The sequence below is a fragment of the Astyanax mexicanus genome, chromosome 25 (assembly GCF_023375975.1).
Source record: "Astyanax mexicanus isolate ESR-SI-001 chromosome 25, AstMex3_surface, whole genome shotgun sequence".
NCBI classification, from domain to species: domain Eukaryota; kingdom Metazoa; phylum Chordata; class Actinopteri; order Characiformes; family Acestrorhamphidae; genus Astyanax; species Astyanax mexicanus.
This window is the reverse complement of record NC_064432.1, coordinates 22,740,521-22,812,609: the sequence shown is the minus strand read 5'-3', so window position 1 is coordinate 22,812,609 and position 72,089 is coordinate 22,740,521. Positions and strand designations below refer to the sequence as shown.

The 72,089-nt window shown below is 39.2% G+C and overlaps 6 protein-coding genes and 1 long non-coding RNA gene across 10 annotated transcripts in view; 6 read left to right on the top strand and 1 right to left on the bottom strand.

Annotated features, from left to right (window-relative positions):
* The first annotated feature begins 7,774 nt into the window (after positions 1-7,774).
* On the top strand, positions 7,775-12,705 carry LOC111196454 (uncharacterized). The gene is made up of 4 exons (XM_049472385.1): positions 7,775-7,926; positions 10,687-10,743; positions 10,872-12,108; positions 12,669-12,705. The coding sequence occupies exons 2-4, from the start codon at positions 10,704-10,706 to the stop codon at positions 12,703-12,705; spliced, it is 1,314 nt and encodes a 437-aa protein (XP_049328342.1). The 5' UTR covers positions 7,775-7,926; positions 10,687-10,703.
* Positions 12,706-13,026: 321 nt separating this feature from the next.
* On the top strand, positions 13,027-18,105 carry LOC111188236 (mucin-2). Its single transcript, XM_049472384.1, has 5 exons — positions 13,027-14,419; positions 14,526-14,590; positions 14,745-14,884; positions 15,090-15,752; positions 18,029-18,105. Exons 1-5 carry the CDS (start codon positions 13,244-13,246, stop codon positions 18,103-18,105), a joined length of 2,121 nt encoding a protein of 706 aa, XP_049328341.1. The 5' UTR covers positions 13,027-13,243.
* A 5,252-nt stretch (positions 18,106-23,357) lies between these two features.
* On the top strand, positions 23,358-31,180 carry LOC111196458 (mucin-2-like). Its single transcript, XM_049472383.1, has 7 exons — positions 23,358-23,372; positions 23,429-23,597; positions 23,744-27,831; positions 27,963-28,027; positions 28,228-28,370; positions 28,511-31,056; positions 31,157-31,180. Exons 1-7 carry the CDS (start codon positions 23,358-23,360, stop codon positions 31,178-31,180), a joined length of 7,050 nt encoding a protein of 2,349 aa, XP_049328340.1.
* On the top strand, positions 30,898-40,884 carry LOC103021598 (mucin-5AC). 4 transcript variants are annotated; one of them, XM_049472114.1, is made up of 7 exons: positions 30,898-32,106; positions 36,843-36,907; positions 37,180-37,322; positions 37,404-39,016; positions 39,108-39,172; positions 39,730-39,875; positions 40,055-40,884. In XM_049472114.1, the coding sequence occupies exons 1-7, from the start codon at positions 31,996-31,998 to the stop codon at positions 40,267-40,269; spliced, it is 2,358 nt and encodes a 785-aa protein (XP_049328071.1). In that variant the 5' UTR covers positions 30,898-31,995; the 3' UTR covers positions 40,270-40,884. The 4 variants fall into 4 exon arrangements, with proteins under 4 accessions (XP_049328071.1, XP_049328070.1, XP_049328072.1 ...); XM_049472113.1 differs by lacking the exon at positions 36,843-36,907 and adding an exon at positions 32,207-32,271; XM_049472115.1 differs by lacking the exons at positions 36,843-36,907; positions 37,180-37,322 and adding exons at positions 32,207-32,271; positions 32,544-32,686.
* LOC125787638 (uncharacterized) lies at positions 33,045-34,878 on the bottom strand. The gene is made up of 3 exons (XR_007429452.1): positions 34,807-34,878; positions 33,663-33,708; positions 33,045-33,113 (listed from the first exon to the last, which is right to left on the bottom strand). It is a non-coding gene; the product is annotated as an uncharacterized LOC125787638 (long non-coding RNA).
* A 21,235-nt stretch (positions 40,885-62,119) lies between the features above and the next one.
* On the top strand, positions 62,120-66,191 carry LOC125787737 (mucin-5AC-like). The gene is made up of 3 exons (XM_049472382.1): positions 62,120-62,193; positions 63,373-64,570; positions 66,153-66,191. The coding sequence occupies exons 1-3, from the start codon at positions 62,120-62,122 to the stop codon at positions 66,189-66,191; spliced, it is 1,311 nt and encodes a 436-aa protein (XP_049328339.1).
* A 3,090-nt stretch (positions 66,192-69,281) lies between these two features.
* Positions 69,282-72,089, top strand: part of LOC125787736 (mucin-2-like) — a gene marked incomplete at its 3' end in the record, with an annotated part of 5,954 nt that continues 3,146 nt past the window's right edge. The window contains exons 1-2 of the mRNA XM_049472381.1: positions 69,282-70,250; positions 70,713-72,089. The exon at positions 70,713-72,089 is cut by the window's right edge and continues 3,146 nt beyond it. Coding sequence (XP_049328338.1) covers positions 69,602-70,250; positions 70,713-72,089 — 2,026 coding nt within the window. The remainder of the gene's footprint in view (positions 70,251-70,712) is intronic.

Sequence of the window (72,089 nt, the reverse complement as noted above, 5' to 3'; positions counted from 1 at the left end):
GAGAGAGAGAGAGAGAGAGAGAGAGGGGGGGGGGGAGGAAAATATTACATATTTATAATAATTTCATAGAATTCTAATAATAAGAAGAACACTATGATGACAACCAGAAAAAAACTAAACTGTTTACTTGTCAGATACTACAGCAAGATTCAGTCACGAATAATTATATGGCACTTTTACTGGCACCCAGACTTATCAAACAAGCCCCCTTAATTACAGTCTACCTTAAGTCCACCACATATGAATCCCATCTAGGCCCAAAGTGCATAGTACAACCATGATGGGGCACATTTTTGCCCTTTCTTGACCATATATGGGACCAACATGGAGCCCGGAGACAAAACATTCTGGTTTGCAGTTGCGCTACTCATTCAGGCCCCACATGAGAACGCAATATTTGTTAGTCCTTTAATGGTTGTGCTTTTGATGTCTGGGATAATGTTAAAGCACTTAATGCATGTGCTTTTGAAAAATGGTGCAAGTTGAGAGCACTGGTGCTTTAGGGTTAATTTAAGACAATCTGGGCCCAGAGCTATTTTTACCTTTTGTAATCTGAAAAACCTTGTAATAGGAGAAGCATGTAATGTTTTCACTTTGTTTTCACTTGGCAGCAGGTAAAAACTTCCTTTACAAACTGCAGGTGGGTTGTTAGAGCAGCGTGTTTTCCCAGCTAGAATGAGAATTTTGCCTTTTGCCTCAAATTTGGGCCTGTTTGTATACGAATCCATCCATACTCATAGATGATGCCTTCTTTTCCAAACACAACCTGCCATTACTATGTTTCGCACATGCTTTAGTTGAAATGCAGCTGCCCTCTGTGTACCTTTGTTTTTTTCTAGGTTTCTTCTGGGTGCAGCCATGGTCTTATGGTAATAGACTGGAAGGTTTGTGACCAGAAGGCCACTGGTTTAAGTCCCTGTACCGACAGGATTCAAAATGCTGCTTTATTGGATGCTGCAGCCAGGGCTACTCACAAATCCAGTTTGTACTAACTGTACTAAATTCCACATGTGTGTTCACAGCATGGATGGGTTAAATGTGAAGGACAAAAGTGTATAACGCAGTGTTACTCAGTCTTAGAGGTCCTGGAGGCACTCAGCCTTGCAAATTTTCATTGTTGAATGAAATTTTGATTGGAATGCTTGTGCGCGGCTCATGTGACAAGGTGGCATCTTTATTTATGGTGTAGTGGTGGTTCCTGGTCTTGTGGTATGTGAACTGTTGTTTATCTGGAACATTTCTGTCATTAGATTAGATCAGAAGTATCATAAGACGATGAGTACAGAGTACAGATTCTTTCCTTCTACTCTTCTTATCTGATCCATCAGCAGTTTCGTTGCTTCGCACACAAAGGTTTGAGGTGGGATGTAAAAGTCAGGCGGAATGAAGTGGGAAGAGAATGGCACGCACAAGATGAAAAATATTACACCAGCATTTGTTGTCAAAAAACTTTGGCTGTTTTTCTCTGCATCCACTTCCTCACAGAGCAGCTTTATGCTGTTTGTTTGGTCACATCCTAGTCTGTTTATTTTCCACAAAGAAAAGTTCCCTCACTACATTGCATACTCAAGCGGAGAGGAAATAAACATATATTAATGCGAGCAGAAAAAAAGGGAAAAAAGCGTGATGAGCATAGAAAGAACGGACATTAATGAGAACTGTGTAGAACTTTAGCCTTATTTATGCAATACAGAAGACAAAAATGCATCTTAGTAGGCATAAAGTCTCCACTATGCTTATAATTCTATCATGTCCAAAAAAAACCCCTTGCTGCTTGCTTTTCGTTTTAATCAAGTAGAAATTGCAGGCTAGAAAGGAATAAATATGTTTTTTATTTTGAACAAACTCTGGAATACTTTCTGGTGAAACATTTCCTCAGGTTAGGTTTCAAAGAACTGAGTTTGACATATTTGGCAACGTTACCAGGCGAAAACAAACCAAGCGGGTTTAGGCAACATACCAAAGCGGTCATATGATTGCCACTGAATCTGATATACATAATATTATCTACAAAGTAAGATCAGAAAAGGTTGGGGCGGTATGGAAAATGCAAAGTAAAAAAAGAAAAGAAAAGAAGACTGTATGAAACCAGATGTATGACTGTATGAACACGTGTTTATCTGGATCTACTTTGTTAAAAATTGATTAATATACGTACATTCCTGCATTTCAGGTCTGAGATACATCTAAAAAAAAAGCTGAGATGAGAGCAGTTTAGCACTAGATAAGCTCCAAACCAAAGATTACAAGGACAATTCTATTATCAGAATAAGTATCAAAGTACACTTATGTAATGTCAGCGTTATTAGAGATTGTAGAGAAATATGCATTGCTCTTAATTAGACATCTTATTTAGAGACGTCCATGCATTTTTCAACAAGACCATGTAAAAGCACATGCTGCACACATTACAAGAGCAGGGCTATGTATAAAAAGGGTACTGGACTGACTTGTCCACAACCCCGACCTGTCCCCCCCAAAGAAAAATTTGGAGAATTTTGAAAAAAAAAAAAAATTAATGATGATCACCCTGTACTCTTGCGCACTATAGGACAGAGGTCACTAAGGTCCAGACCCAGACGTTGTCCAATGTGGACCCAAACCGATAAACTACTGAGAAGGATTTAATTCTAACAGTATTATTTAAAGCAGCGGAACATTTCTTATCTTTATGTTATTTGTGCTTTGCAGTAAACTCACAGACCAATCACGTGTGCTGTAAGATCACCATAAACGCTCTCCACTGCCAATCAGATGTGTGCGGATTCAGAGCGCACATAGGCGAAGTACACAGTGAGAGGCAGCAGTCGGAGAATGAAGCGAGAAAGGCTTATTCAGATGGTGCGCACCAGAAAAAAAACACTACATTTTTAAAACATACTAACATTAAGGATATAAAATAAAATAAAACTGCTGTTTTTAAACAAAGCTGAGATTCTAGCCAAGTTCAGCAAACATTGTATATAAAATGAATCCTCATATATTGTATGATTTGTCATTTTATTGTAGTTATGACAGGCAGGCCTAAATCTAATATAAATAAAATCAAATAGAATAAATAAAGCATTTTGATTCACTTTAATGGACTTGATAAGTTATAAATTGAGGGCGTTTCCAATTTTTGTATGGTAAGTCAATAATGTAATTATTGTGTGGCCTATTTAAAACAATAAATATTGTTGAAATATACTTAATAGTATTTGTAACTGACAGAACTACTAGGTTTCTTTAGTTTACAGGATACAGCACTGAATTAAATGTTAAGTTAAAAATGACAACGGTCCGGACCTTGGCCTGACGAAATTTTCTCTAACTGGGCCGTACTGAACTCTAATTAAATACCCCTGCTATTGGACATTCATTGTTTGGTTCTTCTGTGCCAAAGCATGTTTACAGTGTTGTGAGACAAAATTGTAGCTTTACAAAGTGATACTCTAAATACTTTTATCACCACAATGTTTGATATGAGCAGGAATGCAGGAAAACATATTTTGTCACACAAAAAAAATAGCTCTACTTCATGCAAGCAAAAGTAATGTGACTTGTGCAAGGCTATAAGTCATTCAGGCATAGGTCAGAACACTTTTCACTTGAGGCAGTATATGTTAAATATTTAAATGATCATCCATCCTACTACAACCACAGGTACTCCACCCAACCTCTGGCTCCCAACAGTGGCTTCTGAAAGTTCATAGCAAGGTGGCACGTTCCTCACATGTATATGTAATTATCATGCAAATTTTCATTGGGTGTTTTCTGGGCTGTTAAGCAACATTGAATCACAGAGAACAGAACAGAAAGTAATGTCATTAGCTTTAGCCTAGCATGGATTCTCCCTCACTTAGCATGGTTATGCTACCTCAAACACCTCTCACCCACACCAGCAGCAAATATGAATGTTGTCTTCACGAGGGCTGGTTCAAATAGCAGCATGAGGTTGATCACCTGAAATATTCCATCATTTATTACAGATAAATCTGTTTTCAGATATCCAGCCAGGTCACTGGTTAATTAGCATGTTCACCAGTATTTCACATCCTAGTGATGATTATTTTTCATAACTCTTATATCTCCCTCATGAATTCTATAAACAGCAGTAACTATCAGACCCACTCTACTGACTGGATCACCTGTCAGATACTGAAAGGAAAACTTTTTATATTAATTATGCACGATTCTTCCTTTTATTAATCTTATTTCCTGTTTTACCTTTTTATTTTAGTTCTACCATTTGCTTTCTTTTTAATCGTAGTGTTATTTTCAGCTAATTATTTTTAGTTATTATTTTTTATTCGGGTTTGTTATTTCTTCTTCTTCTTCTTCTTCTTCTTCTTCTTATTATTATTATTATTATTATTATTATTATTATTATTATTATTATTTATCTCTTTATTTATCTGCTCTAAATTGTAGCCTGTCCACTTATCCTTTATTCTGAATTATTGTATTTCTTCTTAATTAAATCTTAATTAATTGTTTGTTTGAATGTTTATTGTAGCTTAACCTGTTTGAATACATGATTATAATTTTTTATTTGAAAATGAGGGTTACCCTCAATGTATTCCCCAATAAAAATACAGGTTGATTGATAGATTGATAGATTGATTGATTGAGAGACAAAAGCACAATATTCTCTGGATCTGAAGAAGACACTGTATGATATCGTACCAACAGAAATACCTGATTACAGGAGTTTTAAAAGTTACAGCTCCAATCTGCCACATATTACAACATGACAGTGCAAAGTTTACAGAATCCAACAACATTTCGTATAATTCAGAACAGGTTAAGGAGCTATACTATAATTTGCATGGTTGACTGAGGTCTAAAGGAACTATTAAAACATAATCTGGAAGGCATGGGAGGTATGCTTTATGACTCAACTTTTGAATAGTTTAACACAGAAGAACTGTGTGAGGCACACTCAACGTGGCGCCTTCTCATAGTTTAAATAATGTAAGAAACAATCTGAAAATTAAACATTACAAAGACATTATGTTGTACATATATTGTCCATTGGACTTCTCCTCAGGCCTTTTTTTATTCTCTTAATTCTCTGAAATCCACTACTCATTGGCTGTCCCGATCTAATGCAATTTTAGCAATAATACATCACAGATATATGTTTCAGAAATGTCCTGAATCTGTGGAGTCCGTGGTTTTGAATGCACTTAATCACAGGATTGTGTGTGACTCACATTTAAACTTATGAGGATATAAATAAGGCCACAGTGTCTGATTATTTACCTTCTTGAGAAGCAAGTTTACTGGAAGGCTGCATTTTAAAAAGTCATTCCACTAATATACAGTACACTGAAGTGTCCATTAATAAGTTTATCATAAAACAGAGATAAACACACCAATTACAATCTGACAGGAAGTATATGGACACACACATCCACCAGTTAGAGACAGCATGAGCCAGCTGCTCTCTGTTATCACAAATTTATTAATGGTAACAATAAGAAATGTCGAATTTCATGTGCTGGTAAAACTTTGAATCCTAGGAGGTTAATAAACTTGTCTGTGCATTGTTTAAAAAGGGGCTAAATACAAAATGATAAATAACAATTCAACTAATTCTTTTTTTTTTTTTTTACTTCTATCTGTAATAGTAATTGCTTAAAACTGCATAATGTGTTTAGTCTATGGCTTAAGTTAGCCTCCTCCCCATCACTTTCGTTACTGTTTATTTCTATTAGCACGTTATACTTCCACCTCTCATTTGATGTCCTTAGTCTGGCAGGTTTTTGAACTGATTATTTTACAGATTATTTAACAAGCAGCAGTTAGACCGTAGGGCCACTCTTGAGCTGTGAATTTACTGTACATAAAAACACATTTCTAAGGTAATTTATCTTTCTTTTATTTATATATTTTTAATTTATTTTTGGCTTTACAATCTACCATAGATTCCTCACCAATTTATTTTACACTGGTTAATAAATAAGAGTTAATCTACAAATACAAATACAGTAGATACAGTGTAATCTCCAGCAGAATCTGTTGTACCCATACTGCTGCACAATAAGCATAAATGTCAAGGGGAGTTACAAAACATGTCCCTTTTCTTCATCTCTTTTTTGAGGACAATACTAGCTTAGTATTTATATTTATTTAAAATCACCATCACTGTATTTCACATTAAACTACTTAAAATCAAATCTTTTTTTATTTTAAACTATCATCTTAAACTCTGTGTAATTAGAACTTTAACTGCCCTCAACCACAAAAAGAGAACTTGTTGCACAAATGCTTGGAAAGGTGAAACTTCCACTAACAAAAAAAAAAGTATTTTATTGTTGGAATGAAAATGAAAGATACACAAGACTATTTTAACAATGCCACAGAGCTCCATGGAAGGGTGTGATACTGTAAAACATGGAATCTAAACGAACGGCATATGAATGACTCAAACTCAGACAGCATTGAGAATTAAATCAGTTCTTACCAAACAAGTAGCATTAAACAAAGACAGGACTGTGCACTGTCCATCTGTGATTGTGAAATTTTACCAGATATTTGTCTTGTGTAACATGATAAATTAGTGGACCTTATTTACCATTTACCAAATGTACTCTTTAGACCTATTTGAGAACTGTGTGAGCACAGTGAGAACATAATCATCTCCCATTTGTCCCAGAAACCAGGCACTAAACTCCGCCATGAAGCAGAGAGGCATCGTGCTACGGATGGAAGGGAAGACTGGGCTGTTCCAGGTTTGGACTTAGCTTTCCTGTTTTAGCTTAAGCTCCCACAATTTAGCTCTAACTCTCCTTCTGTAACTTTAGCTTTAGCTCTCTGTGTTTAGGTTTAACTTTAACTTTAGCTTGCAGTTCTCTAAAGAGAGGGCAGAGCCATGTTAGCGTTGTGATAAAAAAACGGACCCACATTTTGAACCACACATTCTACACTGAGAGGGGAGCAAAAGACAATTATACTCTATATACCATACCATGGATTTTGGCCTCTGTCTTTAACCCATCCGTGCAGTGAACACACCCATATACACGCTAGTGAGTACACTCAGAAGACTTACACAGGGATACAGTGAGAACACGTGTCCAGGGTGGTGAGCAGCCATCGTTGCATGCATCGATGTCCTTTTAACAAGCTAAATTTACCTAGGTGCATCCAAGCCTATATATTTTCTTACTGATGAGCACACATTTAGAGAATAGAAAAAGAGAGCAGAAATTAGATTTGTTTAATTTGGATGAATGGATCTTTCTGAGAGCTGTGAAGTGTCTAATCCCATTTACAGAGTCAGGGTACCTGTAAAGTTTTCACTACATTACAAATTTTATTGAAAAAGCTTTTATAATGATGAACCAATTTGTCCTCGCAAACTGAAAAAACAAAAAACAAAAAAAAAACTCTTCATAAGATCTGTGTAAGTGCGATAGTGAATAAGGTCCATTCTGTGCATGTGTCAATAACTCTGTAAGAATTTTAAGAGAAGTTATTAAACTGTATGCTAAGTTCCTATTGCAACATCCCTGCAAAGATGTCCACCTAACCAAAGAATTTAAAGAGTGACAGAGCAAAAGAGAGAGGAAGAAAGAGAGAAAGAGAGAGAGGGAGGGAGAGAGAGAGTGGGAGGGAGGGCAGGAGAAAAGGAGGGGGGGGGGCAGTGCAATGTACAGTGATGTCGCATCAATACACACCCTCACCCTTCTTTCAAGAGACGGGTAGGAGGGAGTGCGTATTATTTCACATAACCTGTTCACCAAGTGTCACACCTCCTATATAATACTGCTATTGAGGACCAGAGTACCAGTTTCCTCAGTTCTCAGACCAGCTGAGGGCTTTTAAACCGAACTGAAGGTCATTTGCAAGAAACATGAAAGAATATAAAGCATCTTCTTTTCACTGATATTCAGAAAGGATTATATTTATTTTGGAACTATTTATTGTGCATGAAGGGTGAGTACATACTGTTTGTTTAATAATGCTTGTGAAATTAATTGGATATTAACTGCACAAAAACGTATTAATATGTATTTTTAAATGCTTGTGTACATATACAGTATATAACACAGTGAGTAAGAATAAACAAACTATTATAAAAACAAGATAATACCTGTAAGTATTATAAACAATGCATTATTATTGAGCTATAAACTATAATTATAAACTATAGTATTACTATATACTATATAATTATACATGCATATAACCATATATTGTAATGAACTATATTTATTATATTTATTTAAGTAATGCTATTATTAGTTAATCAGTTTATCATAGGAATGTATAAACGTCCAATTCTTGTATATATTGAACAATATATTTAATATAACATATTATACATAAAACTTTTTGACCTCTGACCTACTTGTAATAATGCAAAATAAACAGTTGAAATAATGTAACCAGAATTAACTCCAATATCATTAATAAATAATGAATTTGTTACATAATATTATATTTGGTTATTTATTGTAAGTCTTTAATTAGAAAACATTGAACATTTTTACATATCAGTGATTGTTAAACCTGTATTACATAAAAAAACATAATTACAACTAAATTAATTAATAAACCTGGAACTTTCTACAACCCACATGAAGTGCAACCAATTACAGACTAATAACTGTTAATTTATGCAAGAATACATGTTAAATAATTTGCATAAAAGTGTCTTAATGGGTTAATTGTGCATTATTAAAAAATATAAAACATTTAATTATTAGTCATTTACACACAATAAACATCCAACTGTGCAAAATAAAAATAAAAATGGTCATTAACAATAAGTAAACTGTCAATCCAAACACAAAGTAAACAAATTCACTAACAAAACTCAGGCTTTTGAAAAAAAAATACATGTGGTGTGAAGCTGCCATCAAAAGCAGATCTGTGATTTTAACTTTTGTAAAATGGTGTAAAATGGGATGAACCGGGCGTCTGTATGGATGGGCTAAAACTGGAGTTTTTATTCCTGGTCCTAAAGATCTGAACCTAGCAGAGTTAACCTCTTCACCTAATCTCACACACAGGTCATTAAATCCTACATGAGAACATTGAACACTCAGGTGTGTTAGATCTGAAATCTCCAGGACTAGGAGTGAGCACCCCTGTGCTAAAATATAAAAAATATAAAAATATAAATATTATTAAGTAAATAAAATAACAGCAGATGGCGCCAGATCCATTCTAACGAGCAAGATTCTTGGGTACATATTGGTTAAAGGTTACCATATGTAATAATATATATTAAATTTATATATGCCAAAACTAATTTCATTTATAAATAATTAAATTTTTTTTTGTGATTCCTAACTGCTTTTCATTGTGCTGCTACCAAGATGATGTAAGGTTTTGCTCTTAAAAGTAGAAATGCATTTCTCTGTTTGTATTAAACATATAATTACTTTTTTTTTACTAAAAAGTTTAAATAGCAGAGTGGATGCTATATTTTGAGATTTTGGGAAATATATAGATTTTTTTACTTAAATGTTTGACTAAAACATTGTTTCACAGAATAGTTGCGTAATAAACCGTCTGCTGCAAGCCTTGTAACAGTTTTTATTCTTCCAACTACTCAACAGTTTTTCATGTAAATATCCTGGTCAAATAGCTGATTAGCCTTTGCAACCTCTATTACAATATTATAGTCTACATGTGTTTAAGTCTATACAGCAGTTTTTTTAAGGAAAAGTATATATTAACAAATATATTGCCAAGAGAGAGAGAGTAAATATCAGAATTGGCACATATTCAAGGCTGCTGTATTCACAATCACAGGGCATCTCACGATACGATATTATCACAATGTGTTGGCCATGATAATGATGACAGCAGTGCGATTCTGTGATACTCAATACATTATACAATATATTATACAATTCTCTATGATACTTTACTGCACCTAAATACTCAAAATACTCATAAATGATTATTAAAAAAACAGGAATTATGGATTTATTGGTGTCAGTCACAGAATGTAACAACTAATATTCTTCACTGCAGATTTACCCTATTCATTTGATTATAGCGCCACCATGTGGAGTAATTAAGCAAAAACTTTAGTAAATCAAATTGGGGGAGCAAGTCCTTAGGGAGTTTAGAGCACCTACACGTCATTGAATACAATAATATTTGACACCCATGTATGAATATAATATGATAAAAATATTTTCTACATTGTAGATTAACACTAAATACATTAGAACCGTACAATTTTGAACTTTAGATTATCTTTTATGCCAGCTTTGCCACTGGCTGATTCTCTCAGTCGGCTTCATGAGGGAGAACCTTCTGATTCACCACCTGTCTTAAAGGAGTTCTAGAGGTGCTGAGCTCTTGTTCACTGCTTTATGTGTTTCTTCATAGTTTTTATTGATCTATTTATTAAACATTAATCTGCAATGTAGTAAATATTACAAATAAAGAACAAATATTACGTATATATTCATATATTCTCCAACCCCTAATGGAGATTCCTCCAATCCTAATTTAATGCAGCTGTCCTGAGTAAAGTATTCCTATTTAAAAAAGGGTCAGAGCACAGGAAAAGCAATGCTAGGGCCCTAAAGTGTTTTCCTTAAAGGCCCAGCAGTGACTTAGTGGACCTGCATTTCCCCAGGCTTAACGGAAGCATATTTTCTGCATCTTTTATGTTGGAATGAAAACCATGTATGTCACAATGACAATACTTTAAAATATTTTTCTCCATAGATACCTAAGAAAACAAAATGAAGAAAACATGGATTGTAGCACTGGTGTGCTTGACAGGTAAAACCAGCAACATATTCAAAAAAATGTTGACCGTTAAATTTTTTACAAATTATACATTTTACAAAATATCAATTAAATTTCTGTTATGAGATGACAATACTCACAGTACTCACAATATTTCACAGCAACCCTGTCAAGAGTACAGACAACAGACACAAACACAACAAGCACAAGCGTTGACACAACACCAGATAATACAACTGAGATGACAGCAGCAACAGGAGAGACTCCCACAAGTACTGAACAAACACCTACAACAAACCTGGTCACAGACACAGAGCAATCACAGAGCTCGGTTATTCAAACCACTCTGCAAGCTCTGGCAAGTTTTGTGACAACTACTAGTGAATTCCTATCAACAAATCTTGTAACTTCAAATCAAGAACAATCTACAGAAAATTTAGAAATAAGCCCAACTGAAATTCCAACATCGACTACAGAACAAGAAACCACAAATGATTCAAATAATGCATCAACTACAGGTGAAGTTCTCACAAGTCCTGAATCAACCACAACTGAATCAGTACCAAGCACATCAACTCCAGTTGAGTCGACAATGCAGGAAACAACAACTGTGGAGTCAACAAGTATCACAGACCTTCTGACATCAACTACAGAACAGGTAACTACCCTGGAAACAACCATCTCAAATGAGTCAGCAACAACAAGTGAAGTCCTCACAAGTCCTGAATCAACCACAACTGAATCAGTACCAAGCACACCAACTCCAGTTCAGTCGACAATGCAGGAAACAACCACTTTAGAGACAACCACTTCAAATGATGCAGCTACTACAACTGAAGCTTTTACACGTTCTGAACCAACCACAACTGAATCATCACCAACTCCACCAACACAGCAGGAAACAACCACTTTAGAGTCAGAAACAAGTACCACTGAACTTCTGACATCAACTGCAGAACAAGTATCTACACTGGAAACATCAACCCCAAGTGAACCATTAACAACCCCAACAACTCCAGTAGAGTCAACAATGCAGGACACAACCACTGTGGAGTCAACAACAAGTATCAATGAGATTCTGACATCAACTACAGAACAAGTATCTACACTGGAAACATCAACACCCAGTGAGCCTGCAACTACTACCGAAGTCCTCATAAGTCCTGAATCAACCACAACTGAATCAGTAACAACCCCAACAACTCCACTTGAGTCAACAATGCAGGAAACAACCACTGAAGAGTCAACAAGTACAATTGAATTTCTGACATCAACTGCAGAGCTAGCAACTACCTTGGAAACAATCCCATCAACTGATGCAGCTACTACAACTGAAGCCTCCACAAGTTCTGAACCATTTACAACTGAATCATCAACAACTCCCATTGAGTCAATAACGCAAGAATCAACCACTTTAGAGTCAACAAGTACCACTGAACTTCTGACATCAACTGCAGAACAAGTATCTATACTGGAAACATCAACCCCAAGTGAACCATTAACAACCCCAACAACTCCAGTAGAGTCAACAATGCAGGACACAACCACTGTGGAGTCAACAACAAGTATCAATGAGATTCTGACATCAACTACAGAACAAGTATCTACACTGGAAACATCACCCCACAGTGAGCCTGCAACTACTACCGAAGTCCTCATAAGTCCTGAATCAACCACAACTGAATCAGTAACAACCCCAACAACTCCACTTGAGTCAACAATGCAGGAAACAACCACTGTAGAGTCAACAAGTACAACTGAATTTCTGACATCAACTGCAGAGCTAGCAACTACCTTGGAAACAACCACATCAACTGATGCAGCTACTACAACTGAAGCCTTCACAAGTTCTGAACCATTTACAACTGAATCATCGACAACTCCCATTGAGTCAATAACGCAAGAACCAACCACATTAGAGTCAACAAGTACCACTGAACTTCTGACATCAACTGCAGAACAAGTATCTACACTGGAAACATCAACCCCAAGTGAACCATTAACAACCCCAACAACTCCAGTAGAGTCAACAATGCAGGACACAACCACTGTGGAGTCAACAACAAGTATCAATGAGATTCTGACATCAACTACAGAACAAGTATCTACACTGGAAACATCAACACCCAGTGAGCCTGCAACTACTACCGAAGTCCTCATAAGTCCTGAATCAACCACAACTGAATCAGTAACAACCCCAACAACTCCACTTGAGTCAACAATGCAGGAAACAACCACTGAAGAGTCAACAAGTACAATTGAATTTCTGACATCAACTGCAGAGCTAGCAACTACCTTGGAAACAATCCCATCAACTGATGCAGCTACTACAACTGAAGCCTTCACAAGTTCTGAACCATTTACAACTGAATCATCAACAACTCCCATTGAGTCAATAACGCAAGAATCAACCACTTTAGAGTCAACAAGTACCACTGAACTTCTGACATCAACTGCAGAACAAGTATCTATACTGGAAACATCAACCCCAAGTGAACCATTAACAACCCCAACAACTCCAGTAGAGTCAACAATGCAGGACACAACCACTGTGGAGTCAACAACAAGTATCAATGAGATTCTGACATCAACTACAGAACAAGTATCTACACTGGAAACATCAACACCCAGTGAGCCTGCAACTACTACCGAAGTCCTCATAAGTCCTGAATCAACCACAACTGAATCAGTAACAACCCCAACAACTCCACTTGAGTCAACAATGCAGGAAACAACCACTGTAGAGTCAACAAGTACAACTGAATTTCTGACATCAACTGCAGAGCTAGCAACTACCTTGGAAACAACCACATCAACTGATGCAGCTACTACAACTGAAGCCTTCACAAGTTCTGAACCATTTACAACTGAATCATCGACAACTCCCATTGAGTCAATAACGCAAGAATCAACCACTTTAGAGTCAACAAGTACCACTGAACTTCTGACATCAACTGCAGAACAAGTATCTACACTGGAAACATCAACCCCAAGTGAACCATTAACAACCCCAACAACTCCAGTAGAGTCAACAATGCAGGACACAACTACTGTGGAGTCAACAACAAGTATCAATGAGATTCTGACATCAACTGCAGAACAAGTATCTACTACTACCAAAGTCATCACAAGTCCTGAATCAACTACAACTGAACCATTAACAACCCCAACAACTCCACTAGAGTCAACAATGCAGGACACAACCACTGTAGAGTCAACAAGTACAACTGAACTTCTGACATCAACTACAGAACAGGTAACTACCCTGGAAACAACCATCTCAAATAAGTCAGCAACAACAAGCGAAGTCCTCACAAGTCCTGAATCAACCACAACTGAATCAGTAACAACCACACCAGCTCCTGTTGAGTCGACAATGCAGGAAACAACCACTGTAGAGTCAACAAGTACCACCGAACTTCTTACATCAACTGCAGAACAAGTATCTACACTGGAAACATCAACCCCCAGTGAGCCTGCAACTACTACCGAAGTCATCACAAGTCCTGAATCGACTGCAACTACTGAATCATCAACATCATCACCAACTCCTCTTGAGACTACAGTGCCAACTACAACTATTTCCACAACAACAAAAAATGAAGGCTATCTTTCTTTACGCTTTAAGATGGATACTGTTTTCATTGATGCTTACAGTAATCCAAATTCAGATGCTTTTAAGACACTGGCCAATCGTGTTGAAACTGAGGTACTGTATTTTTTGTATCATTTTTTTTACATTTTACAGATTTAGCATTTACAAATGAATATTGCATTGCTAAAAAACTAATTTTCCTTACATTCATTTCTTGTAGTTGACAAACATATACACAGCAATGTACCCGCTGACATTCCGAAGATGCATCGTCATTTCATTTCGGTAAGTGACTTTACTGTGCATTCTGAATAATTTGAAACATTTCATTAGAAGTACTCAAACACTGTCTCAGACCTCACCATTCTGTAACATGTTATGGTAACTTGTAATGTGTGGCAAATATGAAAATAAATGTTTCTTTATGTTAAAAATCTAGGCCTGGCTCTGTGGAAGCAAATACTCAACTTACTTTTTTGGACCAGACCCAGATGCCTAATACTACAAATGCTGAAGAAGCTTTAAAGCAATCTCTTAATTCATCATCTTTAGGTGTTATTGCATCCAGTATTGAAGCTGGTAAGTCTACATTTTGTATATATATAAGACCTATATCTGTATCTACATAGACAATATTTAAACTAAGGCACATGAACTTCTAAAACTGATTACAGTTAAGTTTATACAAATGAGAAATGAGTAACAAACCATTTCACATTTAAACGCGATATCATGTTTTACTAAGTTATTATACACATACTAAACATAAATTTACTTCCAAAAGTGGTCATCAGTTCTGCAAATGCAACCGAATCCCCAACCACTAAGGAACAAGAAACTAGCCTGGATGCAACAACCTCAAGCGAGACAGCAACTACAAGTGAATTCTTCACGAGTCCTGAACCAACTACAAAAGAATTATTAACATCACCAACTCCACTTGAATCAACAATGCAGGAAACAATCACAGTAGAATCTACAACAAGCACCACTGAAGCTCCAACATCAACTACAGAACAAGTGACAACCTTGGAGACAACCACCTCAACTGATGCAACAACTACAAGTCAAGTGGTCACAAGCACAGAACCAACTACAACTGAATCAACAACACCTTTTGAGACTACAGTCCAAGAAACAAACACTGTAGAATCCACAACAAGCACCACTGAAGCCCCAACATCCACTACAGAACAAGTGACAACCCTGGAGACAACCACCTCAACTGAAGCAACAACTACAAGTCAAGTGGTCACAAGCACAGAACCAACTACAACTGCATTAACAACGCCTTTTGAGACTACAGTCCAAGAAACAACCACTGTAGAATCTACAACAAGCACCACTGAAGCTCCAACATCAACTACAGAACAAGTGACAACCTTGGAGACAACCACCTCAACTGATGCAACAACTACAAGTCAAGTGGTCACAAGCACAGAACCAAGTACAACTGAATCAACAACACATTTTGAGACAACAGTCCAAGAAACAACCACTGTAGAATCCACAACAAGGACCACTGAAGCTCCAACATCAACTACAGAACAAGTGACAACCTTGGAGACAACCACCTCAACTGATGCAACAACTACAAGTCAAGTGGTCACAAGCACAGAACCAAGTACAACTGAATCAACAACACATTTTGAGACAACAGTCCAAGAAACAACCACTGTAGAATCCACAACATGGACCACTGAAGCTCCAACATCCACTACAGAACAAGTGACAACCGTGGAGACAACCACATCAACTGAAGCAACTACTACAAGTCAAGTGGTCACAAGCACAGAACCAAGTACAACTGAATTAACAACACCTTTTGAGACTACAATCCAAGAAACAACCACAGCAGAATCCACAACAAGCACCACTGAAGCTCCAACATCCACTACAGAACAAGTGACAACCGTGGAGACAACCACATCAACTGAAGCAACAACTACAAGTCAAGTGGTCACAAGCACAGAACCAACTACAACTGAATTAACAACACCTTTTGAGACTACAGTTCAAGAAACAACCACTGTAGAATCCACAACAAGCACCACTGAAGCTCCAACATCAACTACAGAACAAGTGACAACCCTGGAGACAACCACCTCAACTGATGCAACAACTACAAGTCAAGTGGCCACAAGCACAGAACCAAGTACAACTGCATTAACAACACCTTTTGAGACTACAGTCCAAGAAACAACCATTGTAGAATCCACAAAAAGCACCACTGAAGCTCCAACATCAACTACAGAACAAGTGACAACCCTGGAGACAACCACCTCAACTGATGCAACAACTACAAGTCAAGTGGTTACAAGCACAGAACCAACTACAACTGAATCAACAACACCTTTTGAGACTACAGTCCAAGAAACAACCACTGTAGAATCCACAACAAGCACCACTGAAGCCCCAACATCCACTACAGAACAAGTGACAACCCTGGAGACAACCACCTCAACTGAAGCAACAACTACAATTCAAGTGGTCACAAGCACAGAACCAACTACAACTGCATTAACAACGCCTTTTGAGACTACAGTCCAAGAAACAACCACTGTAGAATCCACAACAAGGACCACTGAAGCTCCAACATCAACTACAGAACAAGTGACAACCTTGGAGACAACCACCTCAACTGATGCAACAACTACAAGTCAAGTGGTCACAAGCACAGAACCAAGTACAACTGAATCAACAACACATTTTGAGACAACAATCCAAGAAACAACCACTGTAGAATCCACAACATGGACCACTGAAGCCCCAACATCCACTACAGAACAAATGACAACCTTGGAGACAACCACCTCAACTAAAGCAACTACTACAAGTCAAGTGGTCACAAGCACAGAACCAAGTACAACTGTATTAACAACGCCTTTTGAGACTACAGTCCAAGAAACAACCACTGTAGAATCCACAACAAGCACCACTGAAGCCCCAACATCCACTACAGAACAAATGACAACCTTGGAGACAACCACCTCAACTGATGCAACAGCTACAAGTCAAGTGGTCACAAGCACAGAACCAACTACAACTGAATTAACAACACCTTTTGAGACTACAGTCCAAGAAACAACCACTGTAGAATCCACAACAATTTTCACAAGCACAGAACCAACTTCAGTTGCATCAACGACTGTAGCAACTACAACAGTAAATGCTGCAGGGTACCTTTATCTACGGTTCAAGATGAATCGGGATTTCATTTCAGCATATACTGTTAAAACCTCAAGTGAATACCAGTTACTGGAAAGCAGTGTGATAGCTGAGGTAATGAAAAAACAAATTCAGTTGCAATTACATATTTATTTTTATATAATGCTTATGCTTTATATTTCAAATTTTCTGTGATGGTAAGTAAAATTATTTAAACTTTTCAGATGACCAGAGCATACAAACTCAAATACCCACAAACATTCCGAAGCTGTGTGATTATGAGCTTTTGGTAAGTTAATACAATTATTAATTCGGGAACAATTTGTTTTTTAATTAGGTTTCTAACATAACATGTTTTGAAATGCATTGGGAATAAAAAAATAATAATCATATTAATTTATTGTACATATTTATGTATCTTCAGACAAAGCTGCATTATGTTAAAACTATATGCCATGTATGTTAACTGGATTTAAATAAATTAATTAGGAGTGGAGACCATTTTTATTATGTATTTTATATCTAACAATGTCTTTAACCTATTCCAAATATTAGGCCTGGATCAGTTGGAGTGGATTCCCAGGTGGGCTTTGAAAACAAGACAGTGGTTCCTGAAACAACAGAGGCAGTGACAGCACTACAGGAAGCTTTAAATTCAAGCAACACCTTAAGTATTATAACATCCAGTATTAATGCCGGTGAGTCTAGAAACTTTGTATGAAAGTAGTTTCTGTCCCCACCAAAACTCAACACAAAAGCTATTCATCATTTTAAGTAATAAAAAAACTAATATTGCATTCTAATAATTAAAGCTTAAATTAAAACTGCCAACATAATTTATTTCAGCAACAAACTCAAGTGATTTGTTCGCAACTACAAGTCCAGTGGTTACAAGCACAGAACCAACTACAACTGCATTAACAACGCCTTTTGAGACTACAGTCCAAGAAACAACCACTGTAGAATCCACAACAAGGACCACTGAAGCTCCAACATCAACTACAGAACAAGTGACAACCTTGGAGACAACCACCTCAACTGATGCAACAACTACAAGTCAAGTGGTCACAAGCACAGAACCAAGTACAACTGAATCAACAACACATTTTGAGACAACAGTCCAAGAAACAATCACTGTAGAATCCACAACAAGCACCACTGAAGCTCCAACATCAACTACAGAACAAGTGACAACCTTGGAGACAACCACCTCAACTGATGCAACAACTACAAGTCAAGTGGTCACAAGCACAGAACCAAGTACAACTGAATTAACAACACCTTTTGAGACTACAATCCAAGAAACAACCACAGCAGAATCCACAACAAGCACCACTGAAGCCCCAACATCCACTACAGAACAAGTGACAACCTTGGAGACAACCACATCAACTGAAGCAACAACTACAAGTCAAGTGGTCACAAGCACAGAACCAACTACAACTGAATTAACAACACCTTTTGAGACTACAGTCCAAGAAACAACCACTGTAGAATCCACAACAAGGACCACTGAAGCTCCAACATCAACTACAGAACAAGTGACAACCTTGGAGACAACCACCTCAACTGATGCAACAACTACAAGTCAAGTGGTCACAAGCACAGAACCAACTACAACTGAATTAACAACACCTTTTGAGACTACAGTCCAAGAAACAACCACTGTACAATCCACAACAACCATCACTGAAGCTCCAACATCAACTACAGAACTAGTGACAACCTTGGAGACAACCACATCAACTGAAGCAACAACTACAAGTCAAGTGGTCACAAGCACAGAACCAACTACAACTGTATTAACAACGCCTTTTGAGACTACAGTCCAAGAAACAACCACTGTAGAATCCACAACAAGCACCACTGAAGCTCCAACATCAACTACAGAACAAGTGACAACCTTGGAGACAACCACCTCAACTGATGCAACAACTACAAGTCAAGTGGTCACAAGCACAGAACCAAGTACAACTGAATCAACATCACATTTTGAGACAACAGTCCAAGAAACAATCACTGTAGAATCCACAACAAGCACCACTGAAGCTCCAACATCAACTACAGAACAAGTGACAACCTTGGAGACAACCACCTCAACTGATGCAACAACTACAAGTCAAGTGGTCACAAGCACAGAACCAAGTACAACTGAATTAACAACACCTTTTGAGACTACAATCCAAGAAACAACCACAGCAGAATCCACAACAAGCACCACTGAAGCCCCAACATCCACTACAGAACAAGTGACAACCTTGGAGACAACCACATCAACTGAAGCAACAACTACAAGTCAAGTGGTCACAAGCACAGAACCAACTACAACTGAATTAACAACACCTTTTGAGACTACAGTCCAAGAAACAACCACTGTAGAATCCACAACAAGGACCACTGAAGCTCCAACATCAACTACAGAACAAGTGACAACCTTGGAGACAACCACCTCAACTGATGCAACAACTACAAGTCAAGTGGTCACAAGCACAGAACCAACTACAACTGAATTAACAACACCTTTTGAGACTACAGTCCAAGAAACAACCACTGTACAATCCACAACAACCATCACTGAAGCTCCAACATCAACTACAGAACTAGTGACAACCTTGGAGACAACCACATCAACTGAAGCAACAACTACAAGTCAAGTGGTCACAAGCACAGAACCAACTACAACTGAATTAACAACACCTTTTGAGACTACAGTCCAAGAAACAACCACTGTAGAATCCACAACAAGGACCACTGAAGCTCCAACATCAACTACAGAACAAGTGACAACCTTGGAGACATCCACTTCAACAGAAGCAACAACTACAAGTCAAGTGGTCACAAGCACAGAACCAACTACAACTGTATTAACAACGCCTTTTGAGACTACAGTCCAAGAAACAACCACTGTAGAATCCACAACAAGCACCACTGAAGCTCCAACATCAACTACAGAACAAATGACAACCCTGGAGACAACCACCTCAACTAAAGCAACTACTACAAGTCAAGTGGTCACAAGCACAGAACCAAGTACAACTGAATTAACAACACCTTTTGAGACTACAGTCCAAGAAACAACCACTGTAGAATCCACAACAAGGACCACTGAAGCCCCAACATCCACTACAGAACAAGTGACAACCTTGGAGACAACCACATCAACTGAATCAACAACTACAAGTCAAGTGGTCACAAGCACAGAACCAACTACAACTGAATTAACAACACCTTTTGAGACTACAGTCCAAGAAACAACCACTGTAGAATCCACAACAAGGACCACTGAAGCCCCAACATCCACTACAGAACAAGTGACAACCTTGGAGACAACCACCTCAACTGATGCAATAACTACAAGTCAAGTGGTCACAAGCACAGAACCAAGTACAACTGAATTAACAACACCTTTTGAGACTACAATCCAAGAAACAACCACAGCAGAATCCACAACAAGCACCACTGAAGCCCCAACATCCACTACAGAACAAGTGACAACCTTGGAGACAACCACATCAACTGAAGCAACAACTACAAGTCAAGTGGTCACAAGCACAGAACCAACTACAACTGAATTAACAACACCTTTTGAGACTACAATCCAAGAAACAACCACAGCAGAATCCACAACAAGCACCACTGAAGCCCCAACATCCACTACAGAACAAGTGACAACCTTGGAGACAACCACATCGACTGAAGCAACAACTACAAGTCAAGTGGTCACAAGCACAGAACCAACTACAACTGAATTAACAACACCTTTTGAAACTACAGTCCAAAAAACAACCACTGTAGAATCCACAACAAGCACAACTGAAGCTCCAACATCAACTACAGAACAAGTGACAACCTTAGAGACAACGACTTCAACTGATGCAACAACTACAAGTGAAGTGGTCACAAGCACAGAACCAACTACAACTATATTAACAACACCTTTCGAGACTACAGTCCAGGAAACAACTACTGTAAAATCCACAACAAGCACCACTGAAGCTGCAACATCAACTACAGAACAAGTGACAACCTTAGAGACAACCACCTCAACTGATGCAACAACTACAAGTGAAGTGGTCACAAGCACAGAACCAAGTACAACTGAATTAACAACACCTTTTGAGACTACAATCCAAGAAACAACCACAGCAGAATCCACAACAATCACTACTGAAGCCCCAACATCCACTACAGAACAAGTGACAACCTTGGAGACAACCACATCAACTGATGCAACAACTACAAGTCAAGTGGTCACAAGCACAGAACCAAGTACAACTGAATTAACAACACCTTTTGAGACTACAATCCAAGAAACAACCACAGCAGAATCCACAACAAGCACCACTGAAGCCCCAACATCCACTACAGAACAAGTGACAACCTTGGAGACAACCACATCAACTGAAGCAACAACTACAAGTCAAGTGGTCACAAGCACAGAACCAACTACAACTGAATTAACAACACCTTTTGAGACTACAATCCAAGAAACAACCACAGCAGAATCCACAACAAGCACCACTGAAGCCCCAACATCCACTACAGAACAAGTGACAACCTTGGAGACAACCACATCGACTGAAGCAACAACTACAAGTCAAGTGGTCACAAGCACAGAACCAACTACAACTGAATTAACAACACCTTTCGAGACTACAGTCCAGGAAACAACTACTGTAAAATCCACAACAAGCACCACTGAAGCTCCAACATCAACTACAGAACAAGTGACAACCTTAGAGACAACCACTTCAACTGATGCAACAACTACAAGTGAAGTGGTCACAAGCACAGAACCAACTACAACTGAATTAACAACACCTTTTGAAACTACAGTCCAAAAAACAACCACTGTACAATCCACAACAAGCACCACTGAAGCTCCAACATCAACTACAGAACAAGTGACAACCTTAGAGACAACCACCTCAACTGAAGCAACAACTACAAGTCAAGTGGTCACAAGCACAGAACCAACTACAACTATATTAACAACACCTTTCGAGACTACAGTCCAGGAAACAACTACTGTAAAATCCACAACAAGCACCACTGAAGCTCCAACATCAACTACAGAACAAGTGACAACCTTAGAGACAACCACCTCAACTGAAGCAACAACTACAAGTCAAGTGGTCACAAGCACAGAACCAACTACAACTGAATTAACAACACCTTTTGAGACTACAGTTCAACAAACAACCACGGTAGAATCCACAACAAGCACCACTGAAGATCCAACATCAACTACAGAACAAGTGACAACCTTGGAGACAACCACCTCAACTGATGCAACAACTACAAGTCAAGTGGTCACAAGCACAGAACCAACTACAACTGAATTAACAACACCTTTTGAGACTACAGTTCAACAAACAACCATGGTAGAATCCACAACAAGCACCACTGAAGCCCCAACATCCACTACAGAACAAGTGACAACTCAACAACAAACGAGTGAATCCCAATCAACTTCAAATTTTCTGACAACCACAACCGAACCAGTTACAATGACAACTACAACAATGAACACTCCTGTCAACAATGAAGGTTACCTTTATCTACGGTTTAAGATGAATAAGAATTTCATTTCAGCATATACTGTTAAAACCTCACCTGAATACCAGTCACTGGAAAGCAGTGTGATAACAGAGGTACCATAAGCTTTTAACATTTTAATATTTATGGATGTGTAGAAGCTTGTGTTTTGTTAAAATGATTTTCTTTAACAGAGATTTTAAAAATCATGTTTTTTTCGGGTTATTTTAATTTTTTCAGGTGACCAGAGCATTCACATTTAAATACCCACTAACATTCCGAAGATGTGTGATCATTAGTTTTTGGTAAGTTAATACAGTTCTCTATATTTTCCATATAACTTTATATGGAAACATTAGGAGTCCGAAAATGCTACATATTATAAATAGTTTTTAGACAAACCACTTTTCATAATAGTTCTTAAAATCTTCGCTTTTTATTAGGCCTGGCTCTGTTGGAGTAGACGCGCAGACAACTTTTGCAAATGAGACTGCAGTGCCCAGTGTGCCAGAAGCAGTGCAAGCACTACAAGAGAATTTAAACACATCCAATGACTTAAATATTACACTCTCAAGTCTTCAAGCTGGTAAGTCTAGATTACATACTCTGTAAATTTTTTTCATCCCACTGTCAAAATCCACACAAAACAGCACAAACACAAATATTATATATTATGAAACATAATATCATTCATCTGTGCATAAAAAATAACTATTAAACAATTTTTTCCAGCAATAAACTCAAGTGGACTTACTGACAATTTCCAATCGACTGAAGCCCCTGCTACATTCACAACATCAGTTGAAACAACTGAAACTTCAACATCATTAACAGTTCCTGTGGAGACTACAGCACCAGAAACAACCTTTGTAGAATCACCAACTAGTACCAATGTAGCTTCAACATCAACTACAGAACAAGTTACAACCCTGCTAACAACCACCACAAGTGAGGCAACAACTACACATGAAGTTGATACAAGTTCTGAACCTACAACTGATTTATCACCAACAACTCTATTTGAGACTTCATTACAACAGACCTCCACTGTAGAATCCACAAGTACCACTACAATCACCTCAACTGAAGCAACAACTTCAACCACAGAACAAGTGGCAACCTTGGAGACAACAACCTCAACTGATGCAACAACTACAAGTCAAGTGGTCACAAGCACAGAACTAACTACAACTGAATTAACAACACCTTTTGAGGCTACAGTCCAAGAAACAACCACTGTAGAATCCACAACAAGCACCACGGAAGCTCCAACATCAACAACAGAACAAGTGACAACCTTGCAGACAACCACCTCAACTGATGCGACAACTACAAGTCAAGTGGTCACAAGCACAGAACCAACTACAACTGAATTAACAACACCTTTTGAGACTACAGTCCAGGAAACAACACTAGTAGAATCCACAACAAGCACCACTGAAGCTCCAACATCAACTACAGAACAAGTGACAACCTTGGAGACAACCACCTCAACTGAAGCAACAACTACAAGTCAAGTGGTCACAAGCACAGAACCAACTACAACTGAATTAACAACACCTTTTGAGACTACAGTCCAGGAAACAACACTAGTAGAATCCACAACAAGCACCACTGAAGCTCCAACATCAACTACAGAACAAGTGACAACCTTGGAGACAACCACCTCAACTGAAGCAACAACTACAAGTCAAGTGGTCACAAGCACAGAACCAACTACAACTGAATCAACAACACCTTTTGAGACTACAGTCCAAGAAACAACCACTGTAGAATCCACAACAAGCACCACTGAAGCTCCAACATCAACTACAGAACAAGTGACAACCTTGGAGACAACCACCTCAACTGAAGCAACAACTACAAGTCAAGTGGTCACAAGCACAGAACCAAGTACAACTGAATTAACAACACCTTTTGAGACTACAGTCCAAGAAACAACCACTGTAGAATCCACAACAACCACCACTGAAGCTCCAACATCAACCACAGAACAAGTGACAACCTTGGAGACAACCACATCAACTGAAGCAACAACTACAAGTCAAGTGGTCACAAGCACAGAACCAACTACAACTGAATTAACAACACCTTTTGAGACTACAGTCCAAGAAACAACCACTGTACAATCCACAACAACCACCACTGAAGCTCCAACATCTACTACAGAACAAGTGACAACCTTGGAGACAACCACCTCAACTGAAGCAACAACTACAAGTCAAGTGGTCACAAGCACAGAACCAAGTACAACTGAATTAACAACACCTTTTGAGACTACAGTCCAAGAAACAACCACTGTAGAATCCACAACAACCACCACTGAAGATCCAACATCAACCACAGAACAAGTGACAACCTTGGAGACAACCACATCAACTGAAGCAACAACTACAAGTCAAGTGGTCACAAGCACAGAACCAACTACAACTGAATTAACAACACCTTTTGAGACTACAGTCCAAGAAACAACCACTGTAGAATCCACAACAACCACCACTGAAGCTCCAACATCTACTACAGAACAAGTGACAACCTTGGAGACAACCACCTCAACTGAAGCAACAACTACAAGTCAAGTTGTAACAAGCACAGAACCAACTACAACTGAATCAACAACACCTTTTGAGACTGCAGTCCAAGAAATAACCACTGTAGAATCCACAACAAGCACCACTGAAGCTCCAACATCAACTACAGAACAAGTGACAACCTTGGAGACAACCACCTCAACTGAAGCAACAACTACAAGTCAAGTGGTCACAAGCACAGAACCAAGTACAACTGAATCAACAACACCTTTTGAGACTACAGTCCAAGAAACAACCACTGTAGAATCCACAACAAGCACCACTGAAGCTCCAACATCAACCACAGAACAAGTGACAACCTTGGAGACATCCACATCAACTGAAGCAACAACTACAAGTCAAGTCGTCACAAGCACAGAACCAACTACAACTGAAGTAACAACACCCTTTGAGACTACGGTCCAAGAAATAACCACTGTAGTATCCACAACAAGCACCACTGAAGCTCCAACATCAACTACAGAACAAGTAACAACCTTGGAGACAACTACCTCAACTGAAGCAACAACTACAAGTCAAGTGGTCACAAGCACAGAACCAACTACAACTGAATTAACAACACCTTTTGAGACTGCAGTCCAAGAAATAACCACTGTAGAATCCACAACAAGCACCACTGAAGCTCCAACATCAACTACAGAACAAGTGACAACCTTGGAGACAACCACCTCAACTGAAGCAACAACTACAAGTCAAGTGCTCACAAGCACAGAACCAAGTACAACTGAATCAACAACACCTTTTGAGACTGCAGTCCAAGAAATAACCACTGTAGAATCCACAACAACCACCACTGAAGCTCCAACATCAACCACAGAACAAGTGACAACCTTGGAGACAACCACATCAACTGATGCAACAACTACAAGTCAAGTGGTCACAAGCACAGAACCAACTACAACTGAATTAACAACACCTTTTGAGACTACAGTCCAAGAAACAACCACTGTAGAATCCACAACAACCACCACTGAAGCTCCAACATCTACTACAGAACAAGTGACAACCTTGGAGACAACCACCTCAACTGAAGCAACAACTACAAGTCAAGTTGTAACAAGCACAGAACCAACTACAACTGAATCAACAACACCTTTTGAGACTGCAGTCCAAGAAATAACCACTGTAGAATCCACAACAAGCACCACTGAAGCTCCAACATCAACTACAGAACAAGTGACAACCTTGGAGACAACCACCTCAACTGAAGCAACAACTACAAGTCAAGTGGTCACAAGCACAGAACCAAGTACAACTGAATTAACAACACCTTTTGAGACTACAGTCCAAGAAACAACCATTGTAGAATCCACAACAACCACCACTGAAGCTCCAACATCAACCACAGAACAAGTGACAACCTTGGAGACAACCACATCAACTGAAGCAACAACTACAAGTCAAGTGGTCACAAGCACAGAACCAACTACAACTGAATTAACAACACCTTTTGAGACTACAGTCCAAGAAACAACCACTGTAGAATCCACAACAACCACCACTGAAGCTCCAACATCTACTACAGAACAAGTGACAACCTTGGAGACAACCACCTCAACTGAAGCAACAACTACAAGTCAAGTTGTAACAAGCACAGAACCAACTACAACTGAATTAACAACACCTTTTGAGACTGCAGTCCAAGAAATAACCACTGTAGAATCCACAACAAGCACCACTGAAGCTCCAACATCAACTACAGAACAAGTGACAACCTTGGAGACAACCACCTCAACTGAAGCAACAACTACAAGTCAAGTGCTCACAAGCACAGAACCAAGTACAACTGAATTAACAACACATTTTGAGACTTCAGTCCAAGAAACAACCACTGTAGAATCCACAACAACCACCACTGAAGCTCCAACATCAACTACAGAACAAGTGACAACCTTGGAGGCAACCACTTCAACTGATGCAACAACTACAAGTCAAGTGGTCACAAGCACAGAACCAACTACAACTGAATTAACAACACCCTTTGAGACCACAGTCCAAAAAACATCCATGGCAGAATCCACAACAAGCACCACTGAAACTCCAACTACAAGTAAAGTTTTCACAAGCACAGAACCAACTTCAGTTGCAGCAATGACTGTAGAAACTACAACAGCAAAGGCTAATGGGTACCTTTATCTACGGTTCAAGATGAATCGGGATTTCATTTCAGCATATACTGTTAAAACCTCACCTGAATACCAGTCACTGGAAAGCAGTGTGATAGCAGAGGTACTGTAGCCTTACCTGGAATTCTTTGTTATTCACTATTTGTTTTGTACGATGTGTGCTTTATTTTTCATTTTTTCTGCATCAGTGACTGAAAGATCACGATTGTGTTTGCTGTTTTATTATTTTGTCAGGTGACCAGAGCATTCAAACTCAAATACCCCCTAACATACCTAAGATGTCTGATAATTACTTTCTGGTAAGTAAATGGAGTTGTCAATATTTAAATTATAAACATTTTTTAATATATCTCCACTCTGCAAAGTTCTATTGTGTAATAGAAAACATCAAAACACTGAAAATCATGAAATATTATTTTAGATTTTTTTTGAGCAAACAAATATATATATTTTTCTTAGCAGTAATCTAAATTGTATATACCACATTGTTGTTTATTAGGCCTGGCTCTGTTGGAGCAGATGCACAGACAACTTTTGTAAATGAGAGTGTGGTGCCCAGTGTTCCAGAAGCAGTGCAAGCGCTACAAGAGAGTTTAAACACATCCAATAACTTAAATATTACGCTCTCCAGTCTACAAGCTGGTAAGTCTAGATCAAATTAACTTTTTTCTTCGAACTGTCACAGAAGTCAACGTAAAAAACAGCTTCAATAAAACATGAATTTCCTTTTTTAAATGAAAAAAGGAATTTTAATGCATTATCATTATCATATTATTTTCTAGCCTCAAACGTAACAGAACTTACCAATGATTTCCAAACAACTGAAGCACCTACTGCATATACAACATCATTTGAGACCACTGAAACCTCAGCATCAACAGTTCCTACTGAGACTACAGTGCAGGAAACAACAACAACTGTAGAATACACAACAACCACTGAATCTCCAACGTCAACTACAGAACAAGTAACAACCCTGCTTACAACCACCTCAACTGATGCAACAACAACTGAATACATCACAAGTCCTGAACCTACAACTGAATCATCAACATCAACAGCTCAAACTGAGACTACAGTGCAAGAAACAACTACAGTACAAACCAGTACAAGCACTGAACCTCCAACATCAACTACAGAACAAGTAACAACCCTGCTTACAACCACCTCAACTGATGCAACAACAACTGAAGTCATCACAAGTCCTGAACCTACAACTGAATCATCAACATCAACAGCTCAAACTGAGACTACAGTGCAAGAAACAACTACAGTACAAACCAGTACAAGCACTGAACCTCCAACATCAACTACAGAACAAGTAACAACCCTGCTTACAACCACCTCAACTGATGCAACTACAACTGAATTCATCACAAGTCCTGAACCAACAACTACAACTGAATCATCAACAGCTCAACTTGAGACTACAGTGCTAGAAACAACCACAGTACAAACCAGTACAACCACTGAACCTCCAACATCAACTACAGAACAAGTAACAACCCTGCTTACAACCACCTCAACTGATGCAACAACAACTGAATACATCACAAGTCCTGAACCAACAACTACAACTGAATCATCGACATCAACAGCTCAACTTGAGACTACAGTGCAAGAAACAACCACAGTGGCAACCAGTACAACCACTGAACCTCCAATATCAACTACAGAACAAGTAACAACCCTGCTTACAACCACCTCAACTGATGCAACAACAACTGAAGTCATCACAAGCCTTGAACCAACAACTACAACTGAATCATCAACATCAACAGCTCAACTTGAGACTACAGTGCTAGAAACAACCACAGTACAAACCAGTACAAGCACTGAACCTCCAACATCAACTACAGAACAAATAACAACCCTGCTTACAACCACCTCAACTGATGCAACTACAACTGAAGTCATCACAAGTCCTGAACCAACAACTACAACTGAATCATCAACATCAACAGCTCAACTTGAGACTACAGTGCTAGAAACAATCACAGTACAAACCAGTACAAGCACTGAACCTCCAACATCAACTACAGAACAAATAACAACCCTGCTTACAACCACCTCACCTGATGCAACTACAACTGAAGTCATCACAAGTCCTGAACCAACAACTACAACTGAATCATCGACATCAACAGCTCAACTTGAGACTACAGTTCTAGAAACAACCACAGTACAAACCAGTACAACCACTGAAGCTCCAACATCAACTACAGAACAAGTAACAACCCTGCTTACAACCACCTCAACTGATGCAACAACAACTGAATACATCACAAGTCCTGAACCAACAACTACAACTGAATCATCGACATCAACAGCTCAACTTGAGACTACAGTGCAAGAAACAACCACAGTGGCAACCAGTACAACCACTGAACCTCCAATATCAACTACAGAACAAGTAACAATCCTGCTTACAACCACCTCAACTGAAGCAACAACAACTGAATACATCACAAGTCCTGAACCAACAACTACAACTGAATCACCAACATCAACAGCTCAACTTGAGACTACAGTGCTAGAAACAATCACAGTACAAACCAGTACAAGCACTGAACCTCCAACATCAACTACAGAACAAATAACAACCCTGCTTACAACCACCTCAACTGATGCAACTACAACTGAAGTCATCACAAGTCCTGAACCAACAACTACAACTGAATCATCTACATCAACAGCTCAACTTGAGACTACAGTTCTAGAAACAACCACAGTACAAACCAGTACAACCACTGAAGCTCCAACATCAACTACAGAACAAGTAACAACCCTGCTTACAACCACCTCAATTGATGCAACAACAACTGAATACATCACAAGTCCTGAACCAACAACTACAACTGAATCATCGACATCAACAGCTCAACTTGAGACTACAGTGCAAGAAACAACCACAGTACAAACCAGTACAACCACTGAACCTCCAACATCAACTACAGAACAAGTAACAACCCTGCTTACAACCACCTCAACTGATGCAACAACAACTGAAGTCATAACAAGTCCTGACCCAACAACTACAACTGAATCATCGACATCAACAGCTCAACTTGAGACTACAGTGCAAGAAACAACCACAGTACAAACCAGTACAACCACTGAACCTCCAACATCAACTACAGAACAAGCAACAATTCTGCTTACAACCACCTCAACTGATGCAACAACAACTGAATACATCACAAGTCCTGAACCAACAACTACAACTGAATCATCGACATCAACAGCTCAACTTGAGACTACAGTGCTAGAAACAACCACAGTACAAACCAGTACAACCACTGAACCTCCAACATCAACTACAGAACAAGTAACAACCCTGCTTACAACCACCTCAACTGATGCAACAACTACTGAATACATCACAAGTCCTGAACCAACAACTACAACTGAATCATCGACATCAACAGCTCAACTTGAGACTACAGTGCTAGAAACAACCACAGTACAAACAAGTACAATCACTGAACCTCCAACATCAACTACAGAACAAGCAACAACCCTGTTTACAACCACCTCAACTGATGCAACAACAACTGAAGTCATCACAAGTCCTGACCCAACAACTACAACTGAATCATCGACATCAACAGCTCAACTTGAGACTACAGTGCAAGAAACAACCACAGTACAAACAAGTACAACCACTGAATCTCCAACATCAACTACAGAACAAGTAACAACCCTGCTTACAACCACCTCAACTGATGCAACAACAACTGAATACATCACAAGTCCTGAACCAACAACTACAACTGAATCATCGACATCAACAGCTCAACTTGAGACTACAGTGCTAGAAACAACCACAGTACAAACCAGTACAACCACTGAACCTCCAACATCAACTACAGAACAAGTAACAACCCTGCTTACAACCATCTCAACTGATGCAACAACTACTGAAGTCATCACAAGTCCTGAACCAACAACTACTACTGAATTATCAACATCAACAGCTCGACTTAACACTACAGTGCAAGAAACAAGCACAGTGGAAACCAGTACAACCACTGAACCTCCAACATCAACTACAGAACAAGTAACAACCCTGCTTACAACCACCTCAACTGATGCAACAACAACTGAATACATCACAAGTCCTGAACCAACAACTACAACTGAATCACCAACAACTCCATTTCCAACTACAGCGCAGGAAACAACAACTGTAGAATCTGCATCGACCTCCACAGAATTAACAAGTCATGTAACGACTATAACAACAACAGTTACACCACAAACAGAGATGGAAGGATACCTTTATCTCCGCTTCAGACTGGTTCGGAATTACATTGCCACATATAATGATCCAAACTCAGCCGATTTTCAGAATTTGGCCAAAGAAGTAATAAATGAGGTATAATTCTTTATTATTATATTTATGTAATCTGTGTTATAGTGTTTTTGTTATTCAAACAAAAAAAATCATGTTATTTTGTCCATTTGTACTTTTTCAGGTCAGTACAATATTCGCACAGAAATACCCAGTAATTTTCAGAAGATGTGAGATCCTCAAATTTTGGTAAGAAGTATTACTAAATATTTTAATTACATATTTAAGACATCCATATAATGAATTAAATCTTAGCTGCCATGTATGTCAAACTTTATAATCTGAACTATGTACAAACAACTGGTAAAATACATGAATATTTAAAATATCCATTTGCTCTATATTTACTGAAAATAAATTTGTGCATTGAATTTCATTATGTTACAATTGTAGTCTTTATTTGTACTCAAAATGATAAGTAATACAATTGTAATTAAAATATAGATATATTGATGTTTTAGGCCTGGCTCTACTGGAACAGATTCTCAGTTGGTTTTCCAAAATCAGAGTGTAGTACCAACACTAACAAATGCAACAGAGACACTACAGCAAGCTGTGAATGCATCCAACCCTTTACAAATTATTGTTCAAACTATTGAAACTGGTGAGTTCATGATGTTTATTATACACTTAAATCAATATAAAAAATACTCTAATTTTACTAACAAAAGCATTTTAATTTTCAGCATTAAATTCAAGTGACTTTGCCACATACACAACACAACCAACAACTGAATACATCACAAGTCCTGAACCAACAACTACAACTGAATCATCGACATCAACAGCTCAACTTGAGACTACAGTTCTAGAAACAACCACAGTACAAACAAGTACAATCACTGAACCTCCAACATCAACTACAGAACAAGTAACAACCCTGCTTACAACCACCTCAACTGATGCAACAACAACTGAAGTCATCACAAGTCCTGACCCAACAACTACAACTGAATCATCGACATCAACAGCTCAACTTGAGACTACAGTGCAAGAAACAACCACAGTACAAACCAGTACAACCACTGAATCTCCAACATCAACTACAGAACAAGTAACAACCCTGCTTACAACCACCTCAACTGATGCAACAACAACTGAATACATCACAAGTCCTGAACCAACAACTACAACTGAATCATCGACATCAACAGCTCAACTTGAGACTACAGTGCTAGAAACAACCACAGTACAAACAAGTACAATCACTGAACCTCCAACATCAACTACAGAACAAGCAACAACCCTGCTTACAACCACCTCAACTGATGCAACAACAACTGAAGTCATCACAAGTCCTGACCCAACAACTACAACTGAATCATCGACATCAACAGCTCAACTTGAGACTACAGTGCAAGAAACAACCACAGTACAAATCAGTACAACCACTGAACCTCCAACATCAACTACAGAACAAGTAACAACCCTGCTTACAACCACCTCAACTGATGCAACAACCACTGAATACATCACAAGTCCTGAACCAACAACTACAACTGAATCATCGACATCAACAGCTCAACTTGAGACTACAGTGCTAGAAACAACCACAGTACAAACAAGTACAATCACTGAACCTCCAACATCAACTACAGAACAAGCAACAACCCTGCTTACAACCACCTCAACTGATGCAACAACAACTGAAGTCATCACAAGTCCTGAACCAACAACTACAACTGAATCATCGACATCAACAGCTCAACTTGAGACTACAGTGCAAGAAACAACCACAGTACAAACCAGTACAACCACTGAATCTCCAACATCAACTACAGAACAAGTAACAACCCTGCTTACAACCACCTCAACTGATGCAACAACAACTGAATACATCACAAGTCCTGAACCAACAACTACAACTGAATCATCGACATCAACAGCTCAACTTGAGACTACAGTGCTAGAAACAACCACAGTACAAACAAGTACAATCACTGAACCTCCAACATCAACTACAGAACAAGCAACAACCCTGCTTACAACCACCTCAACTGATGCAACAACAACTGAAGTCATCACAAGTCCTGACCCAACAACTACAACTGAATCATCGACATCAACAGCTCAACTTGAGACTACAGTGCAAGAAACAACCACAGTACAAATCAGTACAACCACTGAACCTCCAACATCAACTACAGAACAAGTAACAACCCTGCTTACAACCACCTCAACTGATGCAACAACAACTGAATACATCACAAGTCCTGAACCAACAACTACAACTGAATCATCGACATCAACAGCTCAACTTGAGACTACAGTGCTAGAAACAACCACAGTACAAACCAGTACAACCACTGAACCTCCAACATCAACTACAGAACAAGTAACAACCCTGCTTACAACCATCTCAACTGATACAACAACAACTGAAGTCATCACAAGTCCTGAACCTACAACTACAACTGAATCATCGACATCAACAGCTCAACTTGAGACTACAGTGCTAGAAACAACCACAGTACAAACCAGTACAACCACTGAAGCTCCAACATCAACTACAGAACAAGTAACAACCCTGCTTACAACCACCTCAACTGATGCAACAACAACTGAATTCATCACAAGTCCTGAACCAACAACTACAACTGAATCATCGACATCAACAGCTCAACTTGAGACTACAGTGCAAGAAACAACCACAGTACAAACCAGTACAACCACTGAACCTCCAACATCAACTACAGAACAAGTAACAACCCTGCTTACAACCACCTCAACTGATGCAACAACAACTGAAGTCATCACAAGTCCTGACCCAACAACTACAACTGAATCATCGACATCAACAGCTCAACTTGAGACTACAGTGCAAGAAACAACCACAGTACAAACCAGTACAACCACTGAAGCTCCAACATCAACTACAGAACAAGTAACAACCCTGCTTACAACCACCTCAACTGATGCAACAACAACTGAATTCATCACAAGTCCTGAACCAACAACTACAACTGAATCATCGACATCAACAGCTCAACTTGAGACTACAGTGCAAGAAACAACCACAGTACAAACCAGTACAACCACTGAATCTCCAACATCAACTACAGAACAAGTAACAACCCTGCTTACAACCACCTCAACTGATGCAACAACAACTGAATACATCACAAGTCCTGAACCAACAACTACAACTGAATCATCGACATCAACAGCTCAACTTGAGACTACAGTGCTAGAAACAACCACAGTACAAACAAGTACAATCACTGAACCTCCAACATCAACTACAGAACAAGCAACAACCCTGCTTACAACCACCTCAACTGATGCAACAACAACTGAAGTCATCACAAGTCCTGACCCAACAACTACAACTGAATCATCGACATCAACAGCTCAACTTGAGACTACAGTGCAAGAAACAACCACAGTACAAATCAGTACAACCACTGAACCTCCAACATCAACTACAGAACAAGTAACAACCCTGCTTACAACCACCTCAACTGATGCAACAACAACTGAATACATCACAAGTCCTGAACCAACAACTACAACTGAATCATCGACATCAACAGCTCAACTTGAGACTACAGTGCTAGAAACAACCACAGTGGCAACCAGTACAACCACTGAACCTCCAATATCAACTACAGAACAAGTAACAACCCTGCTTACAACCACCTCAACTGATGCAACAACAACTGAAGTCATCACAAGTCCTGAACCTACAACTACAACTGAATCATCGACATCAACAGCTCAACTTGAGACTACAGTGCTAGAAACAACCACAGTACAAACCAGTACAACCACTGAAGCTCCAACATCAACTACAGAACAAGTAACAACCCTGCTTACAACCACCTCAACTGATGCAACAACAACTGAATTCATCACAAGTCCTGAACCAACAACTACAACTGAATCATCGACATCAACAGCTCAACTTGAGACTACAGTGCAAGAAACAACCACAGTACAAACCAGTACAACCACTGAACCTCCAACATCAACTACAGAACAAGTAACAACCCTGCTTACAACCACCTCAACTGATGCAACAACAACTGAAGTCATCACAAGTCCTGACCCAACAACTACAACTGAATCATCGACATCAACAGCTCAACTTGAGACTACAGTGCAAGAAACAACCACAGTACAAACCAGTACAACCACTGAAGCTCCAACATCAACTACAGAACAAGTAACAACCCTGCTTACAACCACCTCAACTGATGCAACAACAACTGAATTCATCACAAGTCCTGACCCAACAACTACAACTGAATCATCGACATCAACAGCTCAACTTGAGACTACAGTGCTAGAAACAACCACAGTACAAACAAGTACAATCACTGAACCTCCAACATCAACTACAGAACAAGTAACAACCCTGCTTACAACCATCTCAACTGATGCAACTACAACTGAAGTCATTACAAGTCCTGAACCAACAACTGAATCATCAACAACTCCATTTCCAACTACAGCGCAGGAAACAACAACTGTAGAATCTGCATCGACCTCCACAGAATTAACAAGTCATGTACCGACTATAACAACAACAGTTACACCACAAACAGAGATGGAAGGATACCTTTATCTCCGCTTCAGACTGGTTCGGAATTACATTGCCACATATAATGATCCAAACTCAGCCGATTTTCAGAATTTGGCCAAAGAAGTAATAAATGAGGTATAATTCTTTATTATTATATTTATGTAATCTGTGTTATAGTGTTTTTGTTATTCAAACAAAAAAAATCATGTTATTTTGTCCATTTGTACTTTTTCAGGTCAGTACAATATTCGCACAGAAATACCCAGTGATTTTCAGAAGATGTGAGATCCTCAAATTTTGGTAAGAAGTATTACTAAATATTTTAATTACATATTTAAGACATCCATATAATGAATTAAATCTTAGCTGCCATGTATGTCAAACTTTATAATCTGAACTATGTACAAACAACTGGTAAAATACATGAATATTTAAAATATCCATTTGCTCTATATTTACTGAAAATAAATTTGTGCATTGAATTTCATTATGTTACAATTGTAGTCTTTATTTGTACTCAAAATGATAAGTAATACAATTGTAATTAAAATATAGATATATTGATGTTTTAGGCCTGGCTCTACTGGAACAGATTCTCAGTTGGTTTTCCAAAATCAGAGTGTAGTACCAACACTAACAAATGCAACAGAGACACTACAGCAAGCTGTGAATGCATCCAACCCTTTACAAATTATTGTTCAAACTATTGAAATTGGTGAGTTCATGATGTTTATTATACACTTAAATCAATATAAAAATACTCTAATTTTACTAACAAAAGCATTTTCATTTTCAGAATTAAATTCAAGTGACTTTGCCACATACACAACACAACCAACAACATATGGGACAACACTGGAAGACACAACAACCACACAAGCATCAACAACCTCTGTTCAGGTCACAACAACAACTTCTGAACTCCTGACAAGTTCTTTACCAACTACCAGTCAGGCACCAACAACATTACTTGAGACAACTTCTGAGATTCCCACAAGTTCTGTACCAACTACAACTCAGCTATCAACAACATTACCTGAGACAACTTCTGAGATCCCCACAAGTTCTGTACCAACTACAACTCCGCTATCAACAACATTACCTGAAACAACTTCTGTGATTCTCACAAGTTCTGTAGTAACTACAACTCAGGAAACAACATTGTCTGAGACAACAACTGAAATGGTCACAACTTCTGTACCATCTACAACTCAGGCAACATCTTTACCCGAGATAACTTCTGAACTCCTGACAAGTTCTGTACCAACTACCACTCAGGCACCAACAACATTACTTGATACAACTTCTGAGATCCCCACAACTACAACTCAGCTATCAACAACATTACCTGAGACAACTTCTGTGGTCTTCACAAGTCCTGTAGTAACAACAACTCAGGAAACAACATTGCCTGAGACAACAACTGAAATGGTCACAACTTCTGTACCATCTACAACTCAGGCAACATCTTTACCCGAGACAACAACTGAACTCCTGACAAGTTCTGTACCAACTACCACTCAGGCACCAACAACATTACTTGAGACAACTTCTGAGATGCCCACAAGTTCTGTACCAACTACAACTGAGCTATCTACAACATTATCTGAGACAACTTCTGTGATTCTCACAAGTTCTGTACCAACTACCACTCAGGTACCAACTACAACTCTACTATCAACAACATTACCTGAAACAACTTCTGTGGTCCTCACAAGTTCTGTACCTACTACAACTCAGGAAACAACATTACCTGAGACAACATCTGTAGTCCTCACAAGTTCTGTCACAACAACAACTCAGGCACCGACAACATTACCTGAGACAACTTCTGTAGTCCACACAAGTCCTTTACCAACATCATCTCAGTCACCATCACCTATGACAACTACAGTGCCTGAAACAACAACAGTATTCTCCAGAACAACAACTGTAGCTGAATCATCTACACCTCCAACAGTTTCTACCAGTGCCTCAACAACATCACCATTACCTGCTTCCACCACTACAAGAACTACAACTACATTCCCAACAACAGGGTCTTCACCTACAACCACAGTATTTCGCACTTTGTTTCCGTCATTAAGTACACAACAGTCACTGACAAGTACAACCCAGACATCTACAGAGCTAGCAACTACAACAACCACCACAAGTCAAGCTTCATCTACAACACTGAAGCAACTGATCACTACTGCAAACTTGGGAACTACTATACAAGCTTCAACAACTACCACTTTAACTTCCACTACTACAACTGTCTCAACTACAACAGCATCTAACTATCCACCATTGCCAAATGAAGGATACCTTTATCTACAGTTCAGGATGATCAGAATCTTCATCCCAGCATATAATGATCCAACTACCAATGAATATAAGTCACTGGAATCAAATGTAACGACTGAGGTATTGTGAAATTTACTAAACTTTATACATTTTTAAGCAAGATCAGATTTTAAATACTCTATGGAAACTAACAATTTTATTTTGTTTTCAGTTAAATAGAGGATACAAAATAATGTACCCTCGCACATTCCGAAGATGCATAGTCATTGGCTTTTGGTAAGTAGTACTTTTACTCATAGCAACAACAAATATATTTCACTGCAAACTTTTATACTTTATTGGAATGGAGAATTGTCTTCCTTTTCTGGCCTCAGCAGTTAGAGCCAGAGAGAGCACAATTAGACAATTAGCCATCTGGGTGGAAAGATGTAGCTCCTCCACATCCTTCCCTACTTGATCCAGCATTTCATGATCCAGTGGCTGCCTAGTTATGCTGCATTGTTAGTCTAAAACAGGCAGTGTCTGACTCCACACATTTCGGAGAAGGCATGTGTTTGTTGTCAGTCTCCTAGCGTTGAAAGCATTGCAATACTAGTAAGTGGGTGGGTTAATTGGCTAGAGTATTAGGAAATAAAATTAAATAGAAATTAGCTTAGGGATAAATCTGAATAAAATGTGTGGATGCAAATTCTGTAAACATGTTTTTTACTTTTCAGGTTAATTTTTGGCATATCTGTACAATCATACTTATTAACCTTATGTGAAATGTAAAAAATATATATATTGTTTTAAGTTAAGAAAACTTATCATCATTATTGTCTCTTATACTTTAGGTCGGGCTCTGTTGGTGTGACTACTCAATTGATCTTTGACAACCAGACAGTGGTGCCCAATATAACGGACACAGAAAAATCTCTGCAAACAGCAATTAACTCCTCCAATGTCTTCTTAAATATCATTGAAACCAGTATTCAAGCTGGTGAGTTTTAACTTCATCTTTACACTGATATCTGTGTGCATGTCAGTAATGCAACAGCTATTTTCAGGAAAATAGCTGATACAAATCCATCATATGTTAAAGCATTACAAATTCTCAAATCTAACATTCATTCACAATGCATTTCAAACACATCACATTCTATTGCATTTGCATTTCAGATGTAAAACTAGACACGTCAACAACTGCCAACGCTGGAACTACAACCATGACCACAATCACCACAACACAAACAACTACAAGAGCACCGACTAGTCAAACTGCTGCCCAGACTACGTCCAACAGTGCAACGGCAAGAAACCGACCCAAAGACGTGGTCACCTTACTTCTCCCTCTCATCCTCATTTACTTCCTTCTAACAGAGCTAAGAGTATAACACAAATAAATGCATCTCTAAATAGAACGCCAGCATTAAAATCAGAATAAAATCTACTGTTAGCCAATTATATATAAATGTGTTAATAAAAAAACACTTCAATAAATAAAACACAGGCAATAATACTGATCTGCATTTTAAACACATTCTATAGTTGGACTTTATGTTTCTGTAGTTAAAATATCTTTTCTCTGTAATAATTAAATTAGTAATCAATTTATAAAATAATGCAATACTGTTCTGCTTTTTTTATTTTAATAGGTTCTCAAACATTTATTTTTTTATGAATTTATTAAATGAACTGTAATGTAATTTCTAATTTTCTGTAACAATCAAATAACTGTAATTTGAATGTAAATTGTGAATATCTTATTGTGTTAAATAGATTAATTTAAAAATTGTATAATTTAAGAGCATTTTGTGGGACTTTCTTCTGCTTCTTGCAGAATAATTTATTTATTATAAATAGTCTAATATTTTTAATCAGTATGCATCTTTAAATGTTTTGCACTTATTTAATTAAATGTAATTAAATGCATAAGGTTTGCACATTTATCTGTTTTGAGTCTTCCAATCATTCTGTGTTAAATAAAAATATATTTTAAATAATATAAATTATGTATGTCAATGTCTGTTATAATTTGTTCATTGTTTTCCTCTCTAAATTAAATATTAAATCTATAAATTAAAGGCTGTTACTTATAAAATGTTTAAAGTTCCCATGTATGATAAAAAGGAGTTAGTTATGTAAACATCTTACATTTAAAACAACTGCACAGTACAAATAATTAAGTTTAATGTAAAATTTAACTTTAAACATGACTATACTGTAATTTTTTTAAATAATTTGCCTTATTGTGCAGTCACATAAACCATCTTTATGTAAAACATAGTTTATTAGTATTGTGTACACATATTGATGTGTTTTAACAACATTGTTAGTGTTCATTATTTAGCTTAATCTAAACAGCAGACCCAAATTTGCCTTTTCATTATGAATATGGTTTGAGCTAAAAACTGGCAAAAGCACTATTTTCTGGTATATTATCTATCATACAAGATTTCAATTTCTTGGTTATTTTTAGATTTTGATTATCATTTGACACAATATCTTTTTAACGGTGTACTAACACTAGGCCATCTGAACTGTGCCTGGGTCCGTGTGGGGACTTGACTCATTTTCTAACATGCCGTTTCCACTTATCGTGTAACTTCCCCTTGCATCTGTGAGAGGGCTGGAGTGAATATAGAGTACTGTATTAATCACACCTTTGTTGAGTGAGTGTTAAAAATCTTGTTCGTGGATAAAGCACGGTACAAGCAAAGTGTGCCCAATGTAAGTGTGCCATACTTTACTAATGTAAAATGCTTAAAAAATATATGGCCACTGGAAATTGTAGGTGAGGAAGTGAACATACATTTGGACACTAGGGTGCAGTATTTATTTGTATTTCAACAGAAGGTTTCGTGATTCATCACCTCAGACCTTAGTCTCACAGTAAACACAGTAACACAGTGTGTAACATACTAATAGGCTACAGCTGATGTTTGCAAAACTCATCTGTTATAGATATCAGTATGATATACACTACTGGTCAAAAGTTATAGAACACCCCCCCCCCCACACACACACACACATTTTTCCCTTTATTTTTGCTGCTTAAGCTCTTCAGGCTAAGTCCTGATTTTGACCTGGAAATGGTACAAAAGTCACTGTACAAAACTGCCAGAGTCAGTTGCATGTTGTAAAAGTATATTGTAAAAAAAAACCTTAAAACAATCATATATTGTTTTTTTTTAGCAATTCATATCAAACATTTCATTGGTTAACAGCTTACAGCTAGTAAGTATCAATGGAAATAAATTGAGCTTTGGAAATTGATTTTTAAAAAATGTCTTTGCCTGTGGTAAAGCAGTGCTGGAACAGGTGGTGTTACTGCAGTAACTCTCTACTGCAGCATTTACACACTTACACTCAGCACATTCACAATTTCACCATAATGACTAGAAAATACTCAGAAACACAGAGAACTCTGTAACTATTCAAAGTAGAAGTATTTTCTTCAGAGAAATTACAGATGAAGCCAGAGAGCAGTGAGTACTGTTTCCTACACTCTTAGAAACTGAGGTAAATTTCTAGGCCATACAGCACTGCTAATGGACTACTAAACAATATGAGTGTTCTAAAACATTTGACCGGTATGATTACTATAAAAGCATTATTTGAAAAAATTATGTGATGATTTCGTCACACAGTTGTCACAGTGATAGCCAGACCAGACTGTCACTTAAAGAATAAACTAGATTAAAGAGTGGTGAGTAGAACTGATATCTAGGACAGCATTTCCCAACCTTGGCCCTAGAGGCACACTGCCCTACACATGTTGATGTGGTGCCTGATTTGGCTCACTTACAACTCAGAAAGTGATGTTAATGGATTAATAATTTGGATCAGATGTGTTGGGAGCAGTGCACTGTTGAATAAAACACCTGAACCGAATTTTCCCCCTAAGGATGGCCAATAACAATTTCTTAAAGATAAGTTTGTTTCAGAAAAAATGCCTTAAGTGTTCTCTAAGGGCTTTCTGATGGGAAATTTCACATAAACCCTTAAATGTCCCTTTAAGTTTCTTTAAAAAAATGCATTAATTGTTGCATAAAATCCAGTCCATTCCTTTTAAATGGTTTAAGGGACACAATAACCCACCTTAACAACTGAAAAATCAGTAATACGGGTGAGGTTTTGAGGTTAATAAGCTATACAGTCTAAATGTATCCATTAATTAGGCAAGACTGTTACAAATATATTCAATTCATAAATTCAGAAACATTAATAAAATAAATGTAAAGTAGCACCAAATATTGGTTATTTAACATGCACATTTCCATTCCCTAAGAATTTTTAACATAATTCTTAGGTGGGTCTGAAAAGACAACAAATCTGTCAACAAAAAAAAAAAAAGTTTGGTTGCTCTCTAATGCTGTTCAGTTTGTTCAGTGAGCATTTCTTTTCATTGATGAATCGTTGTTGTGGTTACAGTGAAACCACAGGAAAACCTTTTCATGTCCACTTATTTAGGTAAAATGTTTATGCGACACATTTCAGTAATTAATTTAGGTAAGGGGTCCATAAATGTATAAATATACAGTATATGTGTAAATATATTTTAAGATCACTGTGAGAAAAGAATAATTAACAATTAAAAACCTTGCAATCAACTGACCTGCATAGATATAAGCCGAAAATCCAAATTAGGTGTATGACAGAAGGTTTTATGGTTGAATGAGACAAATAATAAAAAAATGGATCAAACATAAATATGCAAATTGTAACATTTTCTGTAATTTGCAGTTCATACATATAGCCAAAGGACTTTATATTGCAAAATGTAAACATTTTTTAAGATGTGTCTTAGTGATAATTAATAATATTAAGAAATGTCTAAACACATTTGTAAGATATTCTACATAAAGATGCCATAAGTAAGACAGAACATTGTGATTGTAAACATTTGTAATTAAAATTATATTTTGGTAACACTTCCTATGAATCCTGTATTCATAATGCATTATAAATGCATTCATAATGCACTATATGACATGCGTAATACCTTATAATGACTGTAATAAGCATGTTTAATAGTGCATTAGTACTTACATTGACATTCATAACACATTATAAACTACACGTATAAGGATTTATGAAGAAAGGGCTTATAATGCCTTATAATATCTGTTCATTAGAACATTGTACAATGTAGTGTTGTAATGCACTGTAACACATTATAATATTTGGTATATTTTATTGTATAATTATAATGCATTATAATACGCAGCTACTATTTCTGAAATGAAGCTTTTATTAAATTACACAATACATTATAAAGCCCGCTCTTAACTGGCTTTAAGTGCAGTAAGTTTTCAAATGCTTTTTTAACGTGAAGTAAATGTAATTATGCCTTAATGTAGGAATTTGAAAAGGCATTTGAAAACACACTTCATTTAAAGCCAGGAAAGAACATTTATAATGCTTTATAAGCATTATAATAAGGCTTCATAAAATTTACTTTACGTTTAAAAAGCATGTGAAAACTCACTTCACTTAAAGTCAGTAACGACTGTACATAAGGCTTTATAATCTGTAACATAGTTTTAAAAAAGTTTAATTTAAGAAAAAAGCTGCATATTATAATGTATTAAACCAAAATATACCAAATATGTGTTACAGTGCATTATAACACCACATTGTACAATGTTCTTATAAACAGATATTATAAGCCCTTTCTTTATAAACCCTTATAATTGTAGTTTATAATGTGTTAAGAATGTCACTGTGAGTACTTATGAGTTATTATACAGGCTTATTACAGTCATTATAAGGTATTATGTAAGTCATATAGTGCTTTATGAATGCACTCATAATGCATTATGAATACAGGGTTCATAGGAAATGTTACCAATATTTTTTGAATAGCTGTGAATAATTGATCTTTACAAAACTCATGCATTGAAAAAAATGGAAAACATATATTATTAGGACATTTAATGTGCCTAACCATTTTAAATGTAACAGTTGTTTATCTTAAAACTTCTAGTAAAATAACAAAATGCTTCATTGATCACTAGCATTTAAATGTGCTCCTTTACAATTTAATACAAAAATACTTTCTTGCAAACTTCCTTTTAAACTGTTAAAAAACTTCCTAATTATTTTATGTACTGAAAATGAAAACATGTACAAACTTGCTGTTTTTCTTTAATGAAGGACCCCAGCATCACAGAAAACGAAACAATATCTACATCAGGAGAAACTGAAGAAAAGACAACAAATCTGCTTCCAAACATCCCATTAACCACAGATAAAGTTCTACAAACATCTGCAACAAATGACTTATCAGAAACAGTGTCTGAAACTACAAATGAAAACAAAACAACTACAGACAAAACAACAGAGTCAATAGCTAATTCAATCCATGTGTCAACAACAAATGATCTAGAACCAACTTCAGGACCAGGAACAAGCTCCTCAGATACGCTCATCAGTTTTGAAATTACAACAAATAATTTCACAACAACAGCTGGGACAAACATGACAGAAAGTACAATTCCAGTAGCATCAATTGACACCACTAATAAAACATCTGAACCAACTACAGATCAGGCACCAGCAACATTAATAGAGACAACTTCTGAAATCAAAACAACTCAGTCACAAACAACATTACCTGACAGAACCTCTGAGTTCCAGTCAAGTTCAGTACAAATAACAGGTAAAGAACCAACTACAGTACATGAGACAACTTTTGAACCATCTACCTCACAGTTACCAACAATATTGCTTGAGACAACCTCCAAAATTCTCAAAACATCTGTACAAATTGCCACTCAATCTCTATTAACTCAGACAAGTTCTGAAGTCCTGACAAGTTCTACATCTCAGTCACTAACAACATTGCAGGAGACAACCTTAGAGTTTGAAACTAATTCTAAGATAACAACAGGTCAGGCACCAACAGCATTACTTGAAACAACTGCTTTACCAATTATAACTCCATATCCAACAACACTGCCTGAAACAACCTCTGAGCTTTTGACAACTTCTGTAACAACTACCACTGAGGCAACAAAAACATTATTTGAGACATCTTCTGAATTCCTAATAAAAACTACATCTCAGTTACAAAGAACATTACAGGAGACAATGTCTGAATTTGATTCAACGTCTGGGTTAATGACAAGTCAGGCACCAATAACAGTAACTGAAACAACCGCTGTAACTACTACCACACTACCACCAGCAACATTGCATGAGACAACATCTGGGATTTCCCAAACTTCTGTACCAAGTACCACTCAAGAAACATTACCCGAGACAACATCTGAATTCGTAACATCTACTACATCTCAGTCACAAACAACATTACAGGGGACAACGTCTGAGTTTGATTCAACTTCTGGGTTAACGACAGGTCAGGCACCAATAACAGTACTTGAAACAACTGCTGTACCAACTACGACACTGCCACCAGCAACATTGCTTCAGACAACATCTGAGATTTTTACAACTTCTGTACCAAGTAACACTCAACAATCATTAGCCGAGACAACTTCTGAATTCCTGATTAGTTCTACATCCCAGTCACAAACAACATTACAGGAGACAACCCATGAGTTTGAATCAAGCTCAGTGTTAACGACAGGTCAAGCACCAACGACAGAACCTGAGACAACTGATGTACCGTCTACCACACTGTCACAAACAACACTGCTTGAGACAAATACCACTCAAGAAACATTACCTGAGACAACGTCTGAATTCCTGACAAGTCCTACATCTCAGTCACAAACAACATTACAGGAGACAACATCTGAGTTTAAATCAACTTCTGGGTTAACAACAGGTCGGGCACCAACAACAGAACCTGAAAAAACTGATGTACCAACTACGATACTGTCACCAAAAACAATGCTTGAGATGACATCGGAGATTTTCCCAACTTCTGAACCAAATACCACTCAAGAAAAATTACCTGAGACAACTTCTGAATTCCTGACAAGTACTGCATCTCAGTCACAAACAACATTACAGGAGAAAACCTCTGAGTCTGAATCAACTTCTGGGTTAACGACAGGTCAGGCACCAACAACAGTACCTGAAACAACTGCTGTAACTACTTCTACACTACCACCAGCAACATTGCTTGAGACAACATCTGAGATTTTCCTGACTTCTATACAAAGTACCACCCAAGAAACATTTCCTGAGACAACTTCTGAATTCCTGACAAGCACTACATCTCAGTCACAAACAACATTACAGGAGACAACGTCTGAGTTTGATTCAACTTCTGGGTTAACGACAGGTCAGGCACCAACAACAGAACCTGAAACAACTGCTGTACCAACTACGATACTGTCACCAACAACAATGCTTGAGACAAAATCTGAGATTTTCCCAACTTCTGAACCAAATACCACTCAAGAAACATTACCTGAGACAACTTCTGAATTCCTGACAAGCACTACATGTCAGTCACAAACAACATTACAGGAGACAACGTCTGAGTTTGATTCAACTTCTGGGTTAACGACAGGTCAGACACCAACAACAGAACCTGAAACAACTGCCGTACCAACTACGATACTGTCACCAACAACAATGCTTGAGACGACATCTGAGTTTTTCACAACTTCTGAACCAAATACCACTCAAGAAACATTACCTGAGACAACATCTGAATTCTTGACAAATACTACATCTCAGTCACAAACAACATTACAGGAGACAACCTCTGAGTCTGAATCAACTTATGGGTTAACGACAGGTCAGGCACCAATAACAGTGCCTGAAACAACTGCTGTAACTACTTCTACACTACCACCAGCAACATTGCTTGAGTCAACATCTGAGATTTTCCCGACTTCTGTACCAAGTACCACTCAAGAAACATTACCTGAGACAACATCTGAATTCTTGACAAATACTACATCTCAGTCACAAACAACATTACAGGAGACAACCTCTGAGTCTGAATCAACTTATGGGTTAACGACAGGTCAGGCACCAATAACAGTGCCTGAAACAACTGCTGTAACTACTACCACACTATCACCAGCAACATTGCTTGAGAAAACATCTGAGATTTTCCCAACTTCTGTAAAAAGTACCACTCAAGAAACATTACCTGAGACAACTTCTGAATTCCTGACAAGTACTGCATCTCAGTCACAAACAACATTACAGGAGACAACCTCTGAGTCTGAATCAACTTCTGGGTTAATGACAGGTCAGGCACCAACAACAGAACCTGAAACAACTGCTGCACTAAATATGATACTGTCACCAACAACAATGTTTGAGACAAAATCTGAGAGTCTAACAGCTTCTGAACCAAATACCACTCAAGACACATTACCTGAGATAACTTCTGAATTCCTGACAAGTACTGCATCTCAGTCACAAACAACATTAGAGGAGACAACGTCTGAGTTTAAATCAACTTCTGGGTTAATGACAGGTCAGGCACCAACAACAGTACCTGAAACAACTGCTGTAACTACTTCTACACTATCACCAGCAACATTAGTTGAGAACACATCTGAGATTTTCCCAACTTCTGTACAAAATACCACTCAAGAAACATTACCTGAGACAACTTCTGAATTCCTGACAAGCACTACATCTCAGTCACAAACAACATTACAGGAGACAACGTCTGAGTTTGATTCAACTTCTGGGTTAACAACAGGTCAGGCACCAACAACAGAACCTGAAACAACTGCTGCACCAACTACGATCCTGTCACCAACAACAATGCTTGAGACGACATCTGAGATTTTCACAACTTCTGAACCAAATACCACTCAAGAAACATTACCTGAGACAACATCTGAATTCCTGACAAGTACTGCATCTCAGTCACAAACAACATTACAGGAGACAACCTCTGACTCTGAATCAACTTCTGGGTTAACGACAGGTCAGGCACCAACAACAGAACCTGAAACAACTGCTGCACCAACTACGATACTGTCACCAACAACAATGCTTGAGACGACATCTGAGATTTTCACAACTTCTGAACCAAATACCACTCAAGAAACATTACCTGAGACAACTTCTGAATTCCTGACAAATACTGCATCTCAGTCACAAACAACATTACAGGAGACAACCTCTGAGTCTGAATCAACTTATGGGTTAACGACAGGTCAGGCACCAAAAACAGTGCCTGAAACAACTGCTGTAACTACTACCACACTATCACCAGCAACATTGCTTGAGAAAACATCTGAGATTTTCCCAACTTCTGTACAAAGTACCACTCAAGAAACATTACCTGAGACAACATCTGAATTCCTGACAAGTACTGCATCTCAGTCACAAACAACATTACAGGAGACAGCCTCTGAGTCTGAATCAACCTCTGGGTTAACGACAGGTCAGGAACAAACAACAGAACCTGAAACAACTGCTGTACCAACTACGACACTGCCACCAGCAACATTGCTTCAGACAACATCTGAGATTTTTACAACTTCTGTACCAAGTAACACTCAACAGACATTACCAGAGACAACTTCAGAATTCTTGATTAGTTCTACATCTCAGTCACAAACAACATTACAGGAGACAACCTCTGAGTTTGAATCAAGCTCAGTGTTAACGACAGGTCAGGCACCAACGACAGAACCTGAGACAACTGATGTACCTTCTACCACACTGTCACCAACAACACTGCTTCAGACAAAATCTGAGAGTCTAACAGCTTCTGAACCAAATACCACTCAAGACACATTACCTGAGATAACTTCTGAATTCCTGACAAGTACTGCATCTCAGTCACAAACAACATTAGAGGAGACAACGTCTGAGTTTAAATCAACTTCTGGGTTAATGACAGGTCAGGCACCAACAACAGTACCTGAAACAACTGCTGTAACTGCTTCTACACTATCACCAGCAACATTGCTTGAGACAACATCTGAGATTTTCTCGACTTCTGTACCAAGTACCACTCAAGAAGCATTACCTGAGACAACGTCTGAATTCCTGAGAAGTACTACATCTCAGTCACAAACAACATTACAGGAGACAATGTCTGATGTTGATTCAACTTCTGGGTTAACAACAGGTCAGGCACCAACAACAGAACCTAAAACAACTGCTGTACCAACTACGATACTGTCACCAACAACAATGCTTGAGACGACATCTGAGATTTTCACAACTTCTGAACCAAATACCACTCAAGAAACATTACCTGAGACAACATCTGAATTCCTGACAAGTACTGCATCTCAGTCACAAACAACATTACAGGAGACAACGTCTGAGTCTGAATCAACTTCTGGGTTAACGACAGGTCAGGAACAAACAACAGAACCTGAAACAACTGCTGTACCAAGTACGACACTGCCACCAGCAACATTGCTTCAGACAACATCTGCGATTTTTACAACTTCTGTACCAAGTAACACTCAAGAGACATTACCAGAGACAACTTCAGAATTCTTGATTAGTTCTACATCCATGTCACAAACAACATTACAGGACACAACCTCTGAGTTTGAATCAAGCTCAGTGTTAACGACAGGTCAGGCACCAACGACAGAACCTGAGACAACTGATGTACCTGCTACCACACTGTCACCAACAACACTGCTTGAGACAAAATCTGAGACTCTCACAGCTTCTGAACCAAATACCACTCAAGAAACATTTCCTGAGACAACTTCTGAATTCCTGATAAGTACTGCATCTCAGTCACAAACAACATTACAGGAGACAACGTCTGAGTTTGAATCAACTTCTGGATTAACGACAGGTCAGGCACCAACAACAGTACCTGAAACAACTGCTGTAACTACTTCTACACTATCACCAGCAACATTGCTTGAGACAACATCTGAGATTTTCCCGACTTCTGTACCAAGTACCACTCAAGAAACATTACCTGAAACAACACCTGAATTCCTGACAAGTACTACATCTCAGTCACAAACAACATTACAGGAGACAACATCTGATGTTGATTCAACTTCTGGGTTAACGACAGGTCAGGCACCAACAACAGAACCTGAAACATCTCCTGTACCAACTACGATACTGTCACCAACAACAATGCTTGAGAAAACATCTGAGATTTTCACAACTTCTGAACCAAATACCACTCAAGAAACATTACCTGAGACAACTTCTGAAATCCTGACAAGTACGGCATCTCAGTCACAAACAACATTACAGGAGACAACCTCTGAGTCTGAATCAACTTATGGGTTAACGACAGGTCAGGAACAAACAACAGAACCAGAAACAACTGCTATATCAACTACGACACTGCCACCAGCAACATTGCTTCAGACAACATCTGAGATTTTTACAACTTCTGTACCAAGTAACACTCAACAGACATTACCAGAGACAACTTCAGAATTCTTGATTAGTTCTACATCTCAGTCACAAACAACATTACAGGAGACAACCTCTGAGTTTGAATCAAGCTCAGTGTTAACGACAGGTCAGGCACCAACGACAGAACCTGAGACAACTGATGTACCTTCTACCACACTGTCACCAACAACACTGCTTGAGACAAAATCTGAGAGTCTAACAGCTTCTGAACCAAATACCACTCAAGAAACATTACCTGAGACAACTTCTGAATTTCTGACAAGTACTGCATCTCAGTCACAAACAACATTACAGGAGACAACCTCTGAGTCTGAATCAACTTCTGGGTTAACGACAGGTCAGGCAACAACAACAGAACCTGAAACAACAGCTGTACCAACTACGATACTGTCACCAACAACAATACTTGAGACGACATCTGAGATTTTCCCAACTTCTGTACAAAGTACCACTCAAGAAACATTACCTGAGACAACTTCTGAATTCCTGACAAGTACTGCATCTCAGTCACAAACAACATTACAGGAGACAACGTCTGATGTTGATTCAACTTCTGGGTTAACGACAGGTCAGGCACCAACAACAGAACCTGAAACAACTGCTGTACCAACTACGATACTGTCACCAACAACAATGCTTAAGACGACATCTGAGATTTTCACAACTTCTGAACCAAATACCACTCAAGAAACATTACCTGAGACAACTTCTAAATTACTGACAAGTACTGCATCTCAGTCACAAACAACATTACAGGAGACAACTTCTGAGTTAGAATCAACTTCTGGGTTAACAACAGGTCAGGCACCAACAACAGTACCTGAAACAACTGCTGTAACTACTTCTACACTATCACGAGCAACATTGCTTGAGACAACATCTGAGATTTTCCCGACTTCTGTACCAAGTACCACTCAAGAAACATTACCTGAGACAACTTCTGAATTCCTGACAAGTACTGCATCTCAGTCACAAACAACATTACAGGAGACAACCTCTGAGTCTGAATCAACTTCTGGGTTAACGACAGGTCAGGCACCATCAACAGAACCTGAAACAACTGCTGCACCAGCTATGATACTGTCACCAACAACAATGCTTGAGACGACATCTGAGATTTTCACAACTTCTGAACCAAATACCACTCAAGAAGCATTACCTGAGACAACGTCTGAGTTCCTGACAAGTACTACATCTCAGTCACAAACAACATTACAGCAGACAACGTCTGATGTTGATTCAACTTCTGGGTTAACAACAGGCCAGGCACCAACAACAGAACCTGAAACAACTGCTGTAGCAACTACGATACTGTCACCAACAACAATGCTTGAGACGACATCTGAGATTTTCACAACTTCTGAACCAAATACCACTCAAGAAACATTACCTGAGACAACATCTGAATTCCTGACAAGTACTGTATCTCAGTCACAAACAACATTACAGGAGTCAACCTCTGAGATTGAATCAAGCTCAGTGTTAACGACAGGTCAGGCACCAACGACAGAACCTGAGACAACTGATGTACCTTCTACCACACTGTCACAAACAACACAGCTTGAGACAAAATCTGAGAGTCTAACAGCTTCTGAACCAAATACCACTCAAGAAACATTACCTGAGACAACTTCTGAATTCCTGACAAGTACTGCATCTCAGTCACAAACAACATTACAGGAGACAACGTCTGAGTTTGAATCAACTTCTGTGTTAACGACAGGTCAGGCACCAACAACAGTACCTGAAACAACTGCTGTAACTACTACCACACTATCACCAGCAACATTGCTTGAGAAAACATCTGAGATTTTCCCAACTTCTGTACAAAGTACCACTCAAGAAACATTACCTGAGACAACTTCTGAATTCCTGACAAGCACTACATCTCAGTCACAAACAACATTACAGGAGACAACCTCTGAGTCTGAATCAACTTCTGGATTAACGACAGGTCAGGCACCAACAACAGAACCTGAAACAACTGCTGCACCAACTATGATACTGTCACCAACAACAATGCTTGAGACGACATCTGAGATTTTCACAACTTCTGAACCAAATACCACTCAAGAAACATTACCTGAGACAACGTCTGAATTCCTGACAAATACTGCATCTCAGTCACAAACAACATTACAGGAGACAACGTCTGATGTTGATTCAACTTCTGGGTTAACGACAGGTCAGGCACCAACTACGATACTGTCACCAACAACAATGCTTGAGATGACATCTGAGATTTTCACAACTTCTGAACCAAATACCACACAAGAAACATTACCTGAGACAACTTCTGAATTCCTGACAAGTACTGCATCTCAGCCAAAAACAACATTACAGGAGACAACCTCTGAGTCTGAATCAACTTATGGGTTAACGACAGGTCAGGAACAAACAACAGAACCTGAAACAACTGCTATATCAACTACGACACTGCCACCAGCAACATTGCTTCAGACAACATCTGAGATTTTTACAACTTCTGTACCAAGTAACACTCAACAGACATTACCTGAGACAACTTCTGAATTCCTGACAAGTACTGCATCTCAGTCACAAACAACATTACAGGAGACAACCGCTGAGTCTGAATCAACTTCTGGGTTAACGACAGGTCAGGCACCAACAACAGAACCTGAAACAACTGCTGCACCAACTATGATACTGTCATCAACAACAATGCTTGAGATGACATCTGAGATTTTCACAACTTCTGAACCAAATACCACTCAAGAAGCATTACCTGAGACAACGTCTGAGTTCCTGACAAGTACTACATCTCAGTCACAAACAACATTAAAGCAGACAATGTCTGATGTTGATTCAACTTCTGGGTTAACAACAGGTCAGGCACCAACAACAGAACCTGAAACAACTGCTGTAGCAACTACGATACTGTCACCAACAACAATGCTTGAGACGACATCTGAGATTTTCACAACTTCTGAACCAAATACCACTCAAGAAACATTACCTGAGACAACATCTGAATTCCTGACAAGTACTGCATCTCAGTCACAAACAACATTACAGGAGTCAACCTCTGAGATTGAATCAAGTTCAGTGTTAACGAAAGGTCAGGCACCAACGACAGAACCTGAGACAACTGATGTACCTTCTACCACACTGTCACAAACAACACTGCTTGAGACAAAATCTGAGAGTCTAACAGCTTCTGAACCAAATACCACTCAAGAAACATTACCTGAGACAACTTCTGAATTCCTGACAAGTACTGCATCTCAGTCACAAACAACATTACAGGAGACAACGTTTGAGTTTGAATCAACTTCTGTGTTAACGACAGGTCAGGCACCAACAACAGTACCTGAAACAACTGCTGTAACTACTACCACACTATCACCAGCAACATTGCTTGAGAAAACATCTGAGATTTTCCCAACTTCTGTACAAAGTACCACTCAAGAAACATTACCTGAGACAACTTCTGAATTCCTGACAAGCACTACATCTCAGTCACAAACAACATTACAGGAGACAACCTCTGAGTCTGAATCAACTTCTGGATTAACGACAGGTCAGGCACCAACAACAGAACCTGAAACAACTGCTGCACCAACTATGATACTGTCACCAACAACAATGCTTGAGACGACATCTGAGATTTTCACAACTTCTGAACCAAATACCACTCAAGAAACATTACCTGAGACAACTTCTGAATTCCTGACAAATACTGCATCTCAGTCACAAACAACATTACAGGAGACAACGTCTGATGTTGATTCAACTTCTGGGTTAACGACAGGTCAGGCACCAACTACGATACTGTCACCAACAACAATGCTTGAGATGACATCTGAGATTTTCACAACTTCTGAACCAAATACCACACAAGAAACATTACCTGAGACAACTTCTGAATTCCTGACAAGTACTGCATCTCAGCCACAAACAACATTACAGGAGACAACCTCTGATTCTGAATCAACTTATGGGTTAACGACAGGTCAGGAACAAACAACAGAACCTGAAACAACTGCTATATCAACTACGACACTGCCACCAGCAACATTGCTTCAGACAACATCTGAGATTTTTACAACTTCTGTACCAAGTAACACTCAACAGACATTACCAGAGACAACTTCAGAATTCTTGATTAGTTCTACATCTCAGTCACAAACAACATTACAGGAGACAACCTCTGAGTTTGAATCAAGCTCAGTGTTAACGACAGGTCAGGCACCAACGACAGAACCTGAGACAACTGATGTACGTTCTACCACACTGTCACCAACAACACTGCTTGAGACGACATCTGAGATTTTCACAACTTCTGAACCAAATACCACTCAAGAAACATTACCTGACACAACTTCTGAATTCCTGATAAGTACTGCATCTCAGTCACAAACAACATTACAGGAGACAACGTCTGATGTTGATTCAACTTCTGGGTTAACGACAGGTCAGGCACCAACTACGATACTGTCACCAACAACAATACTTGAGATGACATCTGAGATTTTCACAACTTCTGAACCAAATACCACTCAAGAAACATTACCTGAGACAACTTCTGAATTCCTGACAAGTACTGCATCTCATTCACAAACAACATTACAGGAGACAACCTCTGAGTCTGAATCAAATTCTGGGTTAACGACAGGTCAGGCACCAATAACAGTGCCTGAAACAACTGCTGTAACTACTACCACACAATCACCAGCAACATTGCTTGAAAAAACATCTGAGATTTTCCCAACTTCTGTACCAACTACCACTCAAGAAGCATTACCTGAGACAACGTCTGAATTCCTGACAAATACTACATCTCAGTCACAAACAACAATACAGGAGACAACGTCTGATGTTGATTCAACTTCTGGGTCAACAACAGGTCAGGCACCAACGACAGAACCTGAGACAACTGATGTACCTTCTACCACACTGTCACCAACAACACTGCTTGAGACAAAATCTGAGACTCTCACAGCTTCTGAACCAAATACCACTCAAGAAACATTTCCTGAGACAACTTCTGAATTCCTGATAAGTACTGCATCTCAGTCACAAACAACATTACAGGAGACAACGTCTGAGTTTGAATCAACTTCTGGGTTAACGACAGGTCAGGCACCAACAACAGTACCTGAAACAACTGCTGTAACTACTTCTACACTATCACCAGCAACATTGCTTGAGACAACATCTGAGATTTTCCCGACTTCTCTACCAAGTACCACTCAAGAAACATTACCTGAGACAACACCTGAATTCCTGACAAGTACTACATCTCAGTCACAAACAACATTACAGGAGACAACGTCTGATGTTGATTCAACTTCTGGGTTAACGACAGGTCAGGCACCAACAACAGAACCTGAAACATCTCCTGTACCAACTACGATACTGTCACCAACAACAATGCTTGAGAAAACATCTGAGATTTTCACAACTTCTGAACCAAATACCACTCAAGAAACATTACCTGAGACAACTTCTGAATTCCTGACAAGTACTGCATCTCAGTCACAAACAACATTACAGGAGACAACCGCTGAGTCTGAATCAACTTCTGGGTTAACGACAGGTCAGGCACCAACAACAGAACCTGAAACAACTGCTGCACCAACTATGATACTGTCATCAACAACAATGCTTGAGACGACATCTGAGATTTTCACAACTTCTGAACCAAATACCACTCAAGAAGCATTACCTGAGACAACGTCTGAGTTCCTGACAAGTACTACATCTCAGTCACAAACAACATTACAGCAGACAACGTCTGATGTTGATTCAACTTCTGGGTTAACAACAGGTCAGGCACCAACAACAGAACCTGAAACAACTGCTGTAGCAACTGCGATACTGTCACCAACAACAATGCTTGAGACGACATCTGAGATTTTCACAACTTCTGAACCAAATACCACTCAAGAAACATTACCTGAGACAACATCTGAATTCCTGACAAGTACTGCATCTCAGTCACAAACAACATTACAGGAGTCAACCTCTGAGATTGAATCAAGCTCAGTGTTAACGACAGGTCAGGCACCAACGACAGAACCTGAGACAACTGATGTACCTTCTACCACACTGTCACCAACAACACTGCTTGAGACAAAATCTGAGAGTCTAACAGCTTCTGAACCAAATACCACTCAAGAAACATTACCTGAGACAACTTCTGAATTCCTGACAAGTACTGCATCTCATTCACAAACAACATTACAGGAGACAACCTCTGAGTCTGAATCAAATTCTGGGTTAACGACAGGTCAGGCACCAATAACAGTGCCTGAAACAACTGCTGTAACTACTACCACACAATCACCAGCAACATTGCTTGAAAAAACATCTGAGATTTTCCCAACTTCTGTACCAACTACCACTCAAGAAGCATTACCTGAGACAACGTCTGAATTCCTGACAAATACTACATCTCAGTCACAAACAACAATACAGGAGACAACGTCTGATGTTGATTCAACTTCTGGGTCAACAACAGTTCAGGCACCAACGACAGAACCTGAGACAACTGATGTACCTTCTACCACACTGTCACCAACAACACTGCTTGAGACAAAATCTGAGACTCTCACAGCTTCTGAACCAAATACCACTCAAGAAACATTTCCTGAGACAACTTCTGAATTCCTGATAAGTACTGCATCTCAGTCACAAACAACATTACAGGAGACAACGTCTGAGTTTGAATCAACTTCTGGGTTAACGACAGGTCAGGCACCAACAACAGTACCTGAAACAACTGCTGTAACTACTTCTACACTATCACCAGCAACATTGCTTGAGACAACATCTGAGATTTTCCCGACTTCTCTACCAAGTACCACTCAAGAAACATTACCTGAGACAACACCTGAATTCCTGACAAGTACTACATCTCAGTCACAAACAACATTACAGGAGACAACGTCTGATGTTGATTCAACTTCTGGGTTAACGACAGGTCAGGCACCAACAACAGAACCTGAAACATCTCCTGTACCAACTACGATACTGTCACCAACAACAATGCTTGAGAAAACATCTGAGATTTTCACAACTTCTGAACCAAATACCACTCAAGAAACATTACCTGAGACAACTTCTGAATTCCTGACAAGTACTGCATCTCAGTCACAAACAACATTACAGGAGACAACCGCTGAGTCTGAATCAACTTCTGGGTTAACGACAGGTCAGGCACCAACAACAGAACCTGAAACAACTGCTGCACCAACTATGATACTGTCATCAACAACAATGCTTGAGACGACATCTGAGATTTTCACAACTTCTGAACCAAATACCACTCAAGAAGCATTACCTGAGACAACGTCTGAGTTCCTGACAAGTACTACATCTCAGTCACAAACAACATTACAGCAGACAACGTCTGATGTTGATTCAACTTCTGGGTTAACAACAGGTCAGGCACCAACAACAGAACCTGAAACAACTGCTGTAGCAACTGCGATACTGTCACCAACAACAATGCTTGAGACGACATCTGAGATTTTCACAACTTCTGAACCAAATACCACTCAAGAAACATTACCTGAGACAACATCTGAATTCCTGACAAGTACTGCATCTCAGTCACAAACAACATTACAGGAGTCAACCTCTGAGATTGAATCAAGCTCAGTGTTAACGACAGGTCAGGCACCAACGACAGAACCTGAGACAACTGATGTACCTTCTACCACACTGTCACCAACAACACTGCTTGAGACAAAATCTGAGAGTCTAACAGCTTCTGAACCAAATACCACTCAAGAAACATTACCTGAGACAACTTCTGAATTTCTGACAAGTACTGCATCTCAGTCACAAACAACATTACAGGAGACAACCTCTGAGTCTGAATCAACTTCTGGGTTAACGACAGGTCAGGCAACAACAACAGAACCTGAAACAACTGCTTTACCAACTACGATACTGTCACCAACAACAATGCTTAAGACGACATCTGAGATTTTCACAACTTCTGAACCAAATACCACTCAAGAAACATTACCTGAGACAACATCTGAATTCCTGACAAGTACTGCATCTCAGTCACAAACAACATTACAGGAGACAACCTCTGAGTCTGAATCAACTTCTGGGTTAACGACAGGTCAGCCACCAACAACAGAACCTGAAACAACTGCTGCACCAACTATGATACTGTCATCAACAACAATGCTTGAGACGACAACTGAGATTTTCACAACTTCTGAACCAAATACCACTCAAGAAGCATTACCTGAGACAACGTCTGAGTTCCTGACAAGTACTACATCTCAGTCACAAACAACATTACAGCAGACAACGTCTGATGTTGATTCAACTTCTGGGTTAACAACAGGTCAGGCACCAACAACAGAACCTGAAACAACTGCTGTAGCAACTACGATACTGTCACCAACAACAATGCTTGAGACGACATCTGAGATTTTCACAACTTCTGAACCAAATACCACTCAAGAAACATTACCTGAGACAACATCTGAATTCCTGACAAGTACTGCATCTCAGTCACAAACAACATTACAGGAGTCAACCTCTGAGATTGAATCAAGCTCAGTTTTAACGACAGGTCAGGCACCAACGACAGAACCTGAGACAACTGATGTACCTTCTACCACACTGTCACCAACAACACTGCTTCAGACAAAATCTGAGAGTCTAACAGCTTCTGAACCAAATACCACTCAAGACACATTACCTGAGATAACTTCTGAATTCCTGAGAAGTACTGCATCTCAGTCACAAACAACATTAGAGGAGACAACGTCTGAGTTTAAATCAACTTCTGGGTTAATGACAGGTCAGGCACCAACAACAGTACCTGAAACAACTGCTGTAACTGCTTCTACACTATCACCAGCAACATTGCTTGAGACAACATCTGAGATTTTCTCGACTTCTGTACCAAGTACCACTCAAGAAGCATTACCTGAGACAACGTCTGAATTCCTGAGAAGTACTACATCTCAGTCACAAACAACATTACAGGAGACAATGTCTGATGTTGATTCAACTTCTGGGTTAACAACAGGTCAGGCACCAACAACAGAACCTAAAACAACTGCTGTACCAACTACGATACTGTCACCAACAACAATGCTTGAGACGACATCTGAGATTTTCACAACTTCTGAACCAAATACCACTCAAGAAACATTACCTGAGACAACATCTGAATTCCTGACAAGTACTGCATCTCAGTCACAAACAACATTACAGGAGACAACGTCTGAGTCTGAATCAACTTCTGGGTTAACGACAGGTCAGGAACAAACAACAGAACCTGAAACAACTGCTGTACCAAGTACGATACTGTCACCAACAACAATGCTTGAGACGACATCTGAGATTTTCACAACTTCTGAACCAAATACCACTCAAGAAACATTACCTGAGACAACATCTGAATTCCTGACAAGTACTGCATCTCAGTCACAAACAACATTACAGGAGACAACGTCTGAGTCTGAATCAACTTCTGGGTTAACGACAGGTCAGGAACAAACAACAGAACCTGAAACAACTGCTGTACCAAGTACGACACTGCCACCAGCAACATTGCTTCAGACAACATCTGAGATTTTTACAACTTCTGTACCAAATACCACTCAAGAAACATTACCTGAGACAACATCTGAATTCCTGACAAGTACTGCATCTCAGTCACAAACAACATTACAGGAGACAACCGCTGAGTCTGAATCAACTTCTGGGTTAACGACAGGTCAGGCACCAACAACAGAACCTGAAACAACTGCTGCACCAACTATGATACTGTCATCAACAACAATGCTTGAGACGACATCTGAGATTTTCACAACTTCTGAACCAAATACCACTCAAGAAGCATTACCTGAGACAACGTCTGAGTTCCTGACAAGTACTACATCTCAGTCACAAACAACATTACAGCAGACAACGTCTGATGTTGATTCAACTTCTGGGTTAACAACAGGTCAGGCACCAACAACAGAACCTGAAACAACTGCTGTAGCAACTACGATACTGTCACCAACAACAATGCTTGAGACGACATCTGAGATTTTCACAACTTCTGAACCAAATACCACTCAAGAAACATTACCTGAGACAACATCTGAATTCCTGACAAGTACTGCATCTCAGTCACAAACAACATTACAGGAGTCAACCTCTGAGATTGAATCAAGCTCAGTTTTAACGACATGTCAGGCACCAACGACAGAACCTGAGACAACTGATGTACCTTCTACCACACTGTCACCAACAACACTGCTTCAGACAAAATCTGAGAGTCTAACAGCTTCTGAACCAAATACCACTCAAGACACATTACCTGAGATAACTTCTGAATTCCTGACAAGTACTGCATCTCAGTCACAAACATTAGAGGAGACAACGTCTGAGTTTAAATCAACTTCTGGGTTAATGACAGGTCAGGCACCAACAACAGTACCTGAAACAACTGCTGTAACTACTTCTACACTATCACCAGCAACATTGCTTAAGACAACATCTGAGATTTTCCCGACTTCTGTACCAAGTACCACTCAAGAAGCATTACCTGAGACAACGTCTGAATTCCTTAGAAGTACTACATCTCAGTCACAAACAACATTACAGGAGACAATGTCTGATGTTGATTCAACTTCTGGGTTAACAACAGGTCAGGCACCAACAACAGAACCTAAAACAACTGCTGTACCAACTACGATACTGTCACCAACAACAATGCTTGAGACGACATCTGAGATTTTCCCGACTTCTGTACCAAGTACCACTCAAGAAACATTACCTGAGACAACTTCTGAATTCCTGACAAGTACTGCATCTCAGTCACAAACAACATTACAGGAGACAACCTCTGAGTCTGAATCAACTTCTGGGTTAACGACAGGTCAGGCACCAACAACAGAACCTGAAACAACTGCTGCACCAACTATGATACTGTCACCAATAACAATGCTTGAGACGACATCTGAGATTTTCACAACTTCTGAACCAAATACCACTCAAGAAGCATTACCTGAGACAACGTCTGAGTTCCTGACAAGTACTACATCTCAGTCACAAACAACATTACAGCAGACAACGTCAGATGTTGATTCAACTTCTGGGTTAACAACAGGTCAGGCACCAACAACAGAACCTGAAACAACTGCTGTAGCAACTACGATACTGTCACCAACAACAATGCTTGAGACGACATCTGAGATTTTCACAACTTCTGAACCAAATACCACTCAAGAAACATTACCTGAGACAACATCTGAATTCCTGACAAGTACTGCATCTCAGTCACAAACAACATTACAGGAGTCAACCTCTGAGATTGAATCAAGTTCAGTGTTAACGAAAGGTCAGGCACCAACGACAGAACCTGAGACAACTGATGTACCTTCTACCACACTGTCACAAACAACACTGCTTGAGACAAAATCTGAGAGTCTAACAGCTTCTGAACCAAATACCACTCAAGAAACATTACCTGAGACAACTTCTGAATTCCTGACAAGTACTGCATCTCAGTCACAAACAACATTACAGGAGACAACGTCTGAGTTTGAATCAACTTCTGTGTTAACGACAGGTCAGGCACCAACAACAGTACCTGAAACAACTGCTGTAACTACTACCACACTATCACCAGCAACATTGCTTGAGAAAACATCTGAGATTTTCCCAACTTCTGTACAAAGTACCACTCAAGAAACATTACCTGAGACAACTTCTGAATTCCTGACAAGCAATACATCTCAGTCACAAACAACATTACAGGAGACAACCTCTGAGTCTGAATCAACTTCTGGATTAACGACAGGTCAGGCACCAACAACAGAACCTGAAACAACTGCTGCACCAACTATGATACTGTCACCAACAACAATGCTTGAGACGACATCTGAGATTTTCACAACTTCTGAACCAAATACCACTCAAGAAACATTACCTGAGACAACTTCTGAATTCCTGACAAATACTGCATCTCAGTCACAAACAACATTACAGGAGACAACGTCTGATGTTGATTCAACTTCTGGGTTAACGACAGGTCAGGCACCAACTACGATACTGTCACCAACAACAATGCTTGAGATGACATCTGAGATTTTCACAACTTCTGAACCAAATACCACACAAGAAACATTACCTGAGACAACTTCTGAATTCCTTACAAGTACTGCATCTCAGCCACAAACAACATTACAGGAGACAACCTCTGAGTCTGAATCAACTTATGGGTTAACGACAGGTCAGGAACAAACAACAGAACCTGAAACAACTGCTATATCAACTACGACACTGCCACCAGCAACATTGCTTCAGACAACATCTGAGATTTTTACAACTTCTGTACCAAGTAACACTCAACAGACATTACCAGAGACAACTTCAGAATTCTTGATTAGTTCTACATCTCAGTCACAAACAACATTACAGGAGACAACCTCTGAGTTTGAATCAAGCTCAGTGTTAACGACAGGTCAGGCACCAACGACAGAACCTGAGACAACTGATGTACCTTCTACACCACTGTCACCAACAACACTGCTTGAGACGACATCTGAGATTTTCACAACTTCTGAACCAAATACCACTCAAGAAACATTACCTGACACAACTTCTGAATTCCTGATAAGTACTGCATCTCAGTCACAAACAACATTACAGGAGACAACGTCTGATGTTGATTCAACTTCTGGGTTAACGACAGGTCAGGCACCAACTACGATACTGTCACCAACAACAATACTTGAGATGACATCTGAGATTTTCACAACTTCTGAACCAAATACCACTCAAGAAACATTACCTGAGACAACTTCTGAATTCCTGACAAGTACTGCATCTCATTCACAAACAACATTACAGGAGACAACCTCTGAGTCTGAATCAAATTCTGGGTTAACGACAGGTCAGGCACCAATAACAGTGCCTGAAACAACTGCTGTAACTACTACCACACAATCACCAGCAACATTGCTTGAAAAAACATCTGAGATTTTCCCAACTTCTGTACCAACTACCACTCAAGAAGCATTACCTGAGACAACGTCTGAATTCCTGACAAATACTACATCTCAGTCACAAACAACAATACAGGAGACAACGTCTGATGTTGATTCAACTTCTGGGTCAACAACAGGTCAGGCACCAACGACAGAACCTGAGACAACTGATGTACCTTCTACCACACTGTCACCAACAACACTGCTTGAGACAAAATCTGAGACTCTCACAGCTTCTGAACCAAATACCACTCAAGAAACATTTCCTGAGACAACTTCTGAATTCCTGATAAGTACTGCATCTCAGTCACAAACAACATTACAGGAGACAACGTCTGAGTTTGAATCAAGCTCAGTGTTAACGACAGGTCAGGCACCAACGACAGAACCTGAGACAACTGATGTACCTGCTACCACACTGTCACCAACAACACTGCTTGAGACAAAATCTGAGACTCTCACAGCTTCTGAACCAAATACCACTCAAGAAACATTTCCTGAGACAACTTCTGAATTCCTGATAAGTACTGCATCTCAGTCACAAACAACATTACAGGAGACAACGTCTGAGTTTGAATCAACTTCTGGGTTAACGACAGGTCAGGCAACAACAACAGAACCTGAAACAACAGCTGTACCAACTACGATACTGTCACCAACAACAATACTTGAGACGACATCTGAGATTTTCCCAACTTCTGTACAAAGTACCACTCAAGAAACATTACCTGAGACAACTTCTGAATTCCTGACAAGTACTGCATCTCAGTCACAAACAACATTACAGGAGACAACCTCTGAGTCTGAATCAACTTCTGGGTTAACGACAGGTCAGGCAACAACAACAGAACCTGAAACAACTGCTGTACCAACTACGATACTGTCACCAACAACAATGCTTAAGACGACATCTGAGATTTTCACAACTTCTGAACCAAATACCACTCAAGAAACATTACCTGAGACAACTTCTAAATTACTGACAAGTACTGCACCTCAGTCACAAACAACATTACAGGAGACAACTTCTGAGTTAGAATCAACTTCTGGGTTAACAACAGGACAGGCACCAACAACAGTACCTGAAACAACTGCTGTAACTACTTCTACACTATCACCAGCAACATTGCTTGAGACAACATCTGAGATTTTCCCGACTTCTGTACCAAGTACCACTCAAGAAACATTACCTGAGACAACTTCTGAATTCCTGACAAGTACTGCATCTCAGTCACAAACAACATTACAGGAGACAACCTCTGAGTCTGAATCAACTTCTGGGTTAACGACAGGTCAGGCACCAACAACAGAACCTGAAACAACTGCTGCACCAACTATGATACTGTCACCAATAACAATGCTTGAGACGACATCTGAGATTTTCACAACTTCTGAACCAAATACCACTCAAGAAGCATTACCTGAGACAACGTCTGAGTTCCTGACAAGTACTACATCTCAGTCACAAACAACATTACAGCAGACAACGTCAGATGTTGATTCAACTTCTGGGTTAACAACAGGTCAGGCACCAACAACAGAACCTGAAACAACTGCTGTAGCAACTACGATACTGTCACCAACAACAATGCTTGAGACGACATCTGAGATTTTCACAACTTCTGAACCAAATACCACTCAAGAAACATTACCTGAGACAACATCTGAATTCCTGACAAGTACTGCATCTCAGTCACAAACAACATTACAGGAGTCAACCTCTGAGATTGAATCAAGTTCAGTGTTAACGAAAGGTCAGGCACCAACGACAGAACCTGAGACAACTGATGTACCTTCTACCACACTGTCACAAACAACACTGCTTGAGACAAAATCTGAGAGTCTAACAGCTTCTGAACCAAATACCACTCAAGAAACATTACCTGAGACAACTTCTGAATTCCTGACAAGTACTGCATCTCAGTCACAAACAACATTACAGGAGACAACGTCTGAGTTTGAATCAACTTCTGTGTTAACGACAGGTCAGGCACCAACAACAGTACCTGAAACAACTGCTGTAACTACTACCACACTATCACCAGCAACATTGCTTGAGAAAACATCTGAGATTTTCCCAACTTCTGTACAAAGTACCACTCAAGAAACATTACCTGAGACAACTTCTGAATTCCTGACAAGCAATACATCTCAGTCACAAACAACATTACAGGAGACAACCTCTGAGTCTGAATCAACTTCTGGATTAACGACAGGTCAGGCACCAACAACAGAACCTGAAACAACTGCTGCACCAACTATGATACTGTCACCAACAACAATGCTTGAGACGACATCTGAGATTTTCACAACTTCTGAACCAAATACCACTCAAGAAACATTACCTGAGACAACTTCTGAATTCCTGACAAATACTGCATCTCAGTCACAAACAACATTACAGGAGACAACGTCTGATGTTGATTCAACTTCTGGGTTAACGACAGGTCAGGCACCAACTACGATACTGTCACCAACAACAATGCTTGAGATGACATCTGAGATTTTCACAACTTCTGAACCAAATACCACACAAGAAACATTACCTGAGACAACTTCTGAATTCCTTACAAGTACTGCATCTCAGCCACAAACAACATTACAGGAGACAACCTCTGAGTCTGAATCAACTTATGGGTTAACGACAGGTCAGGAACAAACAACAGAACCTGAAACAACTGCTATATCAACTACGACACTGCCACCAGCAACATTGCTTCAGACAACATCTGAGATTTTTACAACTTCTGTACCAAGTAACACTCAACAGACATTACCAGAGACAACTTCAGAATTCTTGATTAGTTCTACATCTCAGTCACAAACAACATTACAGGAGACAACCTCTGAGTTTGAATCAAGCTCAGTGTTAACGACAGGTCAGGCACCAACGACAGAACCTGAGACAACTGATGTACCTTCTACACCACTGTCACCAACAACACTGCTTGAGACGACATCTGAGATTTTCACAACTTCTGAACCAAATACCACTCAAGAAACATTACCTGACACAACTTCTGAATTCCTGATAAGTACTGCATCTCAGTCACAAACAACATTACAGGAGACAACGTCTGATGTTGATTCAACTTCTGGGTTAACGACAGGTCAGGCACCAACTACGATACTGTCACCAACAACAATACTTGAGATGACATCTGAGATTTTCACAACTTCTGAACCAAATACCACTCAAGAAACATTACCTGAGACAACTTCTGAATTCCTGACAAGTACTGCATCTCATTCACAAACAACATTACAGGAGACAACCTCTGAGTCTGAATCAAATTCTGGGTTAACGACAGGTCAGGCACCAATAACAGTGCCTGAAACAACTGCTGTAACTACTACCACACAATCACCAGCAACATTGCTTGAAAAAACATCTGAGATTTTCCCAACTTCTGTACCAACTACCACTCAAGAAGCATTACCTGAGACAACGTCTGAATTCCTGACAAATACTACATCTCAGTCACAAACAACAATACAGGAGACAACGTCTGATGTTGATTCAACTTCTGGGTCAACAACAGGTCAGGCACCAACGACAGAACCTGAGACAACTGATGTACCTTCTACCACACTGTCACCAACAACACTGCTTGAGACAAAATCTGAGACTCTCACAGCTTCTGAACCAAATACCACTCAAGAAACATTTCCTGAGACAACTTCTGAATTCCTGATAAGTACTGCATCTCAGTCACAAACAACATTACAGGAGACAACGTCTGAGTTTGAATCAAGCTCAGTGTTAACGACAGGTCAGGCACCAACGACAGAACCTGAGACAACTGATGTACCTGCTACCACACTGTCACCAACAACACTGCTTGAGACAAAATCTGAGACTCTCACAGCTTCTGAACCAAATACCACTCAAGAAACATTTCCTGAGACAACTTCTGAATTCCTGATAAGTACTGCATCTCAGTCACAAACAACATTACAGGAGACAACGTCTGAGTTTGAATCAACTTCTGGGTTAACGACAGGTCAGGCAACAACAACAGAACCTGAAACAACAGCTGTACCAACTACGATACTGTCACCAACAACAATACTTGAGACGACATCTGAGATTTTCCCAACTTCTGTACAAAGTACCACTCAAGAAACATTACCTGAGACAACTTCTGAATTCCTGACAAGTACTGCATCTCAGTCACAAACAACATTACAGGAGACAACCTCTGAGTCTGAATCAACTTCTGGGTTAACGACAGGTCAGGCAACAACAACAGAACCTGAAACAACTGCTGTAACTACTTCTACACTATCACCAGCAACATTGCTTGAGACAACATCTGAGATTTTCCCGACTTCTGTACCAAGTACCACTCAAGAAACATTACCTGAGACAACTTCTGAATTCCTGACAAGTACTGCATCTCAGTCACAAACAACATTACAGGAGACAACCTCTGAGTCTGAATCAACTTCTGGGTTAACGACAGGTCAGGCACCAACAACAGAACCTGAAACAACTGCTGCACCAACTATGATACTGTCACCAACAACAATGCTTGAGACGACATCTGAGATTTTCACAACTTCTGAACCAAATACCACTCAAGAAGCATTACCTGAGACAACGTCTGAGTTCCTGACAAGTACTACATCTCAGTCACAAACAACATTACAGCAGACAACGTCTGATGTTGATTCAACTTCTGGGTTAACAACAGGTCAGGCACCAACAACAGAACCTGAAACAACTGCTGTAGCAACTACGATACTGTCACCAACAACAATGCTTGAGACAACATCTGAGATTTTCACAACTTCTGAACCAAATACCACTCAAGAAACATTACCTGAGACAACATCTGAATTCCTGACAAGTACTGCATCTCAGTCACAAACAACATTACAGGAGTCAACCTCTGAGATTGAATCAAGCTCAGTGTTAACGACAGGTCAGGCACCAACGACAGAACCTGAGACAACTGATGTACCTTCTACCACACTGTCACAAACAACACTGCTTGAGACAAAATCTGAGAGTCTAACAGCTTCTGAACCAAATACCACTCAAGAAACATTACCTGAGACAACTTCTGAATTCCTGACAAGTACTGCATCTCAGTCACAAACAACATTACAGGAGACAACGTCCGAGTTTGAATCAACTTCTGTGTTAACGACAGGTCAGGCACCAACAACAGTACCTGAAACAACTGCTGTAACTACTACCACACTATCACCAGCAACATTGCTTGAGAAAACATCTGAGATTTTCCCAACTTCTGTACAAAGTACCACTCAAGAAACATTACCTGAGACAACTTCTGAATTCCTGACAAGCACTACATCTCAGTCACAAACAATATTACAGGAGACAACCTCTGAGTCTGAATCAACTTCTGGGTTAACGACAGGTCAGGCACCAACAACAGAACCTGAAACAACTGCTGCACCAACTATGATACTGTCACCAACAACAATGCTTGAGACGACATCCGAGATTTTCACAACTTCTGAACCAAATACCACTCAAGAAACATTACCTGAGACAACTTCTGAATTCCTGACAAATACTGCATCTCAGTCACAAACAACATCACAGGAGACAACCTCTGAGTCTGAATCAACTTATGGGTTAACGACAGGTCAGGCACCAATAACAGTGCCTGAAACAACTGCTGTAACTACTACCACACTATCACCAGCAACATTGCTTGAGAAAACATCTGAGATTTTCCCTACTTCTGTACAAAGTACCACTCAAGAAACATTACCTGAGACAACATCTGAATTCCTGACAAGTACTGCATCTCAGTCACAAACAACATTACAGGAGAAAACCTCTGAGTCTGAATCAACCTCTGGGTTAACGACAGGTCAGGAACAAACAACAGAACCTGAAACAACTGCTGTACCAACTACGACACTGCCACCAGCAACATTGCTTCAGACAACATCTGAGATTTTTATAACTTCTGTACCAAGTAACACTCAAGAGACATTACCAGAGACAACTTCAGAATCCTTGATTAGTTCTACATCCCAGTCACAAACAACATTACAGGAGTCAACCTCTGAGATTGAATCAAGCTCAGTGTTAACGACAGGTCAGGCACCAACGTCAGAACCTGAGACATCTGATGTACCTTCTACCACACTGTCACCAACAACACTGCTTGAGACAAAATCTGAGAGTCTAACAGCTTCTGAACCAAATACCACTCAAGAAACATTACCTGAGACAACTTCTGAATTCCTGACAAGTACTGCATCTCAGTCACAAACAACATTACAGGAGACAACCTCTGAGTTAGAATCAACTTCTGGGTTAACGACAGGTCAGGCACCAACAACAGAACCTGAAACAACTGCTGCACCAACTATGATACTGTCACCAACAACAATGCTTGAGACGACATCTGAGATTTTCACAACTTCTGAATCAAATACCACTCAAGAAACATTACCTGAGACAACATCTGAATTCCTGACAAGTACTGCATCTCAGTCACAAACAACATTACAGGAGTCAACCTCTGAGATTGAATCAAACTCAGTGTTAACGACAGGTCAGGCACCAACGACAGAACCTGAGACAACTAATGTACCTTCTACCACACTGTCACAAACAACACTGCTTCAGACAAAATCTGAGAGTCTAACAGCTTCTGAACCAAATACCACTCAAGAAACATTACCTGAGACAACTTCTGAATTCCTGACAAGTACTGCATCTCAGTCACAAACAACATTACAGGAGACAACCTCTGAGTCTGAATCAACCTCTGGGTTAACGACAGGTCAGGAACAAACAACAGAACCTGAAACAACTGCTGTACCAACTACAACACTGCCACCAGCAACATTGCTTCAGACAACATCTGAGATTTGTATAACTTCTGTACCAAGTAACACTCAACATACATTACCAGAGACACCTTCAGAATTCTTGACAAGTACTGCATCTCAGTCACAAACAACATTACAGGAGACAACCTCTGAGTCTGAATCAACTTCTGGGTTAACGACAGGTCAGGAACAAACAACAGAACCTGAAACAACTGCTGTACCAACTACGACACTGCCACCAGCAACATTGCTTCAGACAACATCTGAGATTTTTACAACTTCTGTACCAAGTAACACTCAAGAGACATTACCAGAGACAACTTCAGAATCCTTGATTAGTTCTACATCCCAGTCACAAACAACATTACAGGAGTCAACCTCTGAGATTGAATCAAGCTCAGTGTTAACGACAGGTCAGGCACCAACGACAGAACCTCAGACAACTGATGTACCTTCTACCACACTGTCACCAACAACACTGCTTGAGACAAAATCTGAGAGTCTAACAGCTTCTGAACCAAATACCACTCAAGAAACATTACCTGAGACAACTTCTGAATTTCTGACAAGTACTGCATCTCAGTCACAAACAACATTACAGGAGACAACCTCTGAGTCTGAATCAACTTCTGGGTTAACGACAGGTCAGGCAACAACAACAGAACCTGAAACAACTGCTGTACCAACTACGATACTGTCACCAACAACAATGCTTGAGATGACATCTGAGATTTTCCCAACTTCTGTACAAAGTACCACTCAAGAAACATTACCTGAGACAACTTCTGAATTCCTGACAAGCACTACATTTCAGTCACAAACAACATTACAGGAGACAAAGTCTGAGTTTGATTCAACTTCTGGGTTAACGACAGGTCAGGCACCAACAACAGAACCTGAAACAACTGCTGTACCAACTATGATACTGTCACCAACAACAATGCTTGAGACGACATCTGAGATTTTCACAACTTCTGAACCAAATACCACTCAAGAAACATTACCTGAGACAACTTCAGAATTCCTGACAAGTACTGCATCTCAGTCACAAACAACATTACAGGAGACAACCTCTGAGTCTGAATCAACTTCTGGTT

Coding starts and splice junctions, on each gene's coding strand:
- LOC111196454 (XM_049472385.1), top strand. CDS start 10,704: ATGAAGAAAACATGGATTGTAGCACTGGTGTGCTTGACAG. Junction 10,744..10,871: donor AGCACTGGTGTGCTTGACAG/GTAAAACCAGCA, acceptor AATATTTCACAG/CAACCCTGTCAAGAGTACAG. Junction 12,109..12,668: donor ACTCCCATTGAGTCAATAAC/GCAAGAATCAAC, acceptor CATCAACTGCAG/AACAAGTATCTACACTGGAA.
- LOC111188236 (XM_049472384.1), top strand. CDS start 13,244: ATGCAGGACACAACCACTGTGGAGTCAACAACAAGTATCAATGAGATT. Junction 14,420..14,525: donor CCAATCGTGTTGAAACTGAG/GTACTGTATTTT, acceptor CATTTCTTGTAG/TTGACAAACATATACACAGC. Junction 15,753..18,028: donor GGTCACAAGCACAGAACCAA/GTACAACTGAAT, acceptor TCCAAATATTAG/GCCTGGATCAGTTGGAGTGG.
- LOC111196458 (XM_049472383.1), top strand. Junction 27,832..27,962: donor AAAGCAGTGTGATAGCAGAG/GTACTGTAGCCT, acceptor TTATTTTGTCAG/GTGACCAGAGCATTCAAACT. Junction 28,028..28,227: donor TGTCTGATAATTACTTTCTG/GTAAGTAAATGG, acceptor GTTGTTTATTAG/GCCTGGCTCTGTTGGAGCAG.
- LOC103021598 (XM_049472114.1), top strand. CDS start 31,996: ATGGAAGGATACCTTTATCTCCGCTTCAGACTGGTTCGGAATTACATT. Junction 32,107..36,842: donor CCAAAGAAGTAATAAATGAG/GTATAATTCTTT, acceptor GTACTTTTTCAG/GTCAGTACAATATTCGCACA. Junction 39,173..39,729: donor TGCATAGTCATTGGCTTTTG/GTAAGTAGTACT, acceptor CTTATACTTTAG/GTCGGGCTCTGTTGGTGTGA.
- LOC125787737 (XM_049472382.1), top strand. CDS start 62,120: ATGCTTGAGACGACATCTGAGATTTTCACAACTTCTGAACCAAATACC. Junction 62,194..63,372: donor GAAGCATTACCTGAGACAAC/GTCTGAGTTCCT, acceptor ATTACAGGAGAC/AACCTCTGAGTCTGAATCAA. Junction 64,571..66,152: donor CAGAACCTGAGACAACTGAT/GTACCTGCTACC, acceptor TGTTAACGACAG/GTCAGGCACCAACAACAGTA.